General features: G+C 47.5%; 2 protein-coding genes across 2 annotated transcripts in view; one reads left to right on the top strand and one right to left on the bottom strand.

Annotated features, from left to right (window-relative positions):
* The window catches only part of SCNN1G (sodium channel epithelial 1 subunit gamma), a 17,989-nt gene extending 7,038 nt beyond the window's left edge, over positions 1-10,951 (bottom strand). Inside the window, exons 1-6 of the mRNA XM_083584623.1 lie at positions 10,833-10,951; positions 5,661-5,991; positions 4,228-4,531; positions 2,950-3,143; positions 1,566-1,669; positions 76-239 (exon numbers count right to left, since the gene is read on the bottom strand). Of these exons, the coding sequence (XP_083440749.1) occupies positions 76-239; positions 1,566-1,669; positions 2,950-3,143; positions 4,228-4,531; positions 5,661-5,991; positions 10,833-10,875 (1,140 nt within the window). The 5' untranslated portion in view covers positions 10,876-10,951. The remainder of the gene's footprint in view (positions 1-75; positions 240-1,565; positions 1,670-2,949; positions 3,144-4,227; positions 4,532-5,660; positions 5,992-10,832) is intronic.
* A 5,042-nt stretch (positions 10,952-15,993) lies between these two features.
* Positions 15,994-60,228, top strand: USP31 (ubiquitin specific peptidase 31). The gene is made up of 16 exons (XM_083585986.1): positions 15,994-16,919; positions 41,755-41,889; positions 42,330-42,418; positions 43,093-43,185; positions 43,990-44,125; positions 44,530-44,674; positions 45,004-45,190; positions 47,706-47,817; positions 48,273-48,367; positions 48,994-49,071; positions 49,717-49,846; positions 50,504-50,623; positions 50,965-51,190; positions 51,595-51,753; positions 52,232-52,384; positions 53,517-60,228. The coding sequence occupies exons 1-16, from the start codon at positions 16,110-16,112 to the stop codon at positions 55,085-55,087; spliced, it is 4,239 nt and encodes a 1,412-aa protein (XP_083442112.1). The 5' UTR covers positions 15,994-16,109; the 3' UTR covers positions 55,088-60,228.
* The last annotated feature ends 10,174 nt before the right edge of the window (positions 60,229-70,402 follow it).

Genomic DNA, 70,402 nt, shown 5'->3' with positions numbered 1-70,402 from the left:
GGGGTTTCCTGTGCACCCGAGAGCAGAATCTGCCCCAGGTGACTGCTGCCCATCTGCTCCAGCAGCACCACTCACAAAGTGCATCCCGATGGAGGTGGCTGTGCCCGTCTCTATCTCAGTGCCGACGTCTTCGATGAAGGGATATTCATCCTGGCCGTGAATCACTATCTTGGCTCCCGTAGACGTCACCAAGAAAGGGTTGTACTCTGCTTCGTTTATATACAGGATCACCTGCAGCCCTGTGTAAAGGAAGGAGCGCAGGATTAGGCCAGTCTAGTGGAAGGTACGGGACCAAGAGAGGCTCCGGAGGAAGAGGAGGAGAAGGCGCTGTGGGGACGGGGGCCAAAAAAAGTCAGGGCACACGGGATGAGACTTGCCAGCTAAACTATTGTGTCTCCCGTTCTCTCCTTTGCTTCTCTGCACAGAAGCACCTAACAAAATAAAATAATGCATCTTTAAAAAAAAAAATTGCAGTGAAAAATTTAGCCAAACCAAAATGTAAAAATCCATCCAATGCCTGGCAAAAATAAAGCACATTTGGAACCAATGATAGCAGGTTTGACCCCAGGCGAGCCTCCCTGAAGGAGCATTCCATAGACAGGGAACTACAGCAGAGAAGGCCCCGTTCTCTCATAAGCACCCTCCGAAACTCCCTCGGAGGTGGCAGGTGTTGATGTCCAGTTCTGGGCAGATTTACCAGGGGGAAATGAGGTCCTTTACAAGCCAGAAGGTCTCAGCTAAAGTGGCAGCGACTGGTACAGGAAATCCCCTAATGTGTATTTTCTTTCAAAATGGTGAACTTAAGCCCCTCAAGAGCAGTGCTTTTTTCGGGGGGGGGGGGAAATGTAGGGGTACACATACAGATTCACACCAGTTCAGTAGGGACCAGCTACCCAGACAAGTATGTCAAATCTTAATGGTGGAAAAGAGGCTTGCATGCAAGATTCAGGTCAGGTAAGACTATCCATGGAGGGGAGGAAGGGGGCAGGGTGGGAGGAGGAGCAGCTGGATGCAGCTGGGACTTTGTAGGCTTCTCTTAGTTAGCTAGTTAGGTTCCCCCCCCCATAAAATTTATCCACTGCTTGGTTGTAAAACACCCCCCCCACACACACACTCACTCTCCTCAAAGCAGTTTGCAAAGAGGAAAATACAATAAAGTTATCACTAAAAGCAACTCTTGACAACATTTGAAAGAGAAAAACAGCAATAAACTGAAACAGATTAAAACATACATCCACATTCTACATGTCTGGGTAGGCTTGCCTAAACAAAACTGGTTTTAGCAGGTGCCAACAAGAGTACAGTGAAGGCTGACTGATATCAATAGGCAGGGAGTTTCCAGAGTGTAGGTGCTGCCACAAGGAAAGGCTGATTTCTTGCAAATGTGGAGTGGGTGTTAGGTGGCATCTGTAACAGGATCAGTTCTGCTAGTCAAAGCGATCAAATGGACAGGTTCTCTTAGCACTCTGGATAGTGGCTACAGAGCTCAGGACAAGAATCTAGGCCCACCCACACCCACTCACAACTGAGATCAAGCAGGCAAACCATCTGGAGGGCTCCCTTACCGTATTCACTGCCTCCGGTGGTTGTGTTCAGGATGCTTCCGTTCTGCCCACTGTTGAAGGTATAGCAGTTCCCGTGCATCGGATGGTGGAACGTCGTGAAGTTCCTGGCGCCGACCAAAGACATATTTATTTGTTCAAAAGCACTTTACCCCACCTACTGTAGATAAACTCAACAAAAGAGCTTAAATTGCCCAATTAACATGAACTGCATTAGAAATTGTTTCTGCAGGGACTTTTGTTCAGCTTCCCAACAGACAAAGGACAAAGAGTTTTGAAATTAGTTTTGAAATTATTTGGGTGATGCCCAACTCTTAAAAAATACCTGACACCATCAAGACTTAACCCTGGGGCCAGGCAAGAAACATTTATATTCTGCTAGACCTTTGGGTTTTCATTATCTGTGGCCTCCTTTGGTGGGTGGGATGTTTCAGTCCTGCCTTTTAAAAATATGAATGAGTTTTAGGTTTTCGTTTTATGCTGATTTTAGAATCATATAATCGTAGAGCTAGAAGGATCTCCCAAGGGGCATCTAGTCCAACCCTCTGCAATGGAGGAATTACAACAAAGGAATCCCTGACATAATGTATGTGTTATTTATTTCTGTTGCTGTTCTAAGTCACTTTGAGTTATTCTGTTAAAAAAAGAGAAACTAATAAGTTTAATGAGTAACAACAACAACAACATATTAAGGGTATATGGTCCCCACTGAGAACATCTGGCGAGCACCAGATTGGGAAAGGATGGGTTAATGCAACAAGTGGCTAAGCAGGAATGGTGGGTTGAGCCAAGTGACGACTAGGTTTCTGCTTGAAATGGCAAGATCTTTGGCATGACTCACCACTACCCAGTTGGGAACTTGAACAGGTCTGTTCTCCCCATGGATTGAGGGGGAAGCAGATGCTTTGGGGAGGCAGATCTCAGAGGGTGGGCTGTAAAGCTGCTACCTGAAAACCACAAGGCAGACCAGGCGGGTTGCTATGCAGAAACATCCATATCTGCAGTCCTAAGCTAATGGGTGAGACCACATTTTGGACACTGCTGCAGAAAGGGCTTGTGGCTTCTGAACTGTACTGCCTCAGAGGTTCACCAGCAAAAGAACTCAGCTAAAACCTGCTCCAGCCACCGACCTTCACAAACCGTGAAGGCTTGAGAGGTGGTCCTTAAAAAGACACACGCAAGGCCAGAGAGCTCTGCATGCAACACCTGTCCAACTGCACAAGGCCAATTTGGTGTGTATCACACTTCTGTCTGGCCTCGCCAAGGATGCTAGAGAAAAGCCCCTATTAAACTTCCCACATCTAAAGCACTTTTAATTTGCATTAGATATGTTCCACCTCCAGTGCTGGAGCATGCTCTGCCCCCCGCTCTGTTCCCAGTGACTGACCTGGCATCGCAGGAACGGCCGTCAAAGAAGCAGCTCAAGATGAGCTCCTCTGCCGAGTAGCTCATGTTCACTTTCTCTTCAGCACTGATTTGGGCCATGATGTTCATGTAATGCAGCTTGTACCACTCTTGGATGGCGTTGACACCCGAACTGAAGGTGTAAAGGGCACAGTCACTCTTGTTGTGGGAGTCACACTGGAAGGAAGAGAAAGCAGGGGCTCAGGCAAGCAGGCAGGCCGTGGGGCTGCCCCACAGATGCATACGCTGCCTTGCAGTGTGGAAATAGGTAGGTGGCTCAGCACAGAATAGCGTGGTGCAGTGGTTAAGGTGTTGGCCTAGGACCCGGGAGACCAGGGTTCAAATCCTGACACTCAGCCATGAAGCTCACTAGGTGTGACCATGGGCCAGTCACTGCCTCTCGGCCTAATGTGCCTCGCAGGTTTGTTCTGGGCATTAAATGAGGAGTGGGAGGACCACGTACACTTTGGATAAAAAGGGTGGGATATCAATGCAACAAATAAAATGACAATAATCGTTCAGAAAGAGAGAGAAGGCATGAGCACAATCCTCAGATGCCTGGACCCAGAAAGAAAATCTCTCTGATCCAGCCTTGGAACTGCAAGTGACTCGTAACTCTGCAGGCAAGACATATTCAACTGTGAGACAGGAGGGACACCTTGTCGCATTTGTTTGTTGAGCTAATTAATGTGTATACAGTATTTATATTTGTTTGCAGTAGGATTTATAACCTGCTTTCTGCCTCAATTGGAGATGCCCAAAGTGGAGAACAACCAAGGTTGCCTGGCAGGGGCTTCCGCTGAGCAGGGGCTACAACAGGAAAGCCCCCAACTCCAGGCTATAGGCTGCACCAGCCACATTTCAGGAGGCAAGTGGCACCCTTTCCTATGGTGAAGTTCTGGGCACAATCCAAGGTGCAGGTCTGAGCCTGCAAAGGGCACTTGTTGAGCTCACAAGCCTGTCCCCTGCCCTCCAGATGGACTACATCTCCCAGCAGCCCCAGCAACACATGGCCGCTTCATGCTGGGACTGATGGAAGCTGTAGTCCAAAACCTCTGGAAGGCACTGGGTTGAGGAAGGCTGTGGCGATGGGGATGGAAAATGATTTGGAAGACGCCCCAAAGCCATTGCATGGGGCTCCCCATCTCCTAGCGTTCCCTCCTGCCTGTGCCAAGCCCGCCAGCCCCAAATATAAGGCTAGCACCCGACTCAACAGAGCTGCATCTGGTTCTCCCATAGGCCACAGAGCAAGGCGACTCACCAGCTGGAATCCCACAATATCCTGGGGGTTCTTGACGCTGACGATGCTGGAGCCCCCTGAAATGATGTTTGCCTCCATGCGCCGTTTGGAACCAGAGGAGGGATTTGGAAAAGGCTGCTGGTGAGTGAGGTTGTCTAAATGCGTCAAGGGAAAGTATCGGTGGAATTTTCCGTCCTCACTTGGCTCAGGGTCACCAGCATCACGGCGCTCCCTGATATTACTTCCAGAAAAGTCATACAAGGACCTCAGCGCGTTCTCTGTCTCTTTGTCCAGCTCGGCCAGGTGTTTCTTGATGGCACTGTACCTACGGGGGGATAGACAGGGGATCTGGTTGCTACAGGGGGCAAGATCTTTTGCTACAAGGAGAGTGGGGAGGGACCCCTGTTAAAATCAGATAGCCAGGATCTGGGTGCATCCACTCAGCCCAGCACTGGGCTCAAGGACCAAGACTGACACACAATTATTTTAAAGCAGACTTGTGCTTCAAAGTGGGAAGGATAAACAGCTGCCACTCATCACTCAACAGTCCAAAGATCTTCCTGCACTTTTGACACTAGGAAATATGTCTTATAATCACCCACCTTGCTTGGATATCTATTTGGGCATAAGATCTGCTTATATCAATAGGTATGTTTAAAGTGGATTGATGGACTGTACTTACTGTGACAACCCAACAAACAAGAACATAAAACGCCACTTTTCGATGAATGTAAAATCACCCCACCCACTCCCATAGTCCAGCAGCAAGATAACACAAGCCCCATAGTGATCAGGTTCATAAGCCGGACATTTAATAGCAGCCTACTTTGCAGGGTTATTGTCAATATTTCTGGGGCATTTAACATTCATTACTGTTTTATTGTACAAGTCCCTCAGGGCATGATCCTATGCAATGCAAATTGCAATGGAAATGTTATTATTATTCAAAACTCTCAGAGTGTCTTACAAACCACAAGACGCAAAATACATGACATTCCACCATGGCAATTGTTAACAAAAATACAGCTGCAACCGCCACACTCGTGTCACAGGTTTGCAGGGCAACATTTCCTATTTTGGGCATTTTCAAGAGAAGGAAGAATCCCTCCTAAAAGATTATTTTACTCGTTTCCCCAAAGAGGCCGGAGAGGCCTCCCTAAGCAGGGAGTTCCACAGGTGAGGGCTGCACACTCAGCAGGGCTGCTTTAGGGGATCTTAAAGCCCAGGGCGGGGAACTGTGAATTGGAGCTCTCTGAGCACTCCAAATAATAATTAAATGCTGCTATTATAAGTTGCCATTATTTATTCCACCCAAGGCGTCACCTCCCTGACTCCACATTCCAAGTTCTTGAGCAGGACTGTGCTGAAAGCAGCCTGGCCTGATCCTGACCCTTCGCTGTCCCTGTCCACTGGCAGGCTTGGGGGAGCTTTCCTAGATGCTGAGCCTCACTTACTTGTAGGGGTTGATGTTACAGATGGTGACAGCTGGGAATGGGAGTGCGTGGAACTGGACTGTGACAGAGACAGAGGCTTTGTAGTAGTTGAGGACCAGCTGAGTGCAGTACCACAGGATCAGTCCCACGGCGGTCAGCGTGAGCAGGATCCACAGGAAGCGGCGCAGGCGCCCCCGCGAGACCACGATGCGTCGACAGCCGTGGGTGTTGGTGTTCATGCAGTACCAGTGCATCAGCTCCCGCAAGGTGGGCGCCTGGGGGCCGGTCACGGGCAATGTCTTCTTGAGCTTGGCCTTGATCTTCTTGGCAGGCGCCATGCTAATGGCCGACACTTTGGAGGGGGAAACACAAAGCAAAAAGCAAGGATATTGCAGGCACTGGATATTGTAGAGCAGTGTTAGAAACTCAGATATATAAGCTAGGCACCCAATGGCTCCTTAAACCAAGGTTGGAATCACCAAAACGGAAAGTCTAGTTGCCATTTGTGGGCAAGACGACTCTAAAGTCTTCTTTTTCAGATGATGGACCGACTGTGATTCTCAGTTAAACATATTTCAAGTTCAGATGGCAACCTTGAGTTAGGTTAAGAGCTTTGAGAACTTAAAAGAAGAAAAGTGACTTGAAACCGGGAAAGCCCACATATATATTGGCCTATTTCAACCTCTTTTTCTTTAATGGTGTCTGTTCTGGCTCAGGCTGCACAGAAAAAGCATTTTGGTTCCAGAAACGCATTCCAATTGTGCATATAAAATATACTACACTTGATCTTAGCCAAAAGGCCGAGAAGCGATGTGTGCATATAAAATATAACTGATAGAATTCTACAGGATCGGGTATTGGTGTGTGAAAACAACCCAAATCCAATGATCTCCAGATGGTGGAGATGTCAGGTGCTATCCTGGAGCCCAGGCATCTTCACTTGGTTGCAAGTGGTTGAAAGCCAGGTGCAAAAACACTGTTGTAGAGCAGGGATGTCCAACAGGTCGATCACAATCTACTGGTAGTTCCCATCAAGGTTTTGGTAGATTGTGGCTGATCTCTGGTTCCCTTTCCTTAGGGTCACTAAAACTGAGTCCTGCCCTGCCCTCCATTGTTATTTGATCTCTAGAAGGGAAGACGAAGCTTTCTCTGTGCTGCTGTTTTCATCCATAGCAATCTTTTTGTGAGTGACTTTACCCCTTTGTCCCTTGCCTTTAACCCACCCCCCACTCCCCTCCCCAAAAAGCTATTTTTTAACCCCTAAAAAGCTCAACAACTTTGAGCTGAATCCCCCCCAAAACGGGGGTAGATCACTGCCAGTTTTTAATTCTGAAAGTAGATTGCAGTCTCTTGAGAGTTGGCCACGCTTGTTGTAGAGGATATTGTACAGTTGGAAAAGGTTCAGAAGAGGGCAAGCAGAATGATCAAGGGGATGGAGCAACTCTTCCTATGATGGAAGGTTGCAGCGTTAGGGACTTTTTCATTCAGGGAAAAGGTGAGTCAGAGGTGAATTACGGAATTGCAGAGCTGTAAGGATCATCTAACCCAGGAATATGTCGTTGCCCCATACAGGGATTGAACCTGCAACCATGCTCTAACCAACTGAGCTATCCAGACCAGAGGTTTATAAAATTGCACATAGCGTTGAGACAGTCATCACACTAGAACTTGTGCACACCCAGTGAAGATGAACGTTGGAAGACTCAGAAGAGAACAGACAAAATAAAGTCCTTCTTCCTGCAGCACATAGCTAAGCTGTGGAACTCACTTCAACAGGAGGCAGTAATGGCCACCAACCTAGGCAGCTTTAAAAGAGGATTGGGCAAATTCGTGAAGGAGAGGGCTGTCAGTGCTACTGGCCATGATGCCAATATCCTGCTCCCATGTTAGAAGGCTGTAATACTTCTGAATACCAGTTGCTGGAAACCACAGGAGGGGAGAGGGCTCTTGTGCTCAGGTCCTGCTTGAGCCTTTCCTGTAACGAGCTTCTGGTTGGCCGCAGGAAGAAGAGGATGCTGCATCAGAAGGCCCCCTTTGGCCTGACCCAGCAGGCTCTTTTGACGTTCTCATGGCAGGCTTAATCACAAAACCACTGCTGCACATCTAAAACCGGCCACAAACCTGTTTAAACTGTCAGAGGCCCCAGCTGAGCCACAGATACCCGTTGAGCCTTCAATAATACAAACACAGTGTCAGCAGGGACCTCAGAAGACATTTAGGCTAACCCTTTGCCAATGCTGGCACTCCACTGCTGTAGCCTCCCTGAAAGGGGTCTCCCCGCCCACCGTGCCCCTTCTGACATTTGCTGGCCCCTCCTTCCTACTGCTAGAGCTGTTTTGCTCTCAAAACCACAGCCTTGCATTTGTGCTGTGTGTTCAATACACCAAGACCAACCTCTGAGATGGGGAGGGGACCAAATAAAGACAAATATTCCTCTTCCCATGGTAAGACTCAGGCCTGGCCTGACTTTTATATCGCTGTATACCAGCCTGATAATTTTAGCAGAGGGAGGTCTATAAAAATACTCGTGGTAAATAAATAAAGTAAGAGCCAGGCCACTCCCCCTGTTAAAAGCCATAGGGAACAATCATCACAATGACTGGCTACTTGAGAACATTTCCTAGAACTGCGTAGGTCAGTTGGCATTGAATAAAAAAAAAATTCCAAGAGTTTACTGAAAGTGAAAGGGGAGGAGGACCTCTGCTGAATCTCCACAGAGTGTTTGTTTGCACAGGATGGGGCTGGTGGCACATTGAATGCCCAATGTCTGGCTGAGACCAACCGGGCCTCTCTCCCTCTCTCGTGTGTGGGTGTGTGCTTTATCCTCACAACAGTCCTGTGAGGTGGGCTAGATGGAGAGGCAGTGACTGGCCCAAGCTCACCCAGTGAGATTCATGACGGAGTGAGGATTTGAACCCTGGTCTCCCAGGTCCCCAGTCCGACACACTAACCACTGCACCACACTGCACCTGTTTACTCTGCATCCCACGTACACCTACTGCTGGTTTGGAAAGTTGTTTACACACAACACTAGTCATATGCCATACCAATCCTGCCGTTTCTTATAAAATACTGCAACCTGACGCATTTCCCCTGAAACCAACTTCCATCTAAACGGAGGAAAAATCCCTGCATAACTGTGTTTTAAGCTAGCAATTTATGCTAAGACCCCCTGTTTTCAGTGAGTTGAGGATTGTGTATGCCACAAGACAAGGAGATCCTTCACTTGCAGTCTTGGTCCCAAAATACAGGTGGTCAAGGGTATTTATATTTTTATTTCATAAAATTTATATGCCGCTCGGAAATCCTCAAAGCAGCTTACAAAGAGTATATACCGGTAAAAGGGTATGTGGCAGGCCTAGATAGAGGAGTTGCCACAGTTTGAAGAATTTTGTGAAACTCTGAGGCTTGCATCTCCCTATAGCTATGGGTGGCTGTTCAACCAGAGGATATCTGTTTTGTTTTGATTCCTGAAATGGGTTCTCTCAGTAGTAAACACCTGCTTCCCATCAACACCTTTTATAGACTGGGATGAAAAGCTGTCTTTAAGATGCACGCACCTCTGGGAATTCCAGTGGTTCCAGGGGACCTTTTCCCACAAAGGGATTACCTTAGAGGCCAGAGGCTTCTCTGCTGATGGTACACAGTTCAGGGCAGCCCCTGCCAGCCACCCCCTATACGCAAAGGGACCTGCCCCCCAGCTGGGAATCTCACTTTAGCCCTAGAGAGAGCCAGCATGTCACAGTGGTTAGTGCTGGGCTAGGACCTGCGAGAGATCTTCACTGGGGGCCAGTCACTGCCTCTCAGCCTAACCTACCTCACAGGGTTGTTGCGGGGATTAAATGAGGAGGGGGAGAACCATGGATGCCGCATTGCGCTCCTGGGAGGAAAAGGTGGCATATAAATGAAACAGATACATAAGAATAAAAGGTGGAACAACCTTCCTTCCTCTCTCCTCCCTGCTCTCCAATCCCCAGAAAAAAACAGAAGAAGGAAATTTCATGGGAAATCAAGGAGCATTGCTGTTATAGCCCTGATACAACCCCATCTTCCTGTGACACCATCAGGAAGAAATGGTGCCACCTGGGATGTAAGGAAGTCTTCTGAGCAATGGAGAAGGAAGACAGAAAGCCCCCCTTCAACTGAGTCATTTGAGCTCAGCACTGTCAACACTGACTGGCAGGAGCTCTCCAGGATTTCAGGCAGGAGCCTAGTCTGTGCTTGGAGATGTCAGGGGGCTTGGAGGCAAGACAAGTAGCTCCAACTGTGGCAAATGAAACACTGGGGAGACCCCCTCTTCTCCCTGGGGAGGGCTAGTTAAAATGGTCGGCTCTGGTTTCCTGTCCCCCATCCCCCGCCTCTCCACCCACCCCTTGGAGAGGGCAGACGCCTGCCCTGGGAGAGCCTCACTGCAGAGGAGTAAGAACACCAGAAGAGCCCTGCAGTGCTGGATCAGGCCAAAGAGGGCCCATCTGGTCCAGCCTCCTGGTCTCTTCTGTGCCTCTTCTGTGAAACCCTCAAGCAGGACCTGAGCGTAAGAGCAGCACTGCCCCCTCCTGTGGTGTAAAGCAACCGGTATTCGGAATAAATATATAAACCAATTATAGAATCATAGAGTTGGAAGAGACCCAGGGGTCATCTAGTCCAACCCCCTGCAATGCAGGAAACTCAGCTATGGCATCTATGACAGATAGCCATCCAACCTCCAAGGAAGGAGAGTCCACAACCTCCCGAGGGAGACTGTTTCACTGTCGAACAGTTCTTACCGTCAAAAGTTTTCCCCGTATGTTTAGTCGGAATCTCCTTTCTTGTAACTTGGAGCCATTGGTTCGAGACCTACCCTCCAGAGCAGGAGAAAACAAGCTTTCGCTTGCAAAAGAGGGCTAGACAGAAGCCATCGATAGCCTTCCCCTCCATATATTAGCTCAATCTTCTTTTAATGCCACGCCACCCAAAGCAGGGGCCGTCGCTGCCTCCTGCGGCAGCGAGTTCCATAGTTTAAGTCCTTACTTCTGCCTGTCCTAAATCTCCCCACAACCCTCCGGTCGAGACTGGCTTCCCGCCCCCGGTTTGGACCCTCGGAGGTGGGCGCGCCTCCAATCTCCCTCCCTCCCACCCAGGCAGCTGCACTTCCCAGCTTCCAGAGGCGCCCCAAAGAACAGACCCGAGCAGCTCATCTCCGCCGCGTCTCACCTGCGGGGCCGCGGTTGACGCCGAGAGCCGGCTGGGGCTGCATGGCAAGGCTGACGAGGGCGCAGCTCCTACTGCGGGATGCCGCGGCTGGCTCTGCTCTGCCCCGGCCGCCCCAGCCCGCCCCCGGCCGGCCGCCACGCCTTCGCCAGGCTCGGGTTGCAATACGCGCCCGGCGCCCCCTGCAGGTTATTCGCCGCCCTGCCGCGCCACTCGCCCGCCGCTCCCTGCCCTGCAGCGGCCCCTGCCGACAACAAGCGTAGGAGCAGGCCGGCGCAACCCTGGTCCAGCAGTGGAGCAGAGAGAAAGGATTATGGTGTTTGTTTGTTTGTTTGTTTGAAAGAAGGAAAGAAAGAAAGTCTTGATCCATATCGTCAAAGTGGAGCAGCAGCTTTATATTATGCTGCATTGATTTGCTTCATGGTTATGTAGTTATTTAAAATAATTTTAGCCCTTTCTTAAGGATGGAACCCCAGGGGATGTTACATAGTTTGAAACTATATAATACAACTACAGATATATAATCAGTAAGAAAAGCCAAAAGAATGCAAGGAAACACCCACCCTCCTTGAAAAAGACAATCCAATACATAATTACAGCCAAAGCCAATCAACAATTGAAAAGAAGATCAAACTCAGGAAAAAGCCAGTGAAAAGAAGGGACTCTTTACCACCCCTGTCAGCCTGGTGCCATCCAGCTATTTTGGACTACAACTCCTATCAGCCCCTTGAAGCAACATGGTCCCCTGTCTCCCTCCTGCCTAACCTATATGCTCTCAGAGATGGGCAAGTGAGGCAAGGTAGAGGTGAGATGGACCTTTGAATAATTTGGTCCAAATCATTTAAGATTTTAAAGGTCAAAAGCATCACTTCAGAGTAGACCAAGAAAATTGTCAGAAGAAGAAACAAACATTTTTCATCCCATAAATATTCTGGGTTTGGGGTTTATTCCTGTCCCTTGCTTTTGTTGCAGGATAGTGCAGAAGTTGGCAATAATGGCAATAATATGGTAACATTGGGGAAAGCAAATTATAAAGCAGAATGGAAGGTCTAGTATAAACCACCAGTAATGTGCTATGATTGTATCAATGATGTGTCGCAAAATACTCCCTTGCCCCCACAAAAGAGTCTGGAGCAGGGGTAGGCAACCTAAGGCCCAGGGGCTGGATGCGGCCCAATCGCCTTCTCAATCTGGCCTGCGGACGGTATGGGAATCAGCGTGTTTTACATGAGTAGAATGTGTCCTTTTATTTAAGATGCATCTCTGGGTTATTTGTGGGGCATAGGAATTCGTTCATCCCCTCCCCAAAAGAATATAGTCCGGCCCACCACATGGTCTGAGGGACGGTGGACCAGCCCATGGCTGAAAAAGGTTGCTGACCCCTGGTCTGGAGAGACCCATAGAAAACTGATTTGGGGTTTGTAAGCAAACTGTATTTGGGTGGGCTGGCTGTTTCTCTGCATCAATCCAATGTGGCAGCAGAGGACCTTAGGCACTTCAAAACTCCAGCTATGCTCAACTTGTAGACAAATTCAAATATTACAAAACATCACAAATTCTTGTGACCTCCTTCCAAAGGCAACCAAGGACAGGAAACCACTGATTCCATGGAACATGCCACCAAACAAGCAGGAGTGAGCATAGCAATTGGACATTTAGAATGGAAAGATAGATGAGGAGAGCGTGGGAATTTCCCATCCAAATGAGTCCGTAAGTAGTCAATAAACAAGGGGAATATGGGATTTCTTCTCCTATGTGAATACTCAGCAGGGATTGTTGTTGTCAACCATACAGTTTTGGAACTATATAATTAGATATGTATTTGATGGTGAGGTGTTTCTACAATGAGGCATAGAAGAAAAACAAGCCCCCCCCCCTTTTGGCTGAAGAAGGTGGTAAAAATGCTCCAAATAAATGATTCAGTGCAGTGTGTCATTAATATTTTCTCTCAGCCTACAATAACTGTGGTTGTATGAGGTATGGTGAATGCTGACATTCACACGAAGGTTAACAGCCCTCAGGCAAATGCTGGGAATGTCTGCAAACTCCGAAATGCTGGCGATTGTTTGAAAAACATAGGATTGAATAATGAATTGTGTGTGTGTGTGTGTGTGTGTGTGTGTGTGAGAGAGAGAGAGAGAGAGAGAGAGAGAGAGATAGTGCCATTCACAAGACCTATCTTGGACTGTTAGTTTTTAAGTGCTACAAGACTCTTTATTGTTTTTGTTGCAACAGATTAGCACAGATGCTCTTCTGAAATGTGAATTTAACATTTGTTATGTTTGAGGCTTTCAGTTTAACATATGCAGATACCACTGGAGGGTGCTTCATTAGGGTGAGCCTTGGTCTGCCCTGCCCAGCCCTACCTTCCTGCCTTCTGACAACCAGTCCAGAGGGTAGCAATGCCTATCAAGTTCCTCCTTTATAGCCCCAGTTCTGCCCTGGTAGAACTCAGCAGTTCTACACTGAACTCACTCATTGGCTCTGGCTCCCCCTACTGTTGACCTCCTTCCTTAAACTCTACCAGACTCTGTGAACAACAGCCACCCACTGACTGATACATAAACATATGTGATAACTTCAGCAGTGCCACCCAACCATATAACACACTGTAAAGCAGTGGGAGTCTGATCACTCCCAAATCATCTGCTTCTTGTTTTTAATAGAGCCCATGTGGTTCATCAATGCCTTTACAGTTGCAAAGCAGGAGGAGGGCACATTCAATATTACAGATCTTGAATGAAGACTGAAGGCATAACTGAGGTTGGGGTAAGCTGCAGCTTGTCTTCATACCCTTGCAGAAGCCTCTGCCAAAGATGCCCAAGCTTATCTCCAAAACAGCAGCACATCACAGGAACACATCACACAACATTCAAGCAGTAAAGCAGAGCTTTCCAAACTTTTCGTGTTGGTGACACACTTTTTAGACATGCATCATTTTGCGAAACAGTCATTCAGTTTTACTAGCAAACCGAAGGTTAAATGAACCCCTTTCCAGCCCCGGGAGGAGCGCGGGGAGCATTCGCACAACACACCTACACACTGCAGCCGACACACTAACGTGTAGCGACACACAGTTTTGAAAGGAAGTGGTTGCTCCATAGGGAAGAACTAGGAGCACTGATGTTGTTGGAGTCAGCGATGCTGCAAATGTGTGTGCGTGTGCGTGGGGATTGCTGTGTTTGCTGGTAGAGGCTGGTCCAAGACATTTTGTTGCCGGAGGCAAAGGGCAAGATGGCACCTCCCTCCCAAGTTCAGAAGGTAATTGGATTGAGAAGGGACTTGAACTCAACACTGGCAACAGGATAGCAGCACACCTGGAGGCTGCTGGCTAGTTTAGGGGGGTGCAGGACAGGCCCTGTGGCACACCTGCTTTTGCCCTCCAACAAAGCAGTGGTCGCACCCGCCTTGCTCAGGGAAAGCTTCCTGGGCAAGGGCGGGTGTAGCAATCTAGTATGACAGCAACAATCACAGAGAACAATGGCTCTTAAAGTGAACCACTTAGTGGGATCAGGTGTTAAACAGGGTTGTGTTATTGCCCCAACTCTATTCATTATTTTCATTCCATGATCCTACGCTTTGTCAAAGGGAAACTCCCCACCGCAGTAGAAATCATATATTAAACAGACGGAAAGCTCTTCAGTCTGAGCAGGCTGAAAGCAAAGAGTAAGGTTACTGTAACTTCCGTCATAGAGCTTCAGTATGTTGATGACAACGTAGTGTGAGCACCCTCAGAGGATGACCTCCAAATCATCCTAAATATCTTTGCAGAAGCTTACGAAAAGCTTGGCCTATCACTCAACATCCAAAACACTAGTGCTGCACCAACAAGTACAAAATAACCCCTCTGCAGCGCCACAAATCTAACTCGATGGTGTAACATTGGAAAATGTCGATCACTTCTCCTACCTAGGCAGTTATCTTTCCACAAGGGCCAACATTGATGCCGAAATCCACCATTGCCTGAGCTCTGCGAGTGCGACTTTCTCCCGATTGAAGTGCAGAGTGTTTGAGGACCGGGACATTCACAAAGCTTTGTTTACAAAGCTATTGTACTGCCAACCTTACTATATGCTTGTGAAACATGGACCACTTATAAACGCCATCTCCAACTCCTCGAAAGATTCCATCAACGGTGTCTCCAAAATTTTTTACACGTCACTTGGGAAGACAGGCAAACTAATATCAGCGTACTAGAAGAAGCAAAGTGCTGAAGCAATGATGCTTCAACATCAACTTCGTTGGACTGGTCATGTTGTGTGGATGCCTGATGATCGTCTTCCAAAGCAACTACTCTATTCCGAACTTAAAAATGGAAAGCGTAATGCTGGTGGTCAACAAAAGAGGTTTAAAGACTGTCTCAAGGCAAATCTTAAAAAATGTAGTATAAACACTACAACTGGGAAACACTGGTCTGCGAGCGCTCCAGTTGGAGAACAGCCTTTACCAAAGGTGTCATGGGCTTTGAAGACACTCGAACACAGGACGCAAGGGAGAAACGTACTAAGAGGAAGGCACGCTTGGCAAATCCTCACCTTGTTCAGCTCCCGACTGGAAACCAATGTCCCCACTGTCGAAGGACGTGTGGAACCAGAATTGGCCTCCACAGTCACTTACGGACTCATTGTTAAAACCGTGTTTATGGAAGACAATCTTATTCGGCTACGAGTGATCACCAAAGAGAAGAGAAATAGAATGTTTGCATGTTAGCTACTTTATTTATTTACGGCCACGATAATTCCGTCTCTGTGGAGAAAAGGCAACTCCTGGCTTCCCTGTGAGCTCCCTGAGGCGACAGAGGTTTTGGCGGGAAGTCCCGAGGAGCCGAGCAAGAGGAAGCAGGCTCGGGCCTGGGCCTCCGGGAACGAGCACCTAGGGGAACTGGGCCGCAGTGAAAGCTGCCCGGCTGGCAAGAGTGGTCGAAGAAGCCGCCGCCGCCCCTTTACGCTATTTGCCTCTCTTCTTCACTGAGGGAGACGGAGGAGGGGAAAAAGAGGCCTTTGCCAGGACCAAAGATGGCGGCGGCCGCGAGAAGGGTAGGCCGGCTGGTCCCGCGGTTGCCCGCAACCAGCATGGCGGCGCCGGCTTCCTGCGTGCCCGTCTCGCCGCGCGGGCTCCGCCCCGCCCGCCGCCGCCTCAGCCTGAGCAGCAGCAGCAAGAGGAGGAGGAGGAGCAGCTCCGGCTCCTGCACGGCTGTGCCGCCGGTGAAGCTCCCAGGCGCGGAGGCTGGGCTGCGGCGGCGGGGATGAGGCGGTGGTAGGCCCGGGTGGAGAGGGCGCCATGTCGGGCCGGGCGAGTGGCGCTGCGGCGGTGGCGGCCCCGGTGCTGCCCGCCGCCGCTTCGCCGGTGGTGGTGGCGGCGGCGGCCAAGGAGAAGCGCTCCTTCAGCAAGCGGCTGCTTTTCCGGGGCCGGGTGGGCGGCGGCGGCGGGTCCGGCACAGGGGGCTCGGGCTCCTCCTCCTCCAGGTCGCTGGGCGGATTCATGAGCCGCGTGCTGAAGACGCTCTCGACGCTCTCCCACCTGGGTACCGAGCACGGGCCCGCCGCCACCACCGCCCGCCACGGACACCCCCCCGGCGGCAGCAGCCTGGGCCGCTGCTTCCAGCCCAGCCCGGAGCCCGAGCCGCCGCCTCCACCGTCGCCGCCGCCGCCTCCGCAGCCTCCCGCCACCCAGGAGCTGATCTCGCCGCCGCCACCGCCGCCGCCGGGCTCCTCGGCGGGGTCGCTGCTGCTGCCGGCCGTGCCCGGCGTGGCGGGGCTGCGCAACCACGGCAACACGTGCTTCATGAACGCCATCCTGCAGTGCCTCAGCAACACCGAGCTCTTCGCCGAGTACCTCGCCCTCGAGCAGTACCGCGCCGCCAACGCCGCAGAAGCCGGGGACGGAGGCAGAGGCGCCGGCGGAGAGGAGGAGGAGGAGGAGGAAGAGGAGGGCGGCGGCGGCGAGAGGGACGTGCCAGCCGTGGCCCCCGCCCGCCCTCCGGAGCCCGCCCCGGACAACTGCAAGGGCGAGGTGACGGAGCAGCTGTCGCACCTAGTGCGGGCCCTCTGGACGCTCGAGTATACGCCGCAGCACAGCCGGGAGTTCAAGGTGAGGGGCTCTCGCGCTCCTCTGCCGGCTCCTAGCAGCCACTCCGCAGGGGAAGCATCTAATCTGGCCAGGGTCCCCTGTTCAGAGGCACCAAGAGCAGCAGCAGGGCCAGTGCATCGAGACCTGCAGCACCTAAAAATAATCATCAGATGCCCTGCTTGCTTGGAAGGCATGCTGCGCTGTGACCTGGGTACTCTTGGCAAAGGTGTCATTCCCTTGGGTTAGACCTGACATTTAGACTGTAAGCTCTTTGGGGCAGGGAGGTGCATTGGTTGTTCTTATGAAGCTCCCTCACTAGCATCGATGGCAGTGTGTTAATGATTTGTGGTGGCTTCCAGAGGTGGTATATTCCAGCTTCACAGGTACAGGTGCTGAGATCTGGCGGTGGAAAAGTGATACCTTTGTGTAATTCCTAGTTCAAGTCATCCCCTTTTGCAACTTAAGATGCCTCTATCAATTAGTACTTGGCATAGATGATTTTTTTTCTTTCTACCTATAGGCTGGCTGAAAGGAAACCTCTGAGCAGATGCAGAGTGCCATTTGTGATAACTGTAGTTTCCCTTCTGTTACAGGGGTGAGCTCTGTGGAGTCTTGACTCATATTAAGACTAGCAGTGAATGAAGAATGGCAGAAAATACTGCTTAGAATCTCCTTCAGGTGTTATCTGCAATTCTTATTGAGTGAGATGAGAGAAACAGTTCTGTTTACATCATTTAAATATGTTACTTGTTGGATCAGCTTCCATAGGAGGGTATAAAGTTTGGAGTTGCACAGAGAATTCTGTCAGACAGAACAGAGGAGGGTCTATTTCCTAGGATCATAAGAGTTGGACTCCCACCTGGCTTAGTTCAGGAAAATTCCTGGCATATGGGTGGCCATCCACTGCTGAAATGCCTCAAGTGCAGGAGAACCCACCAGCACTACCTGTGCTGCTCCCCAACAGCCTTTTGTGTTGCAATATTTCTTTTAATGCTCAGTCAAAATTTGCTTCCTTGCAGTTTCTACCCATCAGTTCTAGTCCTGCTCTGTGGAGCAACAAAGAATGAGTTTGCTCTATCTTCTTCATGGCAGAATGTTCAGGAATTTAGCACTGGTATGATTCATAGTTAAACACGCGTGTTTCTGGTAGTTCATAGATAGTAGCCCTGATTCCCTCTCTGCATAGGAACGTTGGAAGCAGCCCAACGCTGAATTAGGTTATTGGTTCATCTCACTCAATATTGTCTACACTGACTGGCAGTGGCTCTTCTGGGTCTAAGGCAGGAGATGTTCTCAGCCCTACCTGGAGATGCTGGGGGTTGAACTGAAGAGGCCCTTCTGCATGCTAACCAGATGCTCTACCACCTAGCTACAACCTTTCTCCAGTGGCACAGCATCCTCTGCAGGCTTTGGTCTTGCTGTGTAGAGAGATGTGACTAGTGAGTTAGTATATGCCCAAGATCCCCAAAAACTTGTGTGGAAAGATAAGTGTGGTGTGTGTATCAGAGAGAAAGAGACATACATGCTAGTCAGTACTTCTGGCTTATGAATAACACCTGAGCAATGATGCTTCACAGTTGACTCTGACCATATCAAGACCCTGCCTATGACTGTGATGCCTACTCTGCCTCATTTTAATATTGGGTGATGGAAAAACTGCAACTTCACACAGCTCTGTTGTCAACTGTTGTTGTTTTTTTGAGGCAAAGCTGGTGGCTGCCTTGTTAACTCAAATTGGAGACAAGTAATTGTATAGGAACAATTGATCTAGTCTTCTTTCCTATTTACCCTTTTGGTAGATGACAAGCAGTCCTAAGCATGCCTACTCAGAAGTAAACCTTATTTAATTCAATGTGGCTTACTCTTAGTCAAGTGGGGTTAGGAGTTCAGCCTTAGTTAGCAAAGTTCTGGGTTGGAAAATGGTTGGGCTTGGTCAACAGATTAGTCATTTATTTTCTCTTGATTTTTTTTTTCAGGGTGGGGGGCTGCTCTTCCACTTTGTACCCTCTGGTCATGGATGAGGCTTCCTGGCTGCTCAACAAGGGCTGCTTAGAATGGACCTTGCTTCCAGGGTACTGTTTGTTTATGATTTGGTGCTTGGGACAATGAGGAGATTGTTCATTGCTTGTTTTTAATGATTGGATCAGGAGAATATGGAACACTTTTCAGCAGAGCTGCTTCTCTTTTAATCTCATGATGTTGGAAAACAAGTGGGGTGCCAGGTTTCAGGAGGCCACCCGCTGTTTACAAGAGCCAAGAGTCTACTGTTGTGTGCAAGAAAAGAGGGAGTCCGGGTTTGTCCCTAGCAAACTATGAAGTCAAATTGCCATAAACAGTGGATCTAGTGCAGCTATACTGGTTCAAGCTCAACAAGGCGTGTTAATGTTCTCAGTGGATTGCTGAGATTTTGAAAAGGGCGTAACTGTTTGTGTGATAATTGCCATTTTTTGGAGTGAATTGATTCAGTCTTGTTTCAGCAATTTTGATCACCAGTGGAAGAGACTTACTTAAATTATTATTCTAACATTTGTTCTAATTGTTTCAAAAACAACTTTGATCATGTTGTATTTCAGATTTTTCCTTAGAAAGTGTGTTTATTTGTTGTTGCAAAAACGCACTTTCTAGGCACTAGTAGTCGAAATACTTGCACAGATCCCTTATGGGGGAGGAGAACAACTGTGAAATTAATAAAAGAGGAGGAAGCAATGTTGGTTCATTGTGGGCAATGCCTTTATTAAGACCAGCCAAAATGTCATAATATTAAGGGATTAATTACTCTCTACTTCTCGGTACACATGCAAGGGTACTTGTCAATACCTTTTTACTTGAAGATTTATTTGAATAGGTTTGAACATTGAATATTTCCTCCACTTAGTGTGTGCCCTAGCTGCCTACCAGGCAGTTCATGGGTGCAGCCGTTGCAGCATGGAGATTGTAACGTGGCTCACTCTGCCTACAGAATGGCTGCAGGTATCAGCCACTGGCCACTGGGATTATTTATGTTTCTTGCCAGGATGCTCTGGGACCTACTGTGTTAATGGGAAGGCTGTTAAATAAACTGTGTTAAGGGCTCAAGCTGGCCAGTTCCTCCCCTCTTCGACCCTTTTCCCTTTAGCTGACACCATTGACATTCTGTGGCTCAGCTGTCCTCAGCTTTCCAGAGGTCATGGAAGCTCATTGCGCCCTGTTGCTTTATTCTTATAAAACTAATACAATGCAGTTATCCAACCATTACCTTGTTTTTGTTTCCAAACTGATGGGCATGGAAATAACCATCCCGGTCAGATTTAAACAAAACCTACAGATTTCTATCCAAACTGTTCCTTCCTGAAGCTTTAGAATGGCGCCATATTTGACTTGGTGTTTTGAGCAGGAATGGTGACTGTTGTTAGGTTGCCTGGGGAAGAGATAGTTGCTGCTTAGAGCCTGGTGACAACTTAAAGGCTAACATTTTTATGGTAGCCTAAGCTGGTGAAGTGGGCTTTCTGCTTGGTCTTTAAGGAGCCACAAGAGTTTGGGATGTTGGCTGCAGCAGACCAGCATGGCTGCTACTCTGGAAACAGCTGTTTCCAGCTGAGGCTTCACCTTCATGTGATGCTTTACTTTCATAGGATCTTCCTGCTGAAGACGGGGAGCAATTTATTCTTGGAAACTGAACTGAAAGGCAGTTTCTAACCATAAAGGATGGATGAGTGGATGAATGAATAAATAGAGAGGAAAAAAGAGGAAACTGATTTTACTTTATCTCGGGGGAAATAATCTGTCTGGTTTTTCTCCAAAGAGCTGAAACATGGCAGTCATGCTACTAGCCAGGGTGGATAAAAATAATTTTAAAAAAAGTGATAAGATTTTTTCCTTGATAAGCATTTCCCTTTTAAGATTACCCTAATGTAAAATCAAATGTAAATGTAATGTAGACTCAGCTTGTGACACTTAAGAAACTTCATCAAATCTGCTTGTAAAGAAAGAACTGGGAGATGATAGATACCCTTGTTGGTCATTGTGCAGCACAATTGTTCATGCACTTATTAAGGCTTGATTAAAGCTCAGCAGGAAAGCCAGCCTCAGCCTGTGGGCTAGTGCTAGCTGTCTTGGCACTGAAGTGACTCTTTTGTGATTTTCTGTAATTCTGGGTTTCCAGTTTTGGGAGGGGGACAGCAAAGGGAGTATTTCATTTGGAGCAGTTTTGTTACCATAGATTCTATGGTGTCTGCTTTATGTTTATTGTAGCAACTTCAAATATTTAGTGGAGCTTTTAAACTATTAAATATGGTTCACAAGGTCAGAAACTCAACTGGGCATTTGTTGTATCAATGGTGATAGGTCTTATGCAGGGTCCCCACTGGTTTGCTGAAGCTGCATCATAGAAATAGTTACTTCGCTTGAACCAAATACACAAGAAGAAGATGGATGAGAAGAGGTTCATGGCACTGTAAACTTTAAAACTCTTTAAGGTCTTTGTGGCTATAGAATATTGGCACATTGAGCCCTGTTATGTGCTCCAGTCAGTGGCTGGATGCTCGACCACTGCTTTCCTCTCTTTTTGAGGAAGCTGGTTGCCTGTAGTGGTGGAATTTTGCCACTTCCACCTTGAGCAGTTGGTTGTGGGGTGCTTTCCTTCCCAGGAGACGGCGGCTTTAGCTGTGGTTGGGAGGCACATTCTTTCCACACTTCCTTGCCTGCCGGCCTCCTCACTTATGCTGCTGCCCCCCTCCTGCTAGTGTTCCCCACCAGGAGGAGGAAATGGCGGCAGTGATTACGTGGTGAGCCTGGCGGGCTTTAGCACATACCAACATTATATTTCTTCACATGTTACACAACTGCAAGTACCGTATTTTTCGCTCGATAACACGCACCTGACCATAACACGCACATAGTTTTTAGAGGAGGAAAACAAGAAAAAAAAATTCTGAATGAAACAGTGGATGTATCATTTTTGTGCTTCATGCTGCGGCCACAGACATGTGATTTGACGGTGAGTTTGGGGTAGCCCAATGCAAAGATCCTGAGGATCCATGCTTTGTAACCACGTTTTTGCACCATTGCAGCCCCAGGCAACAGTGGGTGCGTGATTTTTTTGGTGCAGGCTGTAGCCATGGACATGCTATGTGATCTGATGGTGAATTTGGGGTGACCCAATGCAAAGATCCTGAGGATCCATCTGGATCCATGCTTTGTAACCACGTTTTTGCACCATTGCAGCCCCAGGAAACAGTGGGTGCATGATTTTTTTGGTGCAGGCTGTAGCCATGGACATACTATGTGATCTGATGGTGAATTTGGGGTGACCCAATGCAAAGATCCTGAGGATCCATGTGGATCCGTGCTTTGTAACCATGTTTTTGCAGCATTGCAGCCCTGTTTTTGCATCAGATCATTGCTATGTGATCTGATGGTGAATTTGGGGTGACTCAATGCAAAGATCCTGAGGATCCATGTGGATCCGTGATTGGAACCACGTTTTAAGTAGGGAGGGAAGGAAAAACATAGAAGCGACAAGGAGAGGGGTGTGCAGAGAAGCAGCTGGCTAAGAATGCAGGAGAGGGGTTTTACCGGAGGGAGGAAAGGAAGGCAAAAGTCCCCCCCCCCAAGCCAACCAGCTCTCTCTCTCTCCCCCCCCCCAACCTGCATGTTGCCTTCGAGTCCCAGACGCACGGAGAGGAATCTGTTTTCCACTCTGCTTGCCTGGAGGGGAGGGGTTTTCTCTGCTCTTTGTTCCGTCTGAGCAAACACAGTAAGGAAACAGAAGCGGGTGGGCAGTAAGACCCTGAGGCAGAATGCAGGAAAGCCGCAGCTTCCTCTTTCCTCCCTTCTCCGGACGATTTGATATTTGCCTGATTTTTGCCTTCACTCACGCTTCTCAGCTCCAGGGACCACACATTCGCTCTATAACACGCACAGACATTTCCCCTTACTTTTTAGGAGAAAAAATCTGCGTGTAATAGAGGGAAAAATACGGTACATCAGGAAACAGAGCTAGAAGCATGGCTTTAGTACTGGGCCTTGTTACCGTAGACCTGTGTGTCTCCTACATGTCCTTTTCATTTTGTGCTGTTCCTCTTGAGAGAAGGAGGGAGGAGAGGATGTGCTGTCCTCCTTGCAAAGGAGTGGAAGCCCCTTTTAAACTGTTCAGGAGAATGCTGCCAAAAAATGGCTTCTCTTTCCATTTCCAGGGTGTCTCTACCCAGTATGGAAAGCTGGATAGCTTATTCTGTTAGGAGGGTAGCTTCTGTATGTCACATGCTGGAGCAAAATGAGAGTCTTGTAGTAATGTAAAGTCTATCTAATTTATTATGTCATGGACTAGAAAGCCTCTGCTATATTAAATTTGTTAGTCTTTCAGGTGCTATTAAGGCTCTCTTGTTGAGCTGGTTTCCTTCTCAGTGTGGCAGGAGCAGGGAAGGAGCGAAGTGCCTGCGGTTGAATAACCATGCACCAGCAACCGCTTGCTCACACTAATCCATAGCTTGTTTTAAATATGGTTTAATGTGATGTGCTAACTAGAACACTATGTAGAAAGCAGACTTGGGAATACGGCTCATTATTTAATTGAATGTTATCATTTTGTAATGAATGGAGTCCCTGAATGAACAATGCAAAACTTAAGTACATGGTCCTGGAAAATGCTTACAGTAATTCTTATTACTGTTACTTCCTTTTCCCATCTACCGTAAATGGCTATCAGGTGTGTGGAATGTCAGGCCCTCCAGATGTTGCTGAACTACAGCTCCCATCATCGCATACCATTGTCCATGCTTGTTGGAGCTGATGGCAACACCTGGAGGGTCAAAGGTTCCCCACGCATAATATAGAATTGTTACTCTGGTTCTGCTCCTCTGGCTTTGTTGAAGTTGGCCAAGCCAAGAGGGTGCACTTGGTTTTTCTGTAGCCAGGTAGCTTTGCAAGGTTGTCAGGAGTAAAATGGGCTTCCCTCTCATAAGTGAGTAGGGCTGTTGAATGAATAAGAATTTTGTTTCCTGTATTGTCATTGTCAAAGTCTGTTTCAAAAGGTTCCTTTTTGCAAGACAAGATTGCTTTAACCTCCCTGTCTTTGTCAGCTATTTCAGTCAGTTGTATTCTGCCTACCTAAACATTTTCTTGGTCTTTTCAGTTGGATACAGAGAAGACTCCAATTCCTGCCCTGAATTTGTCAGTAGCAGCTAAATATGTGCCTCTTTGTACGCCAGAATAAGGGAGATTCCTGTAGCTCTGTGTAATAAGCACATCGGTTTCCTCTTGAATGGCCTTCCTCCATAGGCTGCAGGTGGCTTATGTTTTAAAAGTTCTACATACGGATTTCCCTCCCCCCACCCCCAGTGCAAGTTCTATCATTCTATCTGTGAAACGGAATCAAATAAAGAAATAAACTCCATCACCTGTTTTTAGACCCTTTGAAGTTGAACCCCTTTTTAAAAATGCCCTTCATGATCTTGTTTCATAGAGAGTTCAGAAATGTTTGATCACTGTGTCTAGCTGCATGGGGATCTGCGGATCTGTGGATTGGAGCAAACGGATACCAAAGACCCTAACAACCACTGCAAGTGTCAGCTTAAGTGCTTGACAAGAAGTGGCCCTCCTGGATTTGGATCTTAGAATGCAGGATGAGGTCCTTGTGGATTTTAAACCACACATCCAATGGAGAGGCAAATATGAAACTTAAAGGGCTCATTATCATAAAAAAAACCCGATCATCAATTTTTGTCTCCTCGAGTGCTGAGAGAGGAGGCAAATCTGATTCTGATTTGGGTCATACTTTGTTTTATGTACACTTTTGATTGCTTTCATAGGATTAATTGTATACATTGTCCAGGCATGTTCCTGTGCTTAACAGTTGGCAAATTCTGTGATTGATGGGATTGTTTTGCTTACCAACAGGTTAGCAAACTATTGTTTAGATGTTTCAGTAAACATACTGGTTAATGCAGATTGGGAACTGCAAGCGAAGCAAGTAATTTATTGTTTTAAAGTACCTTTTTTAAAAAAATAGAAAGCAACTTTCTCTAATAGTTTCCTGTCTTGAACGGTCTGTAAACAATGCACAGGGTAAGAGTTCCTGGATTAATAGTGGAAAACTACAGTTCCACCCCAGGGCTCAGGGGTTCTCAGTAAACTCCTGCAAATATTCTATAGTAGGATGTAAAGTTTATCTTGCAATCTTTAGGCAGGTAGCAGTGGAAGTGTGTAGCTTGTCAGGGTTGACCCCAAAAATTCTGCTTTCCAAGGGGAACTGGCCGTGCCTGCCCTCCACCTGAGAGCAGCAGGCCTGCACCTACCAGCCTACTCTTGCCTAATGGTAGGGCTGGTCTTGGGGTTGTAGCAGAATGATACAAGACTGACAGTGCCATCCTGTGCTTCATGTGGGATCCTGCAATGGTTTAACAGTTTGAGGCTCTCTTTGTTGTTGCCTGTTGTTCTTCCCTTTGCTGTTTGGGCACCTTAGTCGTGCCGCCGCCAGTGTACCTCATCCTGCTTTCCCAGGCAGGAAGGCAGAGGGGTTTCCTGTTTTGCCATCAAGGAGCTTGGGTATCTTGGCCAAGCATCAGCCAAGGATGCCCCCCCTGGGGCAGTGGTGTGCTGCTGGTTTTACATGGCATGTTCTCCAGGTATTCTGAGAACACAGCAGCCTACCCGCACTCTGCCTCAGAGTTGGAGAGGGAAAGGGACTGCCACAGAGTTGCCAGGGCTGTTGCTTCCCACCTCTGCAACTCTTGTGTTCTTATGTATTTTAATTACAGTGGTACCTCAGGTTACATACGCTTCATGTTACAGACGCTTCAGGTTACAGACTCCGCTAACCAAGAAATAGTGCTTCAGATTAAGAACTTTGCTTCAGGATGAGAACAGAAATTGTGCTCCAGTGGTGCAGCAGCAGCAGGAGGAGGAGGCCCCATTAGCTAAAGTAGTGCTTCAGGTTAAGAACAGTTTCAGGTTAAGAACAGACCTCCGGAACGAATTAAGTACTTAACCCGAGGTACCACTATACTGTTTTTAACTGGATTTTTTTTTATTGCTGATGTTTTGTAACATTGTTTTTAAATGTTGCAAGCGGCCTTGAATCCCAAAGTGGGAGAAAATGCGGGATATAAATAATAATGCAGTAACATCAAAGCTGAGAAGGAGACTCAGCTTGTGACTGCAGCTCCCTTGCCTGAGTGAATGTGGTAGACAGAGTTGTAGGTGCTTGAGATCCTGACAGTCTCCTTGAGGAGGCACAAGCATCTGGGACTTTATGCTAGATTAGCTTGGAAGTGGTCAGGATTTGAGGGTCGTCATGGGGAGGGTCAGGACTTAGTCAGGATCCTAAGCTGCCTCAGATGTTGTCTCTGCCCTGCCAGTGAGTGAATATGAGGCTGGCAAAAGAGGTGGCATAAGCTGAAGTATTTCCTCTGTGGAGAGACAGAAAATGCTGACTCCTGACCACCCACACCTCATTGCTGCTCCGCCGAGCAGTTTGCAGGGGGGCAACTGCTGCTCTGACTTAGATGGGGCTGGTTTAGTTAAGTTGTGCCTGTAGATCTTTCCCTCCTTCTTGGGTTGGATATGTTGAGAGTTAAAATGCTTTTTATGCTTTCACACGGTACACAGCATTTATGGTTTTTAAGGCAGTGCAAAAACAGAGGGGAATTGGTGCTATTTTAATAGATACGGCAAATGTACAACTTCAGGGATGTGCAATAAACATGAAACTACTTGTGGTAGCGGTGGATTCCAGATTCATGTTTGCTTAGACTCCCTAAAAACTTGATATTGATATCTAGGGTATTTCACTATTTCCTGCTTTCCATGCAATTTATACAAAATCTCTTGGATTGCTTCAGTTAACGCTAGTGGTTATACTTTCTGCTTAAAGCTAAATAAAAAACACAAACCCATAACTACCTGAGATACATTGTGTGGAGCAAGAGTTATGTGCAGAATGCAAGTTAACTTCATCCGGCGACCTTGCTGACAAAGCAGAAAGGGGGGGTGTACAAGGGTCTGAAGGGGACTTGATCATGTTACATGTTTAGGAATGGGGCCTTATCCTGCTCTCCTTTGCTCATTCCCACTTTTTGGCAGACACTGCTTGGCGAGGCCTGTGCTTATTCCCGAGTTCCAATTAATTGCCAAGGAGCCAGTGTGATTTCCATCAACATTTGCATCTCTTGACTAGACAGCCTTTCCTGCTTGTTGGGGTAGACAGAGGCAGTTTTTCTGTTGGGTTCTTAAGGTTAAACTGCCTGTGTGAATGCACCCCGTTGTGATTTCCTTCTTCTCCTTTGAGTGTTACCAGATCTGTTCCTTGCAGCCGGCCTCTTCTGACTGCTCAGCATTTTTCTGCATGAGCAGTGCTACCTTCCCCCTCTTGTTTGTGGCTCTGTGGCAGCACAAGGCTTTTTTCTGCCCATCAGTCCTCTTTCCTCACTGAGAAATGTGGGATGGTGACAAGCACTTACTGTGTATTCAGGAGGGGAAGCTCTGTGGTGCCTTTTGCCGTCTCCTTCCAGCTTGAGCTGCTGCCTGCCCCTGTGGCTAAGCAGCGGGTGCCACAATTGGGCCGGGTGGGATTTTTCAGAGCTGCCTGAGGATTTTCCAGCAAAATAACAAGAAGGGGGAATATCTAGGTTGCCTGGTGGTTCTGAAAATCCCTCTGCACCCGCCGCCTTAAATCTCCTCGGCTGACCTACATTATGGCTTGCTATTCTACCTGCTTGAGTGAGCCCATGGCTATACTATTATGCCTGATTTCATGCTTACAAAAGCCATCTGTCTGTCCTTCAGCAGAGGTCCCTAGGGTGGGAGCCGTTTTCACCCGGGGTGTGGTGGTGCTTTACATGGGAGATGGCTTCTTTTTAATAATCTTTTATATTTATATCATAGTGGTTCCTCTTGTTTTGCAGTTGTAAGCCTCCTGGGGTGTTGAGCCAGACTAAAATTGAGGATGGATTCTTGCCAGGGAAGCCATAAACTCAATCAATACAGTGACAAAATCTTCAAATTCCATTTTGTCTGTGTACTTAAGTAATGCCGGTCACTGTGTCCGTGCTCCAGGATGGGGGTGGTGCAGGGAGGAGTCTCCCTGTATCAATTCCTTTGTGAGTGTGGCATTTGAGCAGGGTTCAAAGCTGATTGCCCTGAGTTAGTTACTCCCATGGAAAGATAGCTCAGCTGGTTGAGGTGTGGTGCTGATAACACCAAGGTTGCGGATTCGATCTCCTCTCCTCATTGTCATCTGAGCACAAGAGTTTCTGGATTATCATTTCGCTGAATGCATACCGTGCTGAATGTTGAGTGGTTGGCAAAACAGCATCGACTACAGCCTTCTTTTGCAGTCTAACTTGTTGTAGCTGAAACAAGATTTGGTGTAGGCCTTCCACCCAAGGCTGTTTTACTTTGATGTTGAACCAGCAGGGGGTAGTACACGCAAACAATGTATTCCACTATCAGTCTTAAGTTGTTGGGGGCTTTGTCTTTAGTGGCTTACTGGACCAGTTTCAAGAAGGACCAGATCCATGGGAAGTTTTCCTGTCCTTATGGTCTGTGTGATCCAATACTTGAACGCTTGATCAGTAGACAGATCCATTATGACACTGTCAGTCAATGAAGAGGCTCTCCAGTTGTGAGTTTGGTTAATGAAGAATCAATGTCCAGTTCTGTAGCAGTGTCTTAACATCTTGTCAATGTTACCTGTCCACTTGCTGTTAGAAAAGGTATTTCCATTTAGTGCTGGATCAACTGTCACAGGGTAACTCGTTGGTGTGGAGGGCACAAACCAACCTGATCAGCTTACAACCAAGCTTGATCTCTACCCAGTGAATGGTACTACCCTCTGAGCCAGTTTTAAGATTTGTAGAATCACCTTCAGTGGCCTTCAGGCTCTTATCAATGCTGCTCTTCTTAATGAAATCTACAAAATTATTAGCAAAAACTCCAGCCTTTTTCCAGTGTGAAGTGGTAGAGATATCTTCCACCTGGCTCACTGCACACATATTAATTCTGTTCTGAGATGATGCTTGGGAACCACTGATCTGAATTGTCTGCTTTGAGTGTAACTTTAGTTGTATCTTCCTGGCTGTCATAGAAGATGCTGTCAATTTCATCCTTCTGACAAAGGTAATCAGATTCCTGATCCAGGGATTTCATAACTTTTTCTTGGCCCTCTTGACTTTACTGTGATCAAGTCTCTTGTCTTCAGTGATCAAGCCAGCATCCAGAAAGGTGGCAGTGGTGAGGGCAGCTGTGGCACAAAGGCCAACACCCTATCCGATGTTCTACATAGCAACATTATGTATTTCTAATGTGTTGTACTCTGACTTTTTATTTGAAGTGGAAGTCGTACTTGTTTTTCTTAATGTCAACTCATAACTTCCACCATTTCCATCTTGGGCATCTTCATTTTCACTAGCAGAGAAAATTATTTCATGTCATGGTATTCAAGCATCCTACTTACTTCACTGCTTATATTCAGCAAGTCTTCTTCTCTCATCTTCTTGCCGCTTCTGCTTTGTGACTTGTCTGTTATGCTCAGGCAGATCTGGCAAGACAGTCTGATGTGGCCCAATCAAACCAGTATTCTCTCTCTGACCTTTAATGAAAGCAAGTTCCTTCCCAGGGATCTTCATCTCCATAGGGCATGTACAGTTAACGTGAGCTTACACTTGCAATTGAGGATATCAAAAAGCTTGTCAAGTTTTGTTTTTTTGTTTTTTATAAAATATTTATTGAAATTTTACAAAAACATAAAAGAAATAAGAAAGGAAAAAGATAAAAAAAAGAAAGCATACAAAAATACATAAAAAATAAAAATAAAAATACAAAGTACAAAAAACAAATAGATACAAAAGAGTTAAAAACAAATCCATTTTTTGTAACTTTAAACTCATTAGCTTGTTTCCTTGACTTCCTCACACCTCCCCTTTTTGGATTCCCATTTAAATAATCAAATCAGCAAATCCTTACCCTCTTTCGTTTATCTTAACTATATCTTAGCATATTATAACTCTATATTTTCATCCATTATCAACTCATTTTTGCATATTCTCATTAACTTTGTTGCTAATGCCTCTTGTTTTCAATCCAACATCATTTTTAACATTCATTAATTTTACAGTGTTTCTGAAGATAGTCTTTAAATTTCTTCCAATCTTCTTCCACCAACTCTTCTCCCAGGTCTCGGATTCTGCCAGTCATTTCCGCTAATTCCATATAGTCCATCACCTTCATCTGCCACTCTTCCAGGGTGGGTAAATCTTGAGTCTTCCAATACTTTGCAATGAGTATTCTTGCTGCTGTTGTTGCATACATGAAGAAAGTTCTGTCCTTCTTTGGCACCAATTGGCCGACTATGCCCAGGAGAAAGGCCTCTGGTTTCTTCAGGAAGGTATATTTAAATACCTTTTTCATTTCATTATAGATCATCTCCCAGAAAGCCTTAATCTTTGGGCACGTCCACCAAAGGTGAAAGAATGTACCTTCATTTTCTTTACATTTCCAACATTTGTTATCGGGCAAATGATATATTTTTGCAAGCTTGACTGGTGTCATGTGCCACCTGTATATCATTTTCATAATATTCTCTCTTAAGGCATTACATGCCGTAAATTTCATACCTGTGGTCCACAACTGTTCCCAGTCAGCAAACATAATGTTATGTCCAACATCCTGTGCCCATTTTATCATAGCAGATTTTACCGTTTCATCCTGAGTATTCCATTTCAACAGCAAGTTATACATTCTTGATAGTATCTTAGTTTTGGGATCTAACAGTTCTGTTTCCAATTTTGATTTTTCCACCTGGAAGCCAATTTTCTTGTCCAGATTGTAAGCCTCCCTTATTTGATAATAATGAAGCCAATCTCGCACTTTATCTTTAAGTTTCTCAGAACTCTGCAGTTTCAGTTTTTCTCCTTCTTGTTCCAAAATCTCCCAATATTTTGGCCATTTGGCCTCCATATTGAGCTTTTTCTGAGCCTTCGCTTCCATCGGTGACAACCACCTTGGGGTTTTATTTTCAAGTAAGTCTTTGTATCTTATCCAGACATTAAACAATGCTTTCCTGACAATATGGTTTTTAAATGCTTTATGTGCTTTAACCTTGTCATACCACAGATATGCATGCCGCCCAAAAACATTATTGAAACCTTCTAAATCCAAAATGTCTGTGTTCTCAAGAAGCAGCCATTCTTTCAGCCAGCAAAATGCTGCTGATTCATAATAAAGTTTAAGGTCTGGCAGGACAAATCCACCTCTTTCCTTTGCATCAGTTAATATTTTAAATTTTATTCTGGGCTTCTTGCCCTGCCAGACAAATCTAGAAATAACTCTCTGCCACTTCTTGAAGCAGTCCATTTTGTCCAAAATTTGCAATGATTGAAACAAAAATAAAATTCTTGGCAATACCGTATTTTTCGCACCATAGGGCGCACCGGACCATAGGGCGCACCCAGTTTTTAGGGGGGGGGGGGAAATCAAGAAAAAAAATTTCCCCCCCCCAGCCCCAAAGAGCAGCGTACAGGCTTCACACAACCTCTCCTTGCGGAGGGGTTGCGCGCAGCTATGGAAGAAGGCAAGACAGTGAGCGGGATGGATCCCGCTCGCTGTTTTGGCTTCCCCTTTAGCCCCGTGCAGCCTCTCCTTGCCAGGAGACGCTGCGCAGGGCTAAAGAATCCATAGCCCCGTGCAGCCTCTCCTTGCGGATGGGTTGCGCGCAGCTATGGAAGAAGGCAAGGCAGCGAGCGGGATGTATCCCGCTCGCTGTTTTGGTTTCCCCTTTAGCCCCGTGCAGCCTCTCCTTGCTGGGAGACGCTGCGCAGGGCTAAAGAACCCATAGCCCCGTGCAGCCTCTCCTTGCGGAGGGGTTGCGCGCAGCTATGGAAGAAGGCAAGGCAGCGAGCGGGATGGATCCCGCTCGCTGTTTTGTCTTCCCCTTTAGCCCCGTGCAGCCTCTCCTTGCCGAGAGACGCTGCGCAGGGCTAAAGAATCCATAGCCCCGTGCAGCCTCTCTTTGCGGAGGGGTTGCGCGCAGCTATGGAAGAAGGCAAGGCAGCGAGCGGGATGGATCCCGCTCGCTGTTTTAGCTTCCCCTTTAGCCCCGTGCAGCCTCTCCTTGCCGGGAGACGCTGTGCAGGGCTAAAGAAGCCATAGCCCCGTGCAGCCTCTCCCTGCCGGAGGGGTTGCGCGCGGCTATGGCACAAGCCTGCATTCGCTCCATAGGATGCACACACATTTCCCCTCAATTTTTGGAGGGGAAAAACTGCGTCCAATAGAGCGAAAAATACGGTACATTCATCTTTATAGCAGCAATACGGCCTAGCAAGGAAAGCTTCAAATTTGACCATATATCTAGATCCTTTTTCACTTCTGACCAACATTTTTCATAATTATCTTTAAATAAATTTAAGTTCTTAGCGGTCATGTTAACCCCCAGGTATTTTACTTTCTTAACCAATGTTAAGCCTGTCTCCTTCTGAAACCTCTCTTTCTCAATCGGTGTTAGATTTTTCTCGAGAACCTTAGTTTTTAACTTGTTCAGCTTAAATCCTGCCACTTGACCAAATTCTTGAATCAGTTCCAATACTCTTTTAGTACTAGATTCTGGCTCCTGTAATGTCAATACTAAGTCATCTGCAAAAGCTTTCAATTTGTACTGTTTGGCTCCGACCTATATACCTTTAACCAGTTGGTCCCTTCTGATCATATTTAGCAAAACCTCCAGGACCGAAATAAAAAGCAATGGGGAAATTGGGCAGCCTTGTCGTGTTCCTTTCTCTATCTTAAATTCCTCTGTCACCACGTTGTTAACAATTAGTTTAGCCTTTTGTTCTGAATAAATTGCACCTATACCATTTTCAAAACCTTGACCAACCCCCACCCCCTGAAGATTTTTCTTCATAAAACTCCAAGAAATATTGTCAAAAGCTTTCTCCGCATCTACGAATATTAAAACTGCTTTAGTATTAATGTTCACTTGCAGTTTTTCCAAAATGTTAATTATGTTTCTCGTGTTATCAGACAGGTGTCTACCCGGGAGAAAGCCCGCTTGGTCTTTATGTATCTCTTCCACTAATACTTTTTTAAATCTTTTAGCCAAAGTATCTGCAAAAATTTTGTAATCCACGTTAAGCAGGGATATGGGGCGGTAGTTCTTAAGTTGTGTCTTTTCAGACTCAGTTTTCGGTATAAGTGTAATGTAAGCTTCCTTCCGCGACTCTGGTGCTTTTTTCCCCTCCAAAATTTCATTACAAACTTCCTTTAGTGGTTGAATTATCCAATCTTTCAAAGATCTATAGTATTTTGAAGTTAACCCATCCGGCCCTGGAGATTTGCCCAGCTGCATATTCTGGATGGCACCTTCTACCTCCTGTTCTGTTATTTTATAGTTCAACGTTGACTTGTTTTCTTGAGAGATTTTTTGTAATCCATTTGTTTTTAAAAATTGATCTATATCAATCTCTTTCTGTGGCCCTTGTGTATATAACTGTTTAAAGTACCTCTGGATTTCCACTTTTCTAGTCTTAGGAGCCAGTCCTCTAGTTATCCAGATTTGGTCAATTCTTGTCCATGTCATTTTGGCTTCAGAGAAGAATGTTCCCTCTCTACCCAAGGGATTCTTTGTTCTCCAAATGTCAATTAAGTCCATATTGTCAGTCATCTCAAAAAAGGTTTTTGGTAGTCTGCCGTCCTTAGTGACTACCTGTCTCTGTGCCTTGTCCATATTGGTAGATACCACTCCATTCATATCTCCCATCATGATGATGTTGTAGTCCAAATAGTCCAGCAATGTCTCATGCAACTTTTTAAAAAATTCAGATTTCCCCTCATTTGGTGCATAAACTCCTACTATCAAAAATTTCTCTCCTTGTATTTGAATTTCAATTGCCACAAATCTTCCTTGATCATCTTTAAAAATAAATTTCGGTGATAGGCTCTCTTTTGCATAAATCACTACTCCTCTTTTTTTAACCTTATCCGATGAAATAAACTCTTGGCCCAATCTTTTATTGATCAATACTTTTCTATGTAGCCTTATCACATGTGTTTCCTGTAAACAAATCAAGTCCAATTGTTCCTTTTTCAATAAATGAAAGACTTTTTTCCTTTTCTGCGGGGAGTTAAAACCATTAATGTTCCAACTTAATAGTTGCAGAGCCATGGCGTGATTATTTTGCTTTTCCTCCAACTGCACCCAGTAATTGTTCTTGTTCTGTCGGTGGTATCACTTTCTCTGAGTTGTCCAATCCAAAGGGTAGTGATGCTATGTCTAGTATTCCTGGTTTTAGTGCTCTTGGCTCTTCTCCAGATTCTTTCTGCAGGTCTTCTCCGTGATCTTTCAAAAATCTTTCTTTATCATCCACTGATCTTATTTTTATCTTTCGTCCTTTGAAACTAAAAGATAGGCCTTGGGGGAATTCCCACCTGAAAACAATTCTATTGCTTCTCAACAGGACAACCAGATCTCCGTAGTTAGATCTAAGATCCAGAAGGTATTTCGGAATGTCTTTAAATATCTCCACTCTTGATTGATGTATTTCCAAGGTCTTCTGAAAATGCAGACTCAATATTTTATCCCTCTCCTCTTTTGTTCGGAGGGTAATCAAACAGTCTCTCACCCTGTTCTTTTCCCCCCCTCTTCCAAGCCTGAAAGCACTTACTATCTTAAAATCTTGATTCTCTAAATCTAGATTCCAAAAGCCTGCAAATTCCTGCATAAGAAAGTCACTTAGTTTGTCTTTCTCAAGTTCAGGTACGGCCCTGATCCTTAAATTTGTTTGTTTTTCCTTCAATTCAATCATAGACAACATCGACCTGTGGTCCTCAAGTTGCCTACATATCGGTGGTATCTTCTCCTCTACAGCCACTGCTTTTTCCTTTGCTTCTTCAGCTGTCTTTCGGGTCAAAGTAGATTCCTGTAGCAATTTCTCAATAGATTCTGTGTTAGTGTTCACCTTCTGTCCCAGGTTGTTAATGCTTGTAGTGTTTTGGTCAATTTTAGTTGTTGCTTCAGCTACTTGTTTACTTAGTTTTTCCAAAGATTCATTAATTTTACCTGATGCCAAAGCTAAAACATCTTCAGATGCCATTCCTTTTGACTTAGCTTGAACAGATGCTGCCCCTGGTGGTACAGAAGGGCCAGATGCTGATGCTCTTCGCTGCTGCCACGATTTACCAGACCTTGTTTTTTTTTCTTGAAGCGAGTCTGCCATAACACTTTATCTGAAGCTCAAGGTCGATCCCACGGCCGGAGTTTGTTTTGAAATGGAAAATTCCCCTGGCCAGTTTAAAGTGGAAAATTCCCTGGCCAGTTGTAACAATTTCAAAGTTCCTCTAGGGGGACACAGTAACAGTCAATACTTGTTGCATTAATATAACTCTGCCAAGTCCCCCATTTAACAAAATAAGCAACAGTTTCAATTTCAATTAATTTGCAGTTACCTTAAAGTCCGGAGAAACCAGTCAAAAACAAAGTATCTCTCTTGCAGAGTTAGCTGTCAAAAAGTTTCATTGTCCATAAACAGCGCGATTCACAATGCGGCAATCTTATTGCCCATTTGACAGCCCGTTCCCAGGCATTAAGCGGTGGTCTTTGTTTCCTTTCCTCTCTTTTTGCAGGAAAAAATACTTCTCCCTTTTCCCTCCCCTCTCCTGCAGCTCAGGGAGGGAGATCTCTTGTATTGATGTTAGGAATAAGTCCTTTTCAAACAATTTTCCAAGTCTTAGCTTAGGAGTTCTTTGCTTTAATCTGTTTACAAGAAACGGAAGGCGGACTTCCTGTTTAAGCCTTCCCGCTTCGGTGCCAAATTAGAACTTTTTCTTCCCTTATTTTCAAATCTTTAGCTTTAACCTACTCACGGGTAGTTGTTTTGATAGCCGAATTGTCACAGGAAAATAGTCAGCGCTCTCCGGCAACAGCTGTGTGGCTTCACTCCACGGAAGAAGCAATTAACTCTCAGCAGCGCGCCGCTCACCCCGTTTCGCTCCGGAGCCCGTAACTGGGTTCCTTTGCAAATTGGGGGGGCGCTGAAGGTGCCCGCCAAGTCCCACGGTCACAGGCTTCACCTGCCTGTGGTTTTTTGAAGGGTCCCCGCTTCGCCATAGCGGCAGGACCCGATTTCCGCAGAGCTGAATCCCTCAAAGTTAGAGGGAATCCGCCATTACCGATGGCCATTACCCCGGAAGCCATTGTGGCTAGTAGCCCTTGGTAGCTTTATCCTCCTCCATGAATTTATCTCACCCTCTTAAAGTAATCCAATTTGGACATCATCACTGCCTCTTGTGGGAGTGACTTCCATACTTTAACTATGTGTTGCATGAAGAAATTGTTTATTTTGTAGCCAAGGTTCCTCACACCTGCTTTAGGGGAAGTGTTTCCCCATCTAGAACTGCCTAAACACAGTCTTCCTGAGCAGACAAAGCACCCACCAATAGTGCCTCCATCTTGTCCAGATTGAATTTCAGCTTATTGGCCTTTGCCCAGCTTCTCACTGATGTCAGACACCAGTTCAGCGTTTCCACTGCTTTACCTGACTTAGATGAAAATGAGAAGTAGAGTTTGGTGTCATCTGTGTATTGATGAAACCCTTCTTTGCAGTCCCTGGATGACCCCACAGTTTCATGTAAACATGGAAGAAGATTGGGATGGGATGTGTGTGTAGAAGGAAGACAGAGCCCTTCAGGACCTCTTAGTGCAAGTGTCATGGGGCTCAAGAACAGTCACCAGGCATCTGATTCTGATGTGAAGACCCACCCAGAAGAGTACAATGGTCAAAACCTTATGAGAGATCCAGAAGGACTAACAGGGTTACTCACCCTCTGTCCTCTTCCATCAGTGTGACAGGCAGTTTGAGAACCAAAAGCAGGCCTGAAACTGGATTTAAATGAGTCTAGGTTGGGCCCTTAATCTTTGCAGGGATAGAGGAACAATTTGTGTGGTTGCCAAAAGAGGCTGATCAAACTGCTTGGTTTCCATAGGGCTCCTGGGCTTTCCTTGGCAGGTGATCCTCTTGAAGTCCTAATTGACCTCTGGAATGGGGGTGGGGTAGAGGATGACCCATACAGTGGACACAGTTGCCCCTGAGCATCCTCCCCTGCTTTTTACAGCCAAATAAGATTAATTGTCCCAATAAAAGAAGGAAACAGGAGAGACAACTGCTGGAGCAATGTTGGAGGAAGACTTCCATCTACATGAGCCCCAGGAGCAGCTCTCCCCTCCTGTGATTGCCAGCAGCTGGTTTTCAGAGGTACATTACCTCTGACAGTGGAGGTAGAATGTAGCCATTGTGGCTAGTAGCCAATGAAAGAGCCTGGGTACTCTTTGTGCTTTGCCTTTCCTCTGCAAAGAGGTCACTCCTGGGATCAAGTCATGGCTGCTTCTTGAGGCCAGGCAGCTGCTTTTAGATCTGGTCTTCTTTGGGGATAAACTTAGGTTTTCAGCACAGTGGGTTAGGCAGCACAGCTCCAGGAACTTGGTATAAGTGTTGGGAAGCAAGTGTTGTGTTGGTATTAGCAAGCTTTGCTGTGAGAGTGTCGCTGCACGCTGGTATCTCCAAAAGCAAATGGAACAACTCAGAGATTGCCAAAGAATAGGAGGCCAACAGAAATCGATGCATTTCAGCAACTGTGGCTGGATGTTGCTGTGCCAAACTGGCCTAAAAGCTTTTGCTAATGAGAGCTGTGATCTCTGAGGGGATCTCTGAGCTATAGCTGATGTCACCTATCCTGGCCACATGGTAGTTTGGCAGCCAAAGCATAGCCGTTAGTCTCCTAGTTGTGCACAGTTGATACTTGACTAAAATCTGGTCACTGGCTTGTTTCTGGGACTGGAATAGATAACAGCACAAAAAAAGTGGAACAACCCTTTTAAAAACACAAATTGAATTGTATGTTCTCAGCAAAGTTGCTAGCAAAGTCTAAATTTAGCCTTGAACAGCCATCCTCTGCTTTTTTTGTAATTCACACCTGCAGATGACTTTTCATTACGCTGGTGCTTAGTGCTAGAGAGGCAATGGCAAATTCTTTCCCCCTTTGGAGCTGACTGTCACACTTGGGAGGTGCCTGGTTTGTGGTTGAGTGGCAGGAGGCATTGGGAGATCAGTGATCCCAGTGGCCAAGCTCCTCTTGTTTTCCTGGCCTCCAACTACATTCTCCTTTCCCCTGTTGCCTGGTGACTTTCTTTCTTTCTCTTTAGATAGTCAGGCTTGAGCAGCCACCTCGCTATGGGCACCTGGGATGTCAGCAGTATCATCCCATTAGATGCTGTGTGCTACAGCATGAGCAAAGCAGATAAATTGCTTGCTGAATATCGGCTTCCTTTTTTTTTTGATAGCAAGCTTCTAGGGCTCATGGTGACAGAGGAAAATTTAGAAAGTACAACTTAGTTGTATCCGACTTATTGCTTACAGGACAGGTAAAGCTGACCTCTGAAAAGAAAAAGGTTATGTTTTGAGGCTGATGCTCCTTACTGCTGTGGAAAGGGTCAATCTTTGGGTGACTCCAGATGGTTAGTATTTTTTTGGGGGGGGGGGCAATGTTAGGAAATTTAGGTTTGTGCAACTGAAGTGGTTTTAAGCGCAGCAAATTAACTTTTTTTAAAAAAATATGACAACCGTGGACTTTTTGCAGGAAAATGCATTGTAAAGTGCAGGAGGAATGAAGAAAGACGTATATGCATCCCACAAGGAAAAGGAGGATAAATTCAGGATGAGTTCTCATTGTGGACTAACTGCAAACAAGGAGGAATCAATGCTCAGATTAGATATAATCTATTCTCCATGCAAATCTTCTGCAAGCTAATCAGGATGAATGTCCAATAAATAGGTTATCTGGAGGTGCCCCTTTTACTCTTACTCTGTGCTCCGCTTTGGAAGGCTTCAAAACCTTACCCCCCCCCACTCCATTCCTTCTACCCTTTGCAACCTCCAGATCCTTCTTGCAGTGTCATCCAGGAGGGGGCATTCCTATGACTTTGCTAGGCCATGTGCAAGGCATGCAGCCTGCAATAACTGGGACATGCACACCGCCCCTTCTCTTTAGCTGTTTTGGGAAGCCTTGGAGTGATGTTGAGAATAATGGCTACCAAGGGGCTCAGTTCTGGTGAAAAATGTCCATTAAAGAGGATATTATCTGTCTTGGGGCTAAGCCCTCAACTGATTGGGGGGAGTGGGGCAGCAGGCAGCTTCTATTACAGATGTTCTGCTTGCATGACCAGATTGTAGTGTCTGATTTGCAGGCTGTGATGTAGGAAGATTAATTTTAATAATGTGATACAAAAGCATCGTCAACCTATGTGGGGGTTGTAGTTGTGAGTTGTGGGCAGGGAGGCTTGTTTTTTTTTAGGATTACAGGTCCCACCACCCATTGAGTTTAGTCCACTGGAAGGAATTATCTTGAGCTGGATGATCCAGGACTGTAATACTTTTCCTTTGTCTCCTGTCTTGTTTTTCCAGCAGCTGATTGGGTGTGCCTCAGTGTTTGTATTGCATTCAGTCTTGTGAACAGGATCATATCACTGCTTAAGTGTGAATTCCAGAGCAGCCAATGAAATGCCTTTGTGATACTGTGTTGTGTTGGACTCTGCTCTCTGTGTGGTGGGTTAGAGGTCGGGTAACTCCGCATATTATCCCTATCTGGTAGCTGAGGGAGACTGAATTAGCATGAATATCCATTTACCTGAAGTGGCCTTCATTGGGCTGGTTTTGTGTTAAAAGAGCCTGAAAGGGCCACATTTCAGGAAACATACTTGAGTCCAGAAGCACTTCTAGGTTTCGGAATTGACTGCGTGGGTTGAAGTTGAAACAGGAACCCTGTTAGTCACCTGCATTTCCTGCAGTAAGCAGGTCAGCAAAACAGTGTGTGCAAAACAGATGCATTTGGGGACCCCGACCTCGACACCATTTCCATAAGCAGCAACATGTGTGTCTGTGTCAGAGAGAGAGAGGCCCCCCATCATACATATTTGTTACCTAAAACCCTGGACTACATACATCAAACATACATTTGCCACATAATTTGTGAAGCTGCCCATAGCTAACTTTCTACTTCACGTACTCTTTAAAATGCTGTTTTCCAGAGGGTCAGTGGATAGTAGGAAGAATGGATGTCTCTTGCAACTTGCTGGGCAACTTGTTGCTGTTGTGTCACTACATAGGCAGCCTAGTCTGGAGCTTTGGATTTCAGTTGTGTTTATGAATGGCCAGGCCATTCTGTGGGGGCTGGCTCTTGCGTTTGCGGTACTTGTATATGGAATCCCCACGTGAGAAATTCGCTGCTGGCCAAGTGTAAAAGGGGAGCATGTGCCTACATTAATGGAGGCCAGGGCTGAATGAGAGGCTGCTGAGAAATGCAGAGAGAGAAGCAGCTTTGGGAGGAGAGGGAAGTGGCCGCTTTTCCAGATTTGGTGGGAATCAGGTCTGCCTAACAAAGAGTTGCTAATCTCTTGGGATCTGTGTTAACCATCGTAAGCCCATGTATTTTAGAAAGTACAGGAGGAGGATGGAGAACGATGGATTACCTCAAACTTATGTGAGGTATTCCATCTCCTGATAGCATGGCTGGAAAGTAGATTAGCACATTGAGTTATGGTGTAGCTTTTAATCTTGGCAGCTGTCGATGTTTATCTCCAGGGGTCTCTAAACATAGGTGCCAGAGGTGACCAAGGAATTTGATTCTGGCAACTGGTAGCAAAAGCCTCCAGTAATAAGTCGCATGAATAACAAATCTCTCTTTTAAAAAATAAATAAATAAGAAGCCACTATTAATGCAGGAAAGCAGAGTTTGCTTTTTCTTAGGTGGCACTGGGCTAAGATGTAGCATCTCTGCCAGGGGTTGGAGGGAAGGGTTGCCCCACTTGCTGCCCCTGTTGTGCTCCCCCCCCCTGCAAACCTCTGTTCTCCCATCCACGTACTAACCAGGCCTGACCCTGCTTAGCTTCCGAGATCAGATGAGATAAGGCGTGTTCAGGGTAGTATGGCTGTAGACATGCAAACCTCTGGTAATAATGGGTAATGACAAGAATGTAGCCTTGCCTGTTGACTGTTTCCTCTCTTCTTGTTCCACAGAGGCTATGTAGCTGACTACTAATCCAGCTAGGAGTTATGGGTCCAGTTTCACTTGGGGCAAGCAAAGAGAACAATGCATACAATTATTGGGGGGGGGGGGGAATACTTAAATTGCTTTTTGAATAAAGGGAGCTTTTTTCCTCCAGAAGAGCTGTCATAGTTATTTGTGTACACTGTACAGGTATTCTGCTGCCTTGCAAAAAGGGAAAGAGCCTTTCCTCAGGTAATCCATTAATGAGAGCAAGACCAGTAGGTGTCAGGTCAACTGTCTGTTGGCTCTTCAGAAGCTCTTTCAAAGTGCTGCCTTTGCCAGACCCCTGTGGACCAAAAAAGCCACCTGATGCCAGCCAATTGACAAGTGCAAATCCCCCACCTGTCTTATTTGACCCCCTTGCTAGATCCAGTCCCCCACCCCACACTGGGTTTCTCTTATCTGCTTTGATCAAAGGGATGCATGTATTTATCCTTCCCTGTAAGCAGCATCTGTGTTCCCTTGGAGAGGGTGGAACTCTGGCCCTTCCAAACAAACACTATTTGCATTCTCAGTTTCTCTTGTCTTGGATGGAAGACAACTGGGGATTTAATAGGGATGCCTCACCTCCCTCTGGAAGAACTTACTGACCCAGAGAGCAACATCTTTCCCTGCTAGCTGGTCTTAGAGGACAAAAATTCACCCAACTGCAGTTTTCCTTGAGCTGAAACACAACAGTGTCCTCTGGTGGTGACATATATATTCATTTTTGCTCCGTTGCGGAGAGCTGTGAGGGTGGGTGTTTCCTAGGGGTTTGGTGCAGCTGCTGAGCTGCTCTGCTGCTTCTCCACAGAGCATCGTTTCCAAGAATGCCATGCAGTATCGAGGGAGCTCACAGCACGACGCTCAGGAGTTCCTCCTCTGGCTCCTGGACCGAGTTCACGAGGACCTCAACAACATAGTGAAGAACAATGGCAGACCTCTGAAGGTGAGGCGCGTCTTCAGGGCATGCTGGCGGTGGCCCAGGGAGTCCTCAGCTGACACTTTGCACGCCTGTGCATCTACTGCTCCAGAGGAGTCAGATGTTGAAGGAGTTACGGGTCCAGAAATACTTGGATGAGTCCCATCTTGCCACTGAAGTCCCAGGGCTGTGCTAGGTGCATTCTGAGTGGAAAGTATTCTGCAGCTCTTTCCAGATGTGCATAGGTTTCTTACTTGGGGGCAGAATTTCTGCATGTGTGCATGCTCACAGAATTCTGGCTGTGGAGGTGTGCAAACACAAACAAGATAGTTACCACCCTGAGCATTTTGCAGAAGCAGATAGTTTGTTTCCTCCTGTGCTTAGCTCTGCCCTCTGCCCGCCATAGCGTGTGATTCCCCCAGCACATGCCTGAACACCTCCCTTACAAAATGCTTTTTTTCTTCCAGCCACCTTTGGAAGATGAAGTGCTGATTGAAGGACCTGCATTTCCAATCAATAGCACTTTTGTCCAGGAACTCTTTCAGGCCCAATACAGGTATGGCGCTCCTTGCCTGGCTGTCAGCATCAATTTGCTCTGTGTCTGGTTTGCATGGGGCAGAGACACTCGCAGGGCTCCTGGGACAAGGAGGAAGCCTCTTTGTTCTCCACGGAGCATAACCACCTTCTGGGATGAACATCTGTTTCATTCCCTGATTCACCCTGCCTGCCCTGGGGTTTGTGAGTTGGGTGCTTTTCCTTGGGGCTGAGAAACAAGGTCTTGGGGCAGCAGGTGTGGGGCTCAGCTTTCCAGTATGGCCTCTAGGGCCCAGTTCTCAACAGCTGAGGAGGTGAATCTATTCTCAGCTGCCATGTGATTTAATGCTTCTTCAGTGAAAAGTGAATAAATCTCTGCACCCGGAAGAATAGCTTGTCGGAGAGAAGGCATGACTACAAACCTGCCTGACATCTTTCTTTCTTTTTTAATATTGTGTGGAAGAGCATATTCACCTTATGGGAGCCAGATCTTAATCTTGCTCATTGCAAGAGGTGGAGGTGGGGGAATGGAAGGACCAGTGATATCGTCACATTTTGCTTGAATGCTGTGTTTTTTCCAGGCTCTAATTGCAAGGGAATTTGGGAGTTGGGTGGCCTCTGATTATCCCTTCTGCAGAGAGGGGGGCTGCTATACTGTGTCCTAAATGAGGCTTCTGTTCCCTTGTTATCTGGCAGGTCATCCTTGACGTGTCCTCATTGCCAGAAGCAGAGTAATACCTTCGACCCGTTCCTGTGCATCTCTCTGCCAATCCCCCTGCCTCACACACGGTATGTGTCCCTTGCCATGGGAAAAGGAGCGGGGAGGAACAGTGTACCTTGCTCACTTATTGGCGCTTTCCTGCACACCAGGGATGTGGAACCCTTGGTTCAGGTGGCCAAATTATTTCCTGTATAGCTCACAGATTCTTTAATAGTCTTGAGGACCCACAGTTAAATTTGGGGGTGAGGGTGGGGAAGGAACCATCACTGTTTAAATGTGGATTGAGCTCAAGCTATAGCAATCTGCTGCAAATCTGCTGCTTAGTGCTGAGCAAGCAAGGGAGGAGGGTTTCCAGTTCCGCTACCCCGCTGTCCTCGAACCCTTATAAGTATCTGCTGCAGGAGAGGGACTGTGAGCAGCATCAGGGCAGGCGGTATTTCTAGGACCGGGGTGAAACTCTGATTTTTGCCATTGGATGCTGGATGTTGTTTACATAACCTTGTTACATTTATAATAGTGAAAAGTGTTTATCTTTTTTGTATGTAATTAAATTTGCTATTGTGGTGTTTGGCTTTGTTATTATGAAATTGTTGTGCACTCTTTGGTTTTGAAGTGCTTTCCTGTTTTCTTTGTTGTAAGCCACTTTAAGTATCATTTTGCGTGTGTGTGAAAAAGCGGCATATGAATGAATGAATGAGCTAAAGTTCTTGCAGCCTGTGGAGAGTGAGCTGCAGCTGGGCCCAGAATGTCCATGTGTGCATTAGTCCTGTTCCACCCCACCTACCTTGCTGAACCTCAGCAGATTTGCCTCCTCGTCCAACTCCCAAATGTCTGCCCTCCAAAAAGATGTGCCTTTGTTGTCCTCTCTGCAGGCCGTTGTACATCACAGTGGTGTACCGAGGGAAGTGCTCCCACTGCATGCGCATCGGGGTGGCTGTGCCTCTGTCTGGAACAGTGGCGCGACTGAGAGAAGCTGTGTCCAGGGAAACCAAAATCCCCACCAAACAGGTGAATGTTGATCCTGCCAGACATCAGGGTTGAGGACATTGGGGCTGATTCTTGCAACTGTACCACACTCACTGTTCAGCACCCAGTGACCTAAAAATGTACCAAATACCTCTTCCTGTGCAGTGTTTATGATGTGTGGCTGAGGGTGGTGGTGTCTCAGTGATCCCTTTTATTTCTGCATGATTGTAGAAACCCTCAAAGTGATTGGTTCCAGTTTTCCACTCCTGAGTGGAAGGATTTTGGGAAGCTGGGAAAAGCTTCTCCCTGAGCCCTAGCTAGACGGGTCTCTGGGACCTTGTATTATTTTGATCTATCCAGGGGGTGTATGCAGCATTTAGGAGTCTTGCTATTTGGCCTCGGCAATGCTGCAACACAGGTACTTATTACATTCTGGCCTCCTGCAGATCGTGTTCACTGAGATGTACTATGATGGGTTCCACCGCTCCTTCTCTGACATGGATGACCTCGACACAGTGCAGGAAAGCGACTGCATCTTTGCTTTTGAGACCCCAGAGATCTACCGGCCTGAGGGGATCCTAAGCCAGAGAGGTACATTGGGCTGTTGGGCCATCTGTCTAGCATGTGCCTAATTCCTGCAAGAGTTTTCCTTTTGCCTCCCAACCTTTCCGGAGATGTTTAACATGACTGCTCTTGGAAGGGAAGAAAAAGCCTTGTTAAGTTGTGCTTAACTCCCCCGTGTTACTTCTGTACTTTTTCTGTTCCACATAGGCTGAGAAAAGGCCACCCAAGAGCACGAAACATTTACCGGTGACCTCCATGTTATCTGGACTTGGCCATCAGATGGCTTCACCATATGTGCCCCTGTATCCCTCTCTGTGGCGTGTTGACCATTAAGTCTCTTCTTCACTCTCTTTCAGGAATCCACGTGAACAGCAATCTGAATCACTTGAAATATGGCCTTGACCATCCTCGGGCAGCTCCGTATACCCAAGGGAGGCTGGAGAACTCCAATACCAGGGTGGCGGCGGCAGCGGCGGCGGTAGCAAGCGATAAGCTGGTGGTGTTGGTTTGCAACCGGGCTTGTACTGGACAGCAGGGGAAGAGGTAACCGTTGCCTCGCAGGCAAGAGGCCCCCTCTAGTTCTGGTTTTGAGAGGTGTGCAGTGAACTCTGCAATTGTTTTATTTTGGCTTTTGCTTATTTAACCTGGCTTTTTAAATACTCTTTTCTACAGTATCAATTTCTAAACAGTACCATAATAATTAAAAAGTTGAATCTCTTTTGTTTTTGATGTTGTAATTCACTTTGGGCTATCAGATTAAAGTCATCTCTGTCAGATCAACAGCTGAATTATGAGTCTGTCTAGAAACATTTTCCTTGTTCCCATGGCGAGCCAAGAAGGGTAAAGGGTGTCACTTGCACCCTGCTGGTGGTCTGATTGTGCTCCAACATAGACTTTTTAGACCACATTACAGTGATCTCTCATCAATTGTATTGAAGTCTTGTTTCTTTCTGGGCTCAGTTCGAGGTGCCTCCCTGTAAACCCCTAAATTGTTTGGTGTTGTTTTTTTTTTTTGTGTGTGTGTGTGTGTGTGTGTGTGTAAAGTTTACTTATCTATTTATTTCATTTTATAATGTATATAAAACAAAGAGAACAATCAGATGAGAATTAAAAGATGAAAAACAAAACTGCACATGGGTTAAAACATAGGTAGGCAAACTAAGGCCCGGGGGCTGGATTCGGCCCAATCGCCTTCTAAATCCAGCCCGCGGACGGTCTGGGAATCAGTGTGTTTTTACATGAGTAGAATGTGTGCTTTTATTTAAAGTGCATCTCTGGGTTATTTGTGGGGCATAGGAATTAGTTCACCCCCCCAAATATAGTCTGGCCCCCCACAAGGTGTGAGGGACAGTGGACCAGCCCTCTGCTGAAAAAATTTGCTGACCCCTGGGTTAAAATAACAAAAACCAAATAAAGACTACCAGTATTATCAGATTATCAAGTGCAGTTCTAGATTTGCCAGGTTTGTGACGAGAGCTGTCTTGAAAATGATGGTTCCACTGTATATGTTATAAAGGAATGTCAAAACATTTAAAAAGGCCTTGTTAAAATCTCAAATTATGTGTAATTTTTTCCATTATAGCTATATTCCAAAATGAATGGTACCAAGTGTCCAGTGTAAGATTCTGGACTGTTTTCCATTGAGTTGCAATTATTTATCTATATTGAAATCATCAAAATACTCCGTAAAATTAATCTGAGGCAACAGACAAGAGTTTCTTCAGTAATATTTATCATTTCCATCCAAATTAAATTCCAAAAATCTTTCGCAAGCTGACATTCCCACCATAAATGATAATACATAGCCCAGTTTATTGCAACCTCTTCAACAATTAGGCAATATAGAAGAAAACGTTTTGACATTTACAGAGGAGTGGAATACTATCTGTGTAATAATTTTAAGGAGTTTTCCCAAAGAAAACTAGAAACAGATTTTTAAGGGTAGTGATTCCAAATTTTATTCCAGTTCTTGGGAAGAATGTGTGTGCCAATATCTAGTTTCCATATTTTTAAAAGAGGTTCCATAGATACATAAGTTATATTAAGCAATACAGAGTACAATTTAGAAACTAATCCATTTCCCCCTCTACCCATTGTGTTTAATAAATTTCCAAATTCTGTTAAGGGCTTTGGAGCTTATGTTTTTACATGTACTTCTATAATAAAGCTATAAATTAGATTAAAATAAAGCCAGTTTGTGTTAAGGTTTGACAAAGTTAATTTTATTTGGTTAATAGATATGTTGTTTACAAGAATAGTATACCAATAATGTGTGTAAACTCAAGCCCTAAACTGTTTTAAGACCGAGATAGTGGAAAGTGGAAAAATTAAAATAAGGGAAGATTTGCTGAGTAATCGATAAGAATTTGGAATACAGAAAAGGGAGGCATGAGGAAGTCGGGGAAGTAAGGTACAAGAAATTAGGATATGAAATGGTACATGTTTTTTGTTTTGTTTTTGTCTTTGTATGTTTATGTATGTTATGTTTATATGAAAAAATTCTCGAATAAAAATATTAAAAAAAAAAAAAAGGAATTCATCTTTTGAGACCCCGTTTTGTATCCCACCATCAAAGGAGGCTTAATTGGTGGGAACAAAAGACGGAGCCTTTTCTGTGTCTCCTCGGAGTAGGCCTAATGTTGGCTGTAACCCCAGTATTTCCCCCCTCAGTGTGATGACAGCCCTTCAGGGATTTGAAGAGAGCTTCAGAAACCTGGATGAGCCTTTTCTCTGGGCTAAATATACATAGTTCCTTTGGCCATATGTTTACAAATAAATATAAAGGCAATAGCCTCCCTCCCAACTGAAATTAGACAAGCAGCCTCTTTGCTGAACAAATATTTTCTTATTCCAGCAGGCTTATTAAGGTTTCCATTTGGCTTCATACAATTCTTCGATGAACTTCTATTGCTTTATTCTCTGCTGTTTATTTTTTATGTGCTCTGCGTAGAAATGCTAACGATTAAGCGGCATAGAAATGCCTTAAGTAAATAAGATTTAAAATGGTGGGAGTGAGAAAGAGCTGCTGGTCCCTTCATGGCCTTGCTCTTATCTGCAGATTTGGCCAGCCCTTTGTGCTCCATCTGGAGAAGACGATTCCTTGGGACCTACTGCAGAAGGAGATCCTGGAGAAGATGCAGTATTACCTGCGGCCCTCAGCCTGTGTCCAGGTAAGGCTGCCTGGAACTGGGCCCTCTTTATACCTTGCTTTGCCTTTCAGCATGTGTATGTGCATTTGAGAGCTGCTGCTGTAAAAAGCCCGTCTAATTGTGGTGCTAAGTAAATAGCAGTATTGCTGCTTACATTGCTGGTTGCTCAATCAACTCATTGTCAAGAGTGCAGCTGGTTGTGCCTTGTGAAGTTCCTGCTCCTCTTGCTTTCCATCTGCTGGAGAGCGAAGAGAGGAAGAGAAAAGTCCCCGCTCAGGGTGGATGAGCTAGGCTGATGATATGTGTCTTCTGGCCCATGTTGCACTGGAGGAGCATGTGCCAAAGGGCAGGTGGGCACACCTGTTGGGGACAAGTGCATGCCAGCTGTGTGCCCAACTAGGAGTCTCTTTCCCCACCTGTCCTCTCCTCACCACCTCCCCCTTGCAACTGCTCTTCTTATCTCCCCTGCCATGTAGGTTTGTCCGTTCAGCTTGCGAGTGGTCAGCGCTGTGGGCATAACTTACCTGTTACCTCAGGAAGAGCGGCCTCTGTGCCACCTAATGGTGGAGCGGTGAGTGTGGTTTCCTTGTTTGTGGAGGATGCGGGGCCTCAGGGCATGGGGATTTGCTTATTTTACTCTGGTGGGGAAGGGGACGGCATCTCACCTGCCGAGAGCCGCTTCAGTCTAGCAGGCACCAATGGAGCTTCTGGGCTCTCCTGTGGGCCTCGCTTCTCCTAGAAGCTGGCTGCTCTCAAGCTGTTTCTGCCTGGATTGCTGCTTGTCCTGGAGAGGAATCGTAGAATTGTAGGGTTGGAAGGGTCATCTAGTCCAAGGGTCATCTATTCCAAGGGATATTTTGCCCAATGTGGGGCTCGAACCCACAACCCCGTGATTCATAGTCTCATGCTCTACCACGAAGGAGCAGAATAAACTGGAGGGAAGCTTTCCTGTGATGTCATCTCTTGAACTGTTCCTATGGAGTGGCTATTGCCTCTTTAGTAGGCTGGTAAAGGTGGCACCCTTTGGTCTGAAGGAGAAGCCCCTTAACTCAGCTGGTTCCTGTTGTGGGGGATCTTGATGGGTTTGGCAGGTTTTTTATGGGGGTGAGAGTGAGAGAAGAAGAAAGGTGCTAGTGACTAGCATACGTATTGCTGCTTTTTGAAAGACTTTGAGTGATTGCGGTGTGTTTTCTGCAGGGCCCTGAAGTCATGTGGGCAAGGTGGAACTCCTCACGTGAAGCTGGTTGTGGAGTGGGACAAGGAGACAAAAGACTAGTAAGCATCATGTTCCATTTGGGACTTTGGGGTGGGCTCCTGGCAGGCTGTGGTTTGAAACTCCCTTTCCCACATGACTGCTGCTCTAGGGACTTCCTGCTGCTCTAGGCTTGCCTAAGTAGGTTCTCGTGTGTGTGCTTAGTTGCTTCCCAGAACAGGGCTGGGCATTCCTCAGAGCTTGTGGGATGAACTTTTACCATAACCCTGAGATTCTCCAACATGAGCCGAGTGCAGAAGGCATCTTCTGCAAAAGATAGAACTCTGAGGCGAGGAATTTTTTATTGTTTGTATGTTTTTACAACATAGTGGAACTGAACAGAACTCACAGTCTCTCTACATGCAAATCCACTCATGGTTCCTCCAAGCTACGTCATGTATATAGTATTAATTGGGGTAAGGAGTCATTTTGCTGCTGCTATTGTTAAACAGTGGAGTCAGAAACCTTTTCTGATCTAATTGCCTGGGGATTTCACAGTAGATTCTGATCTATCTTCTGCACACTCAGTAGATTAATTTACAACCTGCCAGTCACCTGCCCAAGAGTGCTTCCCAAGAAGGTTGGCAGGCAGCCTCACCCCACTTGTGTGTTTTGCTAGTCGGCCTGCAAGCACAGGAATTGTTAAATGCTGCATTTCCTTGTTGCAGTTTGTTCGTCAACACAGAGGATGAATATATCCCGGATGCTGAGAGTGTCCGCCAGCAGAGGGAGCTCCACCACCAGCCTCAGTCATGCACCTTATCACAGTGTTTCCAACTCTACACCAAAGAGGAACAGGTGAGAGATTCAATGCTGTAAGTAGCAGCACAGGAAGCAGTCTTATACCGAGTTGGACCCATTCAGCTCGGCATTGTCTATGCTGGTTAGCAGCAGCTATCCAGGGTTTCAGGCAGGGGTCTCTCCCAGCCTTCTTTGGAGATGCTATTACTGGAGATTGAAGCTGGGTGCTCTACTGTTATGGCTCTTCCCCAAATATCCCTTCCTGGATATGGCCAGGAGGTCCCTCGTTGCGTCATGCGTCGGAGAGACCCTTGTAGTTCTGTGTGCCTTCAAAGGCTGCCTCTTCCATGTGTGATTGGTCTGCTTTGGCTTTCTGTCTCCTAAAAGTGTAGCAGGCACATGTTGGGCTGGGAGCTGGTCATGGCACAGCTGCTTTGCCTGCTGTTGTTCATTGTATAAAACATACAGTTGTCTCATAGGAATACTTGTGATAACAACTAGAATGGAGTATATTGAGGCGATAACTAAACATGTTGCTGTGGGGTCTTATGATGCAGGGCAAGAAGCATTTCTTGTGTTTATCTTCTTCCTTTATAAAGAGTGGATGTTCATGGCATATGCCAGGGGTGTGTGTGTGCGCGCGCGCATGTGTGTGTGCGCGTGTGTGTGCGCGCGCGTATCTGTCTAATAGCACCCTCCTCTCTTTGCTGCTAGCTGGCCCCGGACGATGCATGGCGTTGCCCCCACTGTAAGCAGCTGCAGCAAGGAAGCATCACGCTGAGCCTTTGGACTTTGCCTGACGTCCTCATCATTCACCTGAAGCGCTTTCGACAGGTGAAAGGAGGCTTGCTTGCTGGGCTGGAGGGAACTCAGGAGCCAGGGCTCTGCTTGGATTGTTGCAGTGCCCCAGTGATTCCTTAGTCACGTGGGCTGTTTTCATGCAGGGGCATTGTGGCTTCCTCCACTGTGAGGAGAGCCCTGTCTGATCAACTAAGAGGGCCAGCCTTGCAGGTGCTGAACTCCTCCTCTTTGGCATGGTTTCATTCTTGCCTTTGCCCAAGCAGCCTCTGGGGCTGGAGGGGAGTTGTGTGTGCTCTTCAATGAGGTGCTGATGTGGCGCCTCCAGCACCACACTTCTCTGTGTTGGTTGCAACCTGCATTTCCCCTTTAAACAGGAAGGAGACAGAAGGATGAAGCTTCAGAACATGGTCAGGTTCCCTCTGATTGGCCTGGACATGACGCCGCATGTGGTCAAGCGAAGCCAGAGCAGCTGGAGCCTGCCGTCTCACTGGTCCCCCTGGAGGCGCCCCTACGGCCTGGGGAGAGACCCAGAAGACTTTGTCTACGACTTGTATGCTGTGTGCAATCACCATGGCACCATGCAGGGCGGGCACTACACAGGTGACTGGGCTGCGCTGCCGGTTTGTGTTCTGCTCACTGCCATGCTGCTCCTGCCTTGCACCCTCCATGACTTGCGCTGCTGACAAGGATGTTAACAAGTGGGCAGATGGCCAATGGCTCAGAATGCCTTTGCCTGCTCAGCCGAGCCTCTCCAGCAGCCCCCCTCTCATAGTGGTGGTGCGCTTCCTTAAGGGTCTTTTTACATGGTGGCCTTAGGCGGCAAAACATGCTGCCCCCCTCAGCATGGTCTGGCAGTTTAATTCTTTCCTATCTTTTTGGGGTGGTGGGGTCTTAGGAGAGCCATGGCTGGGTGACAGAGACCCTGGCATGCTCCGGCTGCTGGCCCAGCAGGGCTCCCTCATGCTCACCTTCCCCCTAACTAACTCTGGCACCTTCTCTTGCAGCCTATTGCAAGAACTCCATCGATGGCCTGTGGTACTGCTTTGACGACAGTGAGGTTCAGCAGCTGGCTGAGAACGAGGTGTGCAAGCAGACGGCTTACATCCTCTTCTACCAGAGGCGGACAGCCATTCCCTCCTGGTCGGCCAACAGCTCTGTGGCAGGTAATGGCCTGGAGCAGCTGCTGGTTTTGTAGCTTCCACAGAAACACCAGAAGAGCCCAGCTGCAACTGGGCCAGTCCCAAGAGGGCCCACCTGTATCCCACTGTGGCCAACTAGGTGCCTTCCCTGAGAAGGGTCCACAGGCAAGAGGACACCAGGGAAATATGTCCTCTCCTGCTGCTGGAAACTGGGGTTCTGGTTCTGAAGGTAGCTATGGAGACTAGTAGCCATATTGGTAGCCTCATTCTCCTCCATGAATTTGTCCAATCCCCACTTTAAAGGCATCCAAGTTAGTGGCCATCTTTTTCTCCTGTGGTAGAAAATTCCATAATTTAGTTATGTGCCGTGTGAAGAAAAAGTTGTTTCTCTTGTTTGTACTGAATCTCCCAACGTTCATCTTGACTAAAGGACCCCCTTGGGTTCTAGTGTTATGATGAGAGGAAAGCTTCTTGCTACCCACTTCTTCCTCCTCTTCCACAGGCTCCACCAGCTCCTCTTTGTGTGAGCACTGGGTGAGTCGACTCCCAGGCAGCAAGCAGCCCAGCATTGCCTCTGCGGCTTCCTCCCGGCGCACTTCCCTAGCCTCCCTCTCGGAGTCCGTGGAGCTGATGGGAGAAAGGAGTGAAGATGACGGTGAGTGTGAGGGCTGCGTGCAGTTGGTGAGTGGCTCTGCCACACCTCACTTTGAATGTTGATGGCAGGGGAGCCCTTGCAGAGCACTGGGTTCCTCCTCTGCAGCTCAGCCACCCTGAGGGTCACCAGCTTTGCCCGAGGACTGTGAAGAGGGGTGCTGAGGCAGAAAAACCAGCAGCAACAGGGGATTCCTTCCTCCAGAAAATGAGCAGAAACCAGGGAGAAAGGGATGTTGCTGGTATTTTCAGGCCATCGTCTTCACTGCCTTCGTTTCTCTCCACATCTCAGTGCAGGCATGCGCTAGGTATGTCTGTCCTCTGATGTCTGATGGGAGCAAGTATCCTCTTCTGAGGAGTTTCCCCTTTTCTGGCTTCTGCCCCTGGGTCATCCTTGGCCTTGCAGTGTTCTGCTTAAAGCTGGGAGAGCAGTGAGAAAGTCTTCTGCAGAATAAACAGCTTCCCAGCACCGTTCCTCAGAGGCTAGTGGGGAAGTTCCCTGTGACCTTTGTGCTAGCACATCTGTCTCCTGCCAGCAAATGAAAGAGGTGTGGACAGCATTCTTGCTTTTCTGAATTATGGATGCTGCATTGGGCCCTTGGTATTCAGTACACAGACGAGAGGAACTTACTCTAGATTGATGTTTTGCCTTCTGAGAATTGCTTTGGCTGCTGCTGCCACCCTCAGTTGTCCCCTGGCAGCAGGGTGTTCTTCAGGGGAGGGTCTCCTGATTTCTCAGCCCACGAAAGAGCTTTGATAGGTGGGCAAGGAAGTTACCATGTTGGCACAGTTTCCAGAGCGGGAGGAGTGTGTTTGTGTGTGTGTGTTTCATTTGTTTTAAAATGTGCGTTCTGCTATTCACTGCACCTGGGTTGCAAAGCAGCTTGTGACAAAACACAGTATGCAAATTAAAACATCGGAGAATGAAATGTGCCCCCGAAACAAACGCATTGTAGCTTCTTGTATGAAATAGACAGAGCCACACAAACTCAACGTATGAAAGCAATTATAAAAGCGCGGGGTGTGTGTGTGTGTGTGTGTGTCAGTGAAATGCGTTTTAGGATGGCTTCCTTGCTTGTGCATGTGTCCATGCTCTGTTTGTGTATTTGGGTATCATGTTCCTCTGTGCTCCACAGGTGGCTTTTCCACCCGCCCCTTTGTGAGGAGTGTCCAGCGGCAGAGCCTGTCTTCCAGGTCCTCCGTGACCAGCCCCTTGGCCGTGAGCGAGAATGGGATCCGCCCCTCGTGGTCGCTGTCGGCGAAGCTGCAGATGCGCTCCAGCTCGCCTTCCCGCTTCTCTGGGGACTCTCCGGTTCACAGCTCGGCTTCCACCCTTGAGAGGATTGGGGAGTCTGCGGACGACAAAGCCTCCACCTCATGCTTTAGCAGCCTGAGGAGTCTTTCTGGAAGCCACATTGAGTCCAGCGAGAGCAGCGGCCGGCAGGAGCACCCCACGGCAGGCAGAGCTCCCCTGGCAGTCATGGAGGGCGTCTTCAGAGATGAAGCGCCCGGGCGAAAGCCAGGCTCGAGCGCGGACTCCTACAGCAAGACTCTGTCGCAGGCAGACAGGAACTGCCCCGCCCTGGATCCTTTCGATAACAACAACCAGATCGCTTTTGTTGACCAGAGTGATTCTGTTGAGAGCTCTCCAGTCAAGGAGGGGAGAAGCTTCAGTGGAATGTCCAAGGCAGACAGCAGCCCCCAAAAGGCAGCCCACCCCAAAGACACATTGGAGTCAGACAGAAGCTCCAGGAAAGGCAGGACAGATCCCCCAGTGTCCTGCGAGCCGGCAGCCCCGCTCCTTCCCTCCAAGAGTTTGCCGAAGGGGTCCCGGACCAGGAGCAAGCTGAACTCTGGCCGGGCTAGTGGGCGGCACGGCTCTCCTGCCCCCTCTGGGCAGGGCAGGAAGGAGGCTGGCTCAAAGGGCCAAGAGGCTGCCAGTAACACCTCTGCTGAGCATCAAAAGCAAAAACCTGCTTCCTCCTCTTCCTCCACCGCAACGAGAAGAAACTCCTCGGGGTCATCCGTGCGGGGGCACAACACCCCCACGAGCAAAAACAGGACTTCGGAGCACAACCTCAGCAGGGAGGGCTCCAAGCTCAGCCTCAGCTCAGACAAGGCTGGCGTTACCACCGGTTCACGGATGGGCTCCCCGCGGATCAGCCAGTCACGGAGCGAGGGCAGGAGGCCGGACAGCAAGCACGTGCGCAGCTCCTCCATGGCCAGTCTCCGTTCGCCCACCACAGGCGCCCCCCGTGCCAGCCTGAGGCGGGACAGCAAGTCGGAAGAAAAGGGGCTTTCTTTCTTCAAGTCTGCCCTGCGCCAGAAGGAAAGCCGGAGGTCGGCCGACCTAGGCAAGACCACCATGCTGTCGAAGAAGATGGCGAGCAGCTCCTCCAAAGCTGCCAGCAAGAACTTGCTTGAGGAGAAGCTGGAGAAGAGTGGTGGTGGTGGCAGCAGCGGCAGCCCCTCCCAGCCTCCGAATGCCCTCCCCTCGAACGCCACCCCGGCTTCTGCAAAAGACAACCCCTCTCCTGCCAAACACTCGCTGCTCACGAACCGCAAATCCAAGTCTTCCCAGCTGGAGGCCAACCCCCCGCAGTCGCCCAGCAGTGGCAAGCAGGCAGCCGACAAGGCCTTGCGCAAACTTCCTCCCAGCATGCCCTCCTCTGCACGGCCGCCGCCAGCCTCTTCGAAATCTCAGTGATTGGCTGCTGCTGCTGCTACTGCTGCTGCTCCTCCTCCTCCTCTTGCAATCCAATTGGGTTGGTTTCCTCCTTTGCTTCTTTTTGTTCATGTGCCTAACGTGTTTGAAGAAAACTTGACTACTGTTCAAGCGCCTTTCGACTCCGCCATCGTACCAAATAACTACAGGCTGCCGCTGGTATTTTGTAGCGGGCTTGTGGGGAGGAGGGGGGGTGCGCGCCAAAGGACATTGTCATCATCTTCTCTCTTCCCTCTGCCTCAACCCCACAGCAGAACTGCAGTCTGCACAGAAGCCTTCTTGGGGAGCCTTACCACTTTTCTCTCTGAAGAGGGACTCTGGATTATGTCAATGGCCAGCTGTGTCCATGTTGCAAAGCTACCGCTTCTGTCCCTTGCAGTGTGTATGTGTGTCACTGAGCAGGCTGTAGCCTTGCTCTGTGAGCTGCAAAGGGAAACCGTGAAAAGCAAGACGATCATCCTGTTCTGCTGTGTGCCCCTCCTCCCCAGGCCATGTCTCCCCCCCCCCGCCTTCTGCCCCCCCCCCAGCACCCCATTTCCCAAGCTTCTTAAAGGGCAATATTTCAACGCTAATGTTATTTCTCAGGTAAGCGCTCAGCCAGTACTGGAGGGAACAGAAGATTCTGGAGGGAAAGGTGCATTCTCTCTCATAGAGGGGTGTATGTGTGTACGTCAGAGAAGTCTGCTTTTAAGTGTGTCTGTCTGTTTCTGATTTTTTTTTTCCATTCCAGCAGATTTCTGTATGTTTGGAATTTTGGTTTTTTTTAAAAAAGTCTGTCCTGCTTGACTCTCTTATCTGTTCAGAGGTGTCTTCTCAAAAGAGGGAGGGACCAGTTGGCAGCCTGGAAATCAGCAGGTTGGGCCTAGAACTTCTGCAGAGTGGAAGGTGGTGGTTCATGGAATTGTAGAATTGGAATGGACCCAAAGGGTCTTCTAGTCTGACCTCCTGCCCTGCAGCAATCGCCGCATCACTGGTTAGGTGGAAGGAGGTTGTGTGTGTGTGTGATGAGCATATTCTGTAGTCCACATGGAAGAATGCTTGACTGCACACACACACACACACACACACACACACACACTCTTTTTATGGAGCTGTGGATCAGTTGTTGCTACAGTCCATGCTAGAGGAAGGAGGCATTTAAGCTTTTGTAAGTCCTAGCTGGAACTAGGCTCCTGCTGCCCTTCCTCAAATCCTTTGGTCCTCACTCTTCTTGCTCCTCATCTGCCATGTGGCTTTGGCAATGAATGGCCACTCTGAAGCCTTAGGAGGGGGGCACCTTTGTGCCTCACTGTTAGGCAAGCTGTACAATGACTCCCTCCATGCACTCTTCCCTCCCTCGGCTCATTGCTCTTGTTCCCATGATCTTTCAGTGGATTTTGAGCTTGCAGTGCCCAGCTGCTTGTTGCCATTTCTTTCGGCACAGGTGTGGGGAACCTTTGGCTTTCCAGATTATGCTGAGCTGCAACTCCCTTCAGCCCCTGGCAAGTATGACTGAACAGCTGGGGTGATGGAAGTTTTAGTTCAGCCGTTTTTGAAGGTCCAGAGGTTCCCCACATCTGCTTCAGCCCCTGCTTGCCTCCTGCAGCCTTTGGCTTGAGCAGGGAACTTTGCAGAGGCGTCGCTGACAAGCTGTGCCTTTTGTCTTTTTTAATGCTGGGCGGCAGATGGGTTCCTTCCCTTGGCCATGTCATCTTACTGAGGCATGAAGCCTCTGCCTGTTTGAAGGTTTAGTTAACAAGACTTCAGCCCCTGAATGCAGCAGCTCCTTCCATGGTTTATTATTCCCTGTGCACTGCCTTGGGCCTGTCTTTGTTCAGCTGGAGCTGACACTGCCATGGCCCTAAGTGGTAGATCCCACTGCACAGCCAGGTTATCATCTCCTCCTCCTCACCTAGGAACAAGGGATCTTGGGTCTTTGGGTCTGCTTCTGAGTGCCACAGGCAGCCTTGAAAGGTGGCAGGCGAGGCATTCGTCTTATACCTGGGTTGTGTTTCCAGTTGCCGAGCTGTGAACAGGTAGGCTGCAGCCCCATGGGAACTGACACCTGGCAAAACCCCTCCTCACACTGCCTGCAGTTTGGCTGCTATGGGGCAACAGCACATCTCCTTCCCCCCGCCCCCACCCCTTGTGCCCACTTGTAGGTTAAAACAGGAGCTTTTGTGTGCTCAGCTCTTAGGTTGCCAAGCTCACCCCCTTTGCTTTTAGATGTTCCTCTTTCTCAAGTAGTGAGGCACTACAGTTAGAAGAAAAATGTCTGGTTTCTGTCCTGGGGAACGGACTGTCTTGGGGGGTAATGAGCATGTCCCATGAAACATGATGAGAGATCCATGGGCACAGGATGCCTTAGGCCAGCCTTGGTGAATCTGGTGCTGCTGCTGGGATATGAACCTTGACCCCTTCTCCTGCCCCACTGGCAGTGTGTGTGTTGAGTGGTACGTGTGGGGGGTGAGCGATTGCTTTCCTTGCCCTTCTTTTGTCAAAGGGACCTTGCTAAGCTTTGTGGAGGTGGGGTTTCCTTTTTGTTCCTTTGGCCTGGGCCACTTCCTTGTGTTGGACTGGTTGCCAGTTTTTCATTGGCCAGCAGATCTCCCCTCATTTAGGAAGAGATGCAACCCTCTGGTCTTCAGCAAACTTCTAGGCCCTTAGCGCTGTCTCTTCTTTTTAAAGAAAGGACACAATTTCATCTCCCTTCAGACAAGTTGGTTTAGATCCAGGAGGACCGTGGGATTAAATTTAGGCCTCTCCTGACATGCAGCTCTGCAATTCTCTTTGGGAGTAGGGGTTGGTGGAGTAACTAATTCAAGGCTCCTCTGAATAGGGAGGAAATTGAGCCCCCTTCCCTGGCTCCCCTGCACACCCAGCTCCATTCAAATGGCCCGAAAGCCTGTTTCTTCCTAATTCCATGAATGACACCTAGTCACCCTTCTAGTTGCGGGAAGGTTGAGTTCTGCATCTCAGAAGGCTTCCCATCCTTTGGGGCTAGATTTTTGGAGAGTGTTTATAATTAGTATGCACATTCTAAGCACATATCCAAGGGATTGTATTATAGAGGCACCTTGGACTTCATGTTGCTTGTACTCGGTGGGCGAGATGGTGCCAACAGCCACTCTTTGTAGCCATGGCAAAGCACCTCACTTTTTGCTTCTGTCTTTTCAGATGTATCTATGGCTCAATGCGACTGAGTCGGACTAATCATTTTAGGTAGAGAGTGAACCTCCATGTTCCAGACACATTTAACCTAGTTTTGTAGGCTCTTCTCTGCTTGGCAGTGCTGAATTTCTTTAGCATGGTTGACCACTTATCTCTCTTGCCCCCACTCCCCCAAAAGCCCAAAATGAAGGTAACATGCATGGCCCTTCCCTTTGCCCCCCCCCCCGCTCACGCATGACCATGTTAACTATGCAAGCAGCTAAAGCTAAGCTAAACCAGGCTGCCCCTGTCACTGCTGCTGCCCAACTGATGCCCACCTAAGCTTGGACTGGAGTTCTCAGCTCACCCCTGGAGCAGCCCGAGGGCCAAAGGGTCCCAGTTTCTGGCACCCACAACCCTCTCCTTCGTACAGCTCTTTTGTTTACTGATGTTTTTGGGGAGGGGGTACGGAAGTTACTGTGGAGTATTTAAAAGGTTGCAGGTGATTTCTCCCTGTTCTTTCTGAGGGTGCATTTTTGTTTCCAGACGTGAGCAACCTGCTGTTTTCAAAGGGGCTCCCAGCCATTTGAGGGATGCTGCTAGCAGCTGGCAGCCTCTTTAAGGAGCAGATATCTGTGATGGCAGAAGGGCTCCTTCCCCACCATAACACAGCTTCTCTGGAGCCAGCTTTTTGGGGGTGTGAGTGGTGGCAAAGCAGGACTCTCCAGTCCCTTTAGTTTTGTGTTGGTGCAAGGAAGAGCTGGCTGCAGAGCTGGGAAGGTCTGAGAGGAACCTCCTCTGGTTTCTGGGAACGAGGTCCCAGGGAGCTTTGTTGCAAAGAGAGACGTTGCTCCTTAAATCGGCACCACCCACAGCTCCCAGGCAGCTCCTGCACATGAGGAGGAAGGGGGAGCAAGGGAAAGAGGAGGAGGTTTTTCCACCATTCTGGAAGCTCTCATCAGCAGTCAAGGAAGCGTTTTTGTTTTGAAATGCCAGTTCAAATCATGTTAAGGGCAATCCTCTTTTTGGCTTTGCTGTCATTTGCCTGTTAATCCGCAGCAACTTGTCAGGGGTCCAACATTATCTGCAGAAGCAACTGAAATTTAGTTCTAATCTGCGGTGAGATGGAAGTACTACATGGCTTTCCTTAATTATTAAAAAAGTAAAAAACAAAACAAAAAAAACAAACCAAAATCCATTAGCATGCAGGGGGTTGGATTTGACAGAATGAAGGATGAAATGTAAATTCCAACACCCACTTTTTTTCCTTTTTACAAGCATTAAGCCAACCTGATTTGAATGCTAGGTGCTGAAATGGTTTGATTGGGCCCAAAATGAATTCTCTGCAACGCAGCACGTGGGGGCTGGTTGCAAGAGGCAATTTGGAAAGTCTTCCCTCTTGCCTTTTCTAACTTCTTTTTTTTATTATTATAAACTAAATGTGGCACTTGCTGCATTTGCATCCTGGGCCCCCAGAACTGGAAGTGGTATCCAGAGAATTCATTTCCTCGGCTGCTGCTCACCAGTCGTGCCTCGTCTCACCTTTGGCTAAAACTGAGTCTTCAGTGCCATTCCAAAAACTGTGAGCCTCAAACACTGGACACGCTTTCCTGTCTGACAGCTGGAGTTGCATGTTACATCACAGGATGCTTCCTTCCTCCTCTCTCTCTCTCTTTCTCTCTCACCCCCTTATTCCTATCAAAAATTTCTAAGTTTTTTTTAAAAACTGTACAGTACTCTGGGAGGGAGGCTGTGTCTCTTCTTGGGGTGGAACCATTACTATGTACCATAAGAGGGTTTTAACTTATTTGACGGCAAGTGCATGAGACTGTGTCAATGCCTTTTATTTATTTGTATGCACTTTTAATATGCAGAATTTATATTTTTATGTTTTAAAAAATCATTTCCTGTCAGGAAGAAGAGTTTGGATACAAGGTATTGGATGATTTAAAAAGTGGGAAAATGTAATAAAGTACAATAAATTTATTACAGGGCATTGCCTGAATGTGTTTTTTTCTCCACCAGATTTTGTAGCACCTTCTCTCTGAGCAGAGCAGGCTACCATATCAGACCACTGGCCCATCTGGTCTGCACTGATGGGTAACAGTGCCTCTCCAGGGTTTCAGGCTGGGTATCACTGGAGACACAAGGGACTGAGACTGCTGGGATGTCATGGATGCATAGGAGTGGTGGGAGGCACTAGCTGGGGAACCCCCACTGTGTGTGGTATATTTGGGGGGGGTGGCCAAGGTGGGTGGGGAGACATGTTGGTAAACACTTTTAACAATCACACCATTTCTATGGTTCTCTTAAGCCTGAGCCTCTTCCTTGCCGCCAGATGGCGCTCATGCCTTTGTGCCACCACTAGAGATGGAGAGATGATTCTCCTAAGTGTTGGCTGGCTAGCTGGCTGTCTACTAGGCCAGGAATTGTACACTGAGCCAGAGCTGGCTGTAGCTGATGGGAATCAAAGTCCAACAACAAATGGAGAGCCACAGTTTAGGACGAGTTGAGGGAATAATGCAAGAAGAAAAGAGGTCTGAGTGGGGCCCACTTGCCTGCCAATAGAAGGAGCTGCCAACTGGTGCATCCACTCATAGAATCATAGAATTGTAGAGCTGAAAGGGTCACCTAATTGAACCCCCTGCAATGCAGGAATCGCAGCTAACAAATCCCTGACTCGTAGCTTTCTAAGCATCTTCCCAAAAGAGACCTTTCCTAGTGTGCCAGGCTTATGCAGCGTGGGATGGGCTGGATATTCTTTTTTCCCCCATTTATATTACACCTTTTTCTTCAAGTAGCTCAAGGTGGCATACATTTTATCCTTGCAGCAACCCTGCGAGGTAGACTGCGAAGTGACTGGCCTTCAAGGTCACCCAGAGAGCTGCATGGCCAAGTGGAGATTCAAACCCTGGTATCCCAGGTCCCGCGTCCAACACCCTTGACTGCTGCACCACACAGGCATGCAGTGGAGTCCATGCAAACCATAGCGCCCACCCACAGCGGGCAAGAACAAAGCTATGGCCAAACTTGTTATGGGACACACTTCCTTTTCTAAGCCCAGTGAGCTCTGCAATGCTTTTATCCCACCCCAAAAATCTACCTCCAGCAGTTTCCTCCTTGTGGCACCCTGTGCAAGCCCAGCATATGGGGTGAATGGGACATGTCCAAAACATCTGGAGGGCACCAGATTGCTGAAGGCCGTCTTGCAGGTTTCATAGGTGGTCCCAAGGGCCTACCATTGTCTGAATCTGTACCCAGCCTTGTGATGGTAATGAATGAACAATTTCTGTGCTGGTTTCTGAGTCAAGCCAGGAGTGAAGGCAAGGCAAGTGAAGGGGTGGCTTTAGGGCAGTGAAGTGGGAGACTGATCTAAGCTGTGAGATGTTGTCTGCTTGGAATGAACAGAAGATGTAGGTGTATTGCTCTGGCCCACCTTCTGATTTCAACCAGAAGGAGCATTCAGGGTGACTGTGCTGCATATTAATTAGGGGAGAAAAAGAGGGTCCCATGTTATTTCTTTACGGCTGTTACCTAGGCCAGGGTACAAATGTTACATTAAGGATGATGTTGATGTGTTCTGGTGCCCAGTGCAGGAAATTAACATGGCATCCTCTTCTCCAGGTATATGATTAATATAGAGCACAGACTCTGAGCCCCTGCTTCCACTGACCCATTGGCCACCGCAGTGGGTGAGGGTGGGCAGCTTCCTTCTTCATGAAAAGTACATAGAGCTAAAGAGGGAAGTTGGAAGAGTGACCCTCCTTCCTGTTTCCTCTTTCAACCCCTTTGGCTTTTCAAGGATCAAATTACTTTTACTGGATCTGAACTCTTGGAAAAGCAAAGTGGTGCAGACTTTCTGTCTTAGAAACAGAACTGTAGAGCTAGAAAGGACTCGCCCAACTCCAGCAGTGCAGGAATCACAGCTAAGAATCCCTGGCAGAAGGCCATCCAACCTCTGTTTAAAAACCTCTTCCTGATGCTTAGTTGGGATCTTCTTTCCTGTCATTTGAATCCATGGGATTGGGTCCATCTGGAGCAGCAGAAAAGAAGCTTTGTTGCCATCCTTCATGCAGCAGCCCTTCAGATATTTGAAGATGGCTCTCATACCACCTCTCAGTCTTCTCCAGTCTAAACACCCCAACTCCTTCAACCGTTGCCCATCATGCTTGGTTCCCAGACCCTTGATCATCTTGGTCACCCTCCTCTGCACACCTTGTTCAGCTTGTCAATATCCTCCTCAAACTGTGATGCCTAGAGCTGGATACAAGTCTCTTGGAGTGGGGCAGGGAGACAAGAAAGGACCAGAGGGGGTGACTCCCACGGGACTTAATCAAAAATCCCAAAGAGCCCCCAGAGGTTGGCACTCCTGGCATGCAGATATACATTTCCAGAGTTGGCATTTGGACTAAGCTGGCCGCCATCTGCTGCCGCTTGCCCCTTCCCTTCACCTTGGCTGCAGCCACAGAGCGGGGCAAACCTCTTCCTGTTTTGATTTCATTTCCAAGCTCATAATTATTTTATGCCACATATGGAAATTGCCGGGACAGATGTCATATTAAAGTGCAAGGCCATCATTTATTTATAAGTGATTGGGTTATAGCTATATTAATACTGCCTGGGGCAATGCCAAATTAGAGCTAATATAGTTTTATTGTTTATTATATTGGCCAATATTTTTCCAATTCTGGTAGGGTCTTTTTTTTTATAGCTCCTTATTGGATCAGGAGCTGCTGGAAGGAGAGGCGGCGGGGCGGCAGAGGGTGTGGGGAGAGAGTCCCATGTGAGCAATGGAGACCCTGGATCTCTCTTCCTGATTGCATTGTCTCCTGGACTGGCATTGGTTCTCAGAGGAAGGGGGGGGGGAGTGTGTGTTTGTGTGGCAGATGTGGGGTGGGGAGGATCAAATCTAGGTCATTGGAGGAGGTTAAGAGCCTGGAGGCAGCTGGGTGGGCAAGCTACTGCAGGCTCCAGCAGTACGGGGAGCATTGCTGTCAAATAACATGAAGTCTTGGTGTGTGTGTGTGTGTGTGATGTATCCTTAGAGCAGAGGGTTGCTGGCACCAGGAGAGCTTTGGTTCTCTGTATGCTGTATGAATGCTGTACAGTGGTACCTCGGGTTAAGAACTTGATTCGTTCTGGAGGTCCGTTCTTAACCTGAAACTGTTCTTAACCTGAGGTACCACTTTAGCTAATGGGGTCTCCCACTGCCGCCAAGCCACCGCCGTGCGATTTCTGTTCTCATCCTGAAGCAAAGTTCTTAACCCGAGGTACTATTTCTGGGTTAGCGGAGTCTGTAACCTGAAGCATCTGTAACCTGAAGCGTCTGTAACCCGAGGTACCACTGTATAACCGTCCTCTTCCTTTGTCTCTGGGGTGGCTTCCAGGACTTTAGATTAGAACCGTCTTCACCCTCTGGGTGCCCTCCAGATTCCTTTATCTGTTTATTTATTGCATTTACACCCTGCCTTTCCCTCCAAGGAGCTCAAGGTGGTAAACATGGCTCTCCTATAATTCCCACAACAACCCTGTGAGGTAGGTTTGGCTGAGAGGCAGTGACTGGCCCAAGGCCACGCAGTAAGCTTTGTGGCTGAGTGGGGGATTCAAACCTTGGTCTCTCCCAGGTTCTTGTCGAACATTCCCATCAGCCGCCAGCTCCAGGGGGTCCAGGAGAAGTCTAGAGGGCAGCCTGTTGACAGAGGCTGTTTTTAGGAGCAAAATTCTTGAGAGTCTTCTCTCTTCTTTTCCTCCCGGGGGTGGCTGGAGGTCCAAAGTCCATGGCAGCAGCTATATTGAGATGCTGCTGACCACCATCAGCCCCCCGGGGAGAACTCCTTGCCTCTGGCCCTGCAGCAGCCTTTTATAGTGCCTCGTCTCATCCCATAACTGCTGTTTCCTGAGAGATTGATGGAGGCCCCCAACTATTGCTCTAACTGGCCTTTGGGGGTTCCCTGCACAACAAACCTCTCCAGGAAGCACATGCACCCTTGGGTGCTGCGTGAGTCGCTCGGTGATGGCCATGCATGTGTGAATAAGCCACCTGAGGACTTCCAGGGGGTGCTGCAACCTGTCCCTGCTTCTGTTCCTGTGAACAGCCTCACCTGTTTACCTGAGCTCACCTTTTCCTTCTCTCCCAGAGAGAGGGGTGCTTTGTGCTCTAGTGTAGGGAGATGCTAGCCCTGTCGCTGGCTTCGGTGGCGCTCTGTGTGCTCTCCTACAACCCTCCTGTGGTGCCTCTGTGTTGTTTGTGTTTGTGATTGAGTACACCCAGCCTGAAGGGCAGAGGCTTCCCATAATTTATCCCCTGTTTAAGTGCTGTCACTTGCACCCCTGGTCTCTTAAATCCTGGCCTAATTAGCATCTCTCTCTTCCCCTTTCTCAGCACTTTCTCCCTCTGCTGGGTATCGATCCTTCCTCCACAGGCACAGGACCAACTGTTGACAATTTATGGTAACATAAAACCCGCTCTCTCTCTCAGCAAAAGTGGCACCTCTTAATAGAATGCACTGCCAGCCTCAGCCACTGCGCTGGCAGCTGAACGTGATTACAGAATAGATTGGACTGCTAGCCCTGCGCTGCGTGGCAGCAAGGAGCGGGCAGCCCATTAAGCCAGCCGGTGAGGAATCTTCCCTCGGCCGCCGAGAGTTTCATAAATATCCAGCCACCTAATTGAAAGCCACAGAGGTCAGCCGAGAACTGGGAAGAGCCACGGAGCCCTCCTGGCTGCTTGAAGGACCGACTCTGCTTTCAAGCACAGACAGGCCTCCTCAGGAAGTGAGAGGTACCCTGATAAAGGGACTGGCTGCTGCTTTCATTGTGCAGACAAGACCAAGACAAGATCTTGGATTGTTGACATCTGGAGACACCAAAGGACAACATCCTTCCTCCCCAGTGCATTTACAGGATGATGGCTGCTCTGACAGTCTATCTTTTCATTATTATTTATTCACTGAATTTATTTACTACTTTTCTGCCAAGATACCCAAGGTTTTAAAGAACTAACGCGATTGATAACAATTTGTAAAAATGAGGCAGGGGGACAGTCCAGATGGAGCAGGCCTTGACTCCCTTGCACTTTTTTTCCCACCTCACCCACCAACATTTCTCAGATGAAAATAGGGACATCCTATTCTATTACAGTGGTACCTCAGGTTACATACGCTTCAGGTTACATACGCTTTAGGTTACAGACTCCGCTAACCCAGAAATAGTACCTCGGGTTAAGAACTTTGCTTCAGGATGAGAACAGAAATTGTGCTCCAGTGGTGCAGCAGCAACAGGAGGCCCCATTAGCTAAAGTGGTGCTTCAGGTTAAGAACTGTTTCAGGTTAAGAATGGACCTCCAGAACAAATTAAGTTCTTAACCCGAGGTACCACTGTACTACTACTATTACTATTAGTATTTTACTACAGTGGTACCTCTGGTTGCAAATGGGATCCGTTCTGGAGGCCCATTCACAACATAAAAAGAACAAAACCCGCAGCAGCGCGCGGGTTGTGATTCACCGCTTCTGCACATGCGTGTGATGTCATTTTGCGCATGCGCAAGTGGCGAAACCCGGAAATAACCCTTTCTGGTACTTCCGGGTCGGCGCAGGACGTAACATGAGGTTTGACTGTGTTTACACCCTGCCCATCTGACTGGGTTGCCCCAGCTCCTTGGGTGGATTCCAACATATATAAAAACATAATAAAACATTAAACATTAACAACACTATACAGGGCTGCCTTCAGATGGCCCATACCCACCAACAGTTCTCCGATGAAAATAAGGGCATCCTGCCATACCCTCCAACATTTCTCCGAAGAAAATAGGGATGTCCTAAGGAAAAGCAGGACATTCCAGGATCAAATCAGAAACTGGGATGGCTTCTGTAAATCCCTGGAAAATAGGGACACTTGGTGGATCTGCAGGGCTGTTGGTTGAACAAAGCTTTTGTGCAGCTGGTCACCTGGAGCTTGAAATGGAGCCAGGCCATTTCTGATAAAGGTCTACTTGCTCATTTTTGGTTTTCGTTTGAGACTGGTCACTGATTGCCTTGCCTGTCTCTTTTGATGCTCTGCACCTCTCAGCTGATCCATGTTGCCAGCAGATTGTGAATGGGATTGTCCCAGCATCCAACTGGCAGGATGTAGCTCAGTAGAAGAGCATCTGCTTTGCATGAGGAAGGTCTCAGGTTCAGTCTCTGGCATCTCCGGGTAGGGCTGGGAGAGGCCCCTGCTGGAGAGCTGCTGCCAGTCAGTGCAGACAATGGTGAGCTAGATGGACCAAGTATAAAGTATAAAGTAGCTTCCCGAAATCCAAAGTCTTACTGTGGTTTCAATGTGGGGGCTTTAGGGGATGCAAAACCCACAGCTCAGTGGCACAGCAGATGCCTTGCCAATCAAGATCCCTTCTCCTTGGCACTTTGGCTTCAACCTGCTCCATCCTGCCCTGCTGGGCATGGCCTTTAGGTGGGGGGTCAGCTCACTTTTCTGGGGCATAACCCAGTTGGTTTAAGAACCTTTTAAATCCCTGTGAGATTATTCCTTTAGAAACTATTTGCTGGACGTTTGTAGCAAAAGGGGAATCCCAGTCTCCGGTGGCCTCCCCCTTCCTGGCTCTTCAAAATGCCCTTCCCACAATGTTTGTGGCTGCCTGCTGATGCTCTTCTTGGTGATGGAATGATCCTGAACATATTGAATATTCCTCAAAACTATTTATCACCTTCACAACAAATGCAGCTGTCAAGTGCTGCTGACGCTCGATTTTAAATACCTCTTTCCCCTGTGCAAAGAGAGAGCGGGTGGGTGGGTGGGGGCTGGCTGGCTCCAAAGGCTGGGCCTCATCATTTTTTAATGCACTGCAGTCCTTTGGCTTATAGAATATTGATGGTGCCGTCTCTTATTTATCAAACAAGCTGAGCGCTGCTGTGCAAGGGGGCAGGGCCACGCAGAAGCCCCGATTCATCTGCAGGGGGTGGGGTGGAAAGAGGCTTCTTACATCGTATCTTTGGCAAGAGAGCAGCACACAAGACTCACCTGTGAGATCGGGTTGATAGTCAAAGGAAAAGAATCCCTCTCCGTCTCTCACCTGGCAGTGGTTTATAGGATGCCCAGTTCAGTGGCAGCAACAGACCCTCCAAGTGTCCCTTTTTTTCAGGGATGTCCCTGATTTAGAGAAGCCACCCCGGTTTCTGATTTGATTCTGGAATGTCCCACTTTTCCTTAGGATGTCCCTATTTTCATTGAAGAAATGTTGGAGGGTATGGATTTATCCAACTCCCAAGCCGTCTGAAGGCAATCCAGTACAGTGGTACCTTGGTTTGCAACCGCTTTGGATTACAAGTGCTTTGGATTACAACCACTTCAAACCCGGAAGTGCATGTCCCTTTTTTTTGGATTACAACCCATTTTTATTTTATTTTTTTGGATTACAATCAATTTTTTTGGAGAGGTCCCATTGGCGAAAGCGCACTTAATATTTTTAAAATCTATGTGAGCTAGACCATATGCAAATCAAACCAAACCAAACCAAACCATGGGTGGTAACCAATGTTGGTCCTACTCAGAGTAGGTCAGTTAGAATGAATGACCATGACTAAGCTAGCTCTATTGATTTCAATGGGTCTACTCTTAGTAAAACACAAGTTAAAATTGATTTTTAAAAAGACTATAAAAAAAGAAAACAAAATTCAGGGGACTGAAACAGATAAAACAGGGTCCAGCCTTGTAGGTCAGGGAAAACTTGGATAAAAAGATAAGCATTTCCAAGATGCCAGCCAAAGCAACTGATGCGGTTGCTGTTTCACATGTGGCAGGGAGGGGATGGACATTCTGAAGAACAGGGGCAATAGCAGGAAATGCCTCTTTTGAGGTCACTGTCCGCAGCTGTGCCAGGAGTAGAATTCCCCCAGATGACTTAAGCGATCTTCCAGGTCTGCACAGGACAGGAGCAGGTGGACTTTAAGGCAACCTAATCCCAAGCTGTTCAGGGCTTTATGCATTAACAATGAGACCTTAGACATGGCCAAGGTGTCAGGGACCATGCTGAGGAGGGCTGCACTGAGGAGGAATGGTGGGAGCCACCCCCTTCCCCTGCTCCTGCTCCTGAATCTTCCCAGGAACAGGAGGACAGTATAGATTTGGAACAGTGGTTTACAGAGGGACATAGTTCAGAAAGCAGAAGCTGGGAAATACTGGATGGGGGACAGCTAGGAGAAGAAACACTGGAAGAGAGAGGGTTAACAGATTCACAGTCTCTGGACAGCATTCCTCTGATCTCTCCAAAGCCCAAAGAGCTCAGAAAGTCTCAGAACAGAAAGCACAGAGTGTACAAGCTCAGATTACAAAATGTAGGAGTGATGTAGATAAATAGGGACGGAAGGGGGTGTGATCCTTAATTGGGAGCACTGTCATTTCTAGGAGATGTGTTCTTTGTTCTCTCGCTGTGATTATTAAAGTTTCTAACTGGTAAGATGTTCCTTTCTTTGATCTTCTTATCTACTGCCAAGGCTTCCCTTTCTTCTCCTGGACATTGGAAGTCAGGTTCTAAGGTTGCCAAAGCCCTCTTCAGAACTCAGTTGCTCCAGGCTGCAGCTGGGTAGCCCTCCCCTGCCCCTTGCCCGACACATTAGTGCTTGCAAGTGTGTGGTTGACATAAGAAGAGCTTGCTGGATCATCTAGTCCAGTGTCCTGTTCCCACAGTGGCTGGCTCAGGGGTGCCAACTTGAATAAAATATTGGGTGGCCCAGGTTAAGCCTCTTCCAACATAATCAATCACAGGCCCAACACACGTACACCATTAAAATGGCAATGCCCACCAGCTTTGGGGGCACCGGCCCCCTCAAACATTTTATTGGGGTGTGAGAGAAGGGATCTCAGCCCCTAGGAGTTGGCTCCTATGGGCTGACCCTAGAGAAACCTGCGAGCAGGATTTGAGGCTCTCTGGTTTCCAGCAATTGATATTCAGAAGCATTGCTGCCTCCCAATCATGGAGGCAGAGCATAGCCATCCTGGCTAGAAGAACAGAAGAGTTTTGGATTTGATATCCTGCTTTATCACTACCCGAAGGAGTCTCAAAGCTGCTAACATTCTCTTTTCCCTTCCTCCCCCACAACAATCACTCTGTGAGGTGAGTGGGGCTGAGAGACTTCAAAAAAGTTTGACTAGCCCAAGGTCACCCAACAGCTGTATGTGGAGGAGCGGAGACGCGAACCCGGTTCACCAGATTACGAGTCTACCACTCTTAACCACTACACCATTGACAGCCCTCTCCTTCATGAAAATGTCTAATCCTCTTTCGAAGCCATTTGGTGAGTTGGTGGCCATCACTGCCTCCTGTGGAAGTGAGTTCCACAGTTTAAGTATGTGCTGCGTGAAGAAGGACTTCCTCTCCTCTGTCCTGAAATTCTAGACAAGTCAATTTTCCAGGGATCGGAGTCATTTTTAAGCAACTCTAGCGTTTCCAGGCGGGGGCAGGGGACTGTCAGCTTTTGCTGGCAATGTTCCTAGTGACAAGACTCTGTTGCTTCCGTGGGTTGGAGCCCCAGCTCCTCAATGGCACTGCGCTTGAAGGGAGGGGGAGGCAAATAACCTTCCTCTCTGCAAGAGTTGCCTGCTCTGGGCAGCCACTCTCAGGGCCTGGATGACAGTCTTGAAGCATTTTAATATTTCCTCCATGATTTATCCTTGGTAATGAGCTGGTGATAGACTCTCCTTCAAGCGTATGGATTATCTATTAATGCCGGCACTGCGTGGAGCAGCTTGTAAGTGACTTATTGCCAGGACGGAGTTTAATGGGGGAAGTTCAGTGGCCTCCAAAAGCAGTTCAAGAGCCAGCTGGCTGGGAGGAATAGCTTGCTATTGACAGAGTCAAGCCCAGGCGGCACATTTAGCTCAGAATTGGTCACTAGCTCGGGAACGAATCCAGCAGGGTGTGGTGTTCTCCAGCCAATAGTCACAACTCAGTTTCCCCAAGAGGATGATTTTCTGTGGTCAGGACTTGCATTTGCATTGCTCAGTCACCAGAGCAATGGTGGCCATAGGGAAACTGGACCCTTGTGGTCCATCTAGCTCAGTATTGTCTGCACTGGCTGGCAGCCATTGCATGGTTTCAGACAGGAGACTTTCCCCAGTGCTACCTAAAGATGCCAGAAATTTTCCCTTTCTTTCCAAAGGGAAAGAAAG

This window comes from Podarcis filfolensis, assembly GCF_964270895.1.
Source record: "Podarcis filfolensis genome assembly, chromosome: 14".
NCBI lineage: Eukaryota > Metazoa > Chordata > Lepidosauria > Squamata > Lacertidae > Podarcis > Podarcis filfolensis.
Note: the sequence above shows the minus strand (reverse complement) of the source record. Positions and strands in the feature narration are given on the sequence as shown.

Excerpts from the sequence above, each read along its gene's own strand:
- USP31 (XM_083585986.1), top strand. The coding sequence starts at position 16,110 with ATGTCGGGCCGGGCGAGTGGCGCTGCGGCGGTGGCGGCCCCGGTGCTG. Across the intron at positions 16,920-41,754 it reads AGCACAGCCGGGAGTTCAAG|AGCATCGTTTCCAAGAATGC; the intron begins GTGAGGGGCTCT and ends GCTTCTCCACAG. Across the intron at positions 45,191-47,705 it reads ACTGGACAGCAGGGGAAGAG|ATTTGGCCAGCCCTTTGTGC; the intron begins GTAACCGTTGCC and ends TCTTATCTGCAG.